Genomic DNA, 72,089 nt, shown 5'->3' on the forward strand with positions numbered 1-72,089 from the left:
TCTGGATCGCATTTTCAGGTGGTGCATCACACACCATGTCTGCTCCCTGGCTCCAACCAACAAGACTTTAAAGAGATTTCTAAAAAGGCTCAGAAAGTTTTTTGGATATCAAACAGCTTTTATAAAAATAACATTTTTATGACTTAAAATGTAAATGAATCAGAAACATATGGATTAAATTTCCTTTGAAATACCCAAGGGTTTAAAAACTGAAGGGAAGAGTGCTTGCAAAATGAGTTAAATCGAGCTTTGCCAAAAAGAAAACATTTGAAAAATTGTTGGGGATGTTTTGCTGATCCCTAGGTGCTTGTGCTCATGCGTTCTCCATTCTCTATTTCAAAAGGACTGAGATGTTAAAATTTGGGTCGCTCAATAAAATGTACTTAGGGCTAGTTCAATGGGCATGTGGCTCTGTAGTTCAAGCACTGATTTCGGAAAGTCAATTTGAGATCAAATGTACTTGAATTATGCCGGACTGCTTTAGAATGTTGCAATCTTCTCTTCCAGCTGTGATCATGCCTGTCCTGCACGAAGGCTGCTCCAAGAGAACTCAGACTAGGTTGGGGAATGACTGATCTGTCTATCAAACAAGGCCAAATCAGCACTCCTCTCTTACGTTCCCTTTCGGTCAGTTACTCCAGTATTTCCCTACTCTTCTGTCTTAGGTCAATATCCATAAAAGCAGAGCCTAAGACAGGGATTCTTGTGGAAGTGATTTATTGAGGAAGGGCTCTCAGGGGAAACCCATAAGGAAGTGAGGGAAACAGGTAAGGCAGGGGCAGAAGCTAAGCAAAGATGTGGTTCAGCTGAAAACGCTCCCTAGCCTGATCCTGCAGGGAGCTCTGAAGCATAAACAGCTCCTCTGAGTTGTCCCACCTGGAGATGTATCCTGTATCAATCAATGCTCAGCTGTCAGCTGCCCCTGGGAGGGAGACCATAACCTCTCTGCCTGTTGAGGGAGGGGAAGCTCCAGTCTCTCTGCTGAGAACAGTTCTCAGGGCATTTCTCCAGACAGGAGTGTCACGTGTGAGTCTCAGCTGACAAGACCACAGGCAGTCGGGGGTAGATGCCATGGGCTCAAAAAGGGGGCCGGGCTGGTCATTACCAGTGTCCACTACCTCCTTCATTCTCAATTCCTTAAAGATTCTTTTAATTCCTCTCTCTTTTACACTTCCCCACATTCAATAATTTTTTTTTCCTTTTTTTTATCTTTTTCTTGCCTTTATCTCATTTAAGGAGTTCCTACTGCAATCATGCAGTTTAGGCATTATCATCTAGTAATCTGGTTTACCGTACTAATTTCCCAGCTGAATCTCCAAATTGGAATGTCCCTAACCCAGATCATTCCATACATTTAGATTACTGTTTTCCTCCAGACACCATTTTTAATGTTTAAGAATTAATTCTACTTCTTAAATATCTATGGTTTCAAAAATTTTAAGATAAAGAATACGTTAAAATCAAAGGGATCATTGGTGTTCCATTAAATGCTACCCTAATAACCTTAAAATAATAATTTTTCACTATATGTTTCTCTGCTAAAGTAGATCATAATGTGGAGGAGTAAAGCGTAAGAAAGCTAATTTGAAAAATATTGTAGACTCTATCAGTCATTAGGCTAAACTTTTACTTAAGTGAAATAATATTTAAAACACTTAGACCAGTGCCTGGTACGTTTTCAGCAAGTGGTGGCTAATATTTTCACTGCTGTTGCAAGTGTCTCACAGCTGGCCCCCTGGGTCCACCTTTGTCTTTCCCAGTAGTTGTTGTAGACAGAAACAAGGATGATCATGTTTAAACCCAAATCATATCACCATCTTATAGCCTTGCTTATATCCCTTCCAATGTATTTACAATGAAACCCAATTTTACCTTAGTGTGTAAGACACAGTACAACCCTGCCCTGCCCATGTCTCCAACTTCAGCTCTAGCCATAGCCACTGCCCAAGATGTGCTTCCAGCACTCCGGTGGCCTTAAGTTCCTTCCCTGTCCATCTCTTTTCTGCCTCAGGGTTTTCGCACCTGCTGTTTCGTCTCCTAGAAAAGCTCTGCTCCTCCCACCCCCTTCCTGCAAGACTAGATCCAGGGGTAGGTCTCAGTTGAAACATTCCCTTCTCAGAAAGTCCTCTCCTAGCTGCCTCATTTATTCATTTGTTCAATTAGTATTTATTGAGCACCTACTCTGTGCCAGGGACTACTACTGCAGTCCCAGAAGAACTGTAACCAGAGAACTTACATGTAAGTAAAGAGACAGAAAAGCAAAGTGAATTAGCTGTGTGCGCATGCGTGTATGAGAAAGTAGAGGTGAGAAGAAGGTAAGGAGTGGTGGAACAGAACGATTTCGGTTCCTGAAAGGGCAGAAAAGGCCTCCTCAAGGAACAGATCTTTACTGGAGTGAAGACCCGAGAGAGATGCAATAGTCCCATGCTACTGTGTATTCCACATTTCAGTCACTTGTCTTTTTTCTTCTTAAAGTTACTTATTAAAATTGAAAAAAAAATAAAATTGATAATTATACTTTTTCTCTTTTGTCTGTTTTTGACACTAGATTGTAAATTTCATGTTTGTTTACTATTACATCCCCAGTATATATACAGTAGCAGTGCATAAAAATTATTGATATATATATGTTTATTCACTAAATATGTGAAGTTGTTTATTATTACTGAACCAATAATTAGAAAGCAGAGTTATTCTTGAATGCAGCTTATCATATTGGAATGAGATGAAATGCCTTGTGTGAAAGTGGATTGCACAGAAGAGCAAAGTGGATTGTAATTGACTGAACGATAACAGTGGCTCCTACTTTCAGGACAGAGATGGGGCACAAATAAAAGAGAAATGCCGGTTACCATTTTAGAACTCCGTCACATCGCAGCAGAGAGCGAAAGCAGAGCCATATGGCGCCTCTAGCCTCTGATTCCCGTAGCTCTCCCACCCACCCTCCAAATAAAAGAAAGAACAGGAACACGCACCAAAATTTCCAGGTCTATCCCCCTTTCTCCAGTGAATGCCTCAGGTACTGAGAGGATTAAAACTGAACCATGAAGCACGTTCACAATTCAGAAACGTAAGAGGTAGCCCTGTGTTTTTGTATGTACAGGTCTGTAGCCGGAGAACAACCGCCACGACAAGGCTCCTGACAGTGTTATTCTAAGGAAGGCCAAGAAGACAAATTAGGAAGTTCTAGGCCAAGAAGTCAAGGGAAGTACAGTGTCTTATAAATTATTCTAATGGATGTAGTCAGAAAGAATAGTTATAAATTCATTTAGATTACTGAGGAAAAATGATCTAGCAAATTGTATTCCAGGTGGAGTAGAAAGGTTCACAGTTTGGTCAGTGGTCTGCTAGAGACTTGAGATATGGGCAGTATTATTTTATTGCATGTTTCTTGGATAAGGCTATTAAATATCTCGTAATGCTTATTTATTGACCATGTATATTTCCTCTTATGTAAATGCTCTGTCCAAACTTTTGCCTATTGGTATATTGGGGTTTGGAGTGTATTTTATTTATCTGAATACATATTTTGTAATTTTTGTTTATCTTTTTACATTTTTAATTTTTTGTTGTTGTTCAATTACAGTTGTCCACACCTCCCCCCGTTACTCTCCCATACCCTACCTACCCCCACCTCCCACCTTCAGTCCTCCTCCTCCGTTGTCTTTGTCCAAGGCTCCTTGATACACGCTCCTTGACGACCCTTCCCCTTTTTCCCGTTATCCTCCTCACCCCTCCCCTCTGGTCACTGTCAGTTTCTTCTTTATTTCCATGTCTCTGGTTCTATTTTGCTTGCTTGTTTGTTTTGTTGATTAAGTTCCACTAATAGGTGATATCATGTGGTATTTGTCTTTCTAATTTTTATTTATCTTTAATATTTAATATATATTTTAATACACAGAGGTTTTCCTTTTGATCAATTTGTAAGATAAATTTTAGGGGATTGTGATTTGTCTTGTGCAAAGTCTGCACATTAATTAGGACAAAAAGAATCCTTAGCAAAATTTGGTCTATTGTTGAGGTATATGCCATGTAGCTACATTTTTAAATAAACTTTTTTATTTTAAGATAATTATAGAAGCACATTTAGTGTAAGAAATAATATGCACAGATTGTGTGCATCATTTACCCAGTTTTTCCAAGGGTTATCATCTTGCAAAACTATAATGCAAAATCACAAACAGGATGTTGACCTTGATCCAGTCCAGAGGCAGAACACTCCCATCACCATGAAGACCCCTCAGGTTGCCCTTTCAGGTCCACAGCCCCTCTCTCCCAGTGGGATCGTTTCCCTCACCCCTAACAACCACTGACTGGCGTTCATGTCTGTAGTTTTATCATTTCAAGAATGTTATAAATGGAATGTAGTATGTGACCTTTGGGTTTGACTTTTTCACACAGCATGTATTTTTCTGAAGATTTATTCAAGTTGCTCTGTGTACTAATAGCTTATTCTTTAAATTCTTTTCTAAGTAGACAATCATGCATTTTCCTTTCCTTCCTTGCTTTTATTTCCCATTCTTGTCTTATCGCACTGGGTAGACCTTCCAGCACTGTGTTGAATAAGAGCATTGCATAAGGAGATTTCTTTGCATTTTTCCTGAACCCAGGAAATCATTCAGTCCTTCATCATTAAAGATAATGTTAGTTTTAAGGTTTTTATAAGTGTTCCTTACCAAGTTGAGGAAGTTTGCCTCTATTCCTATTTTTGTTTTATTTACTTACTTTAAATTTATTTTTAATTACAGCTGATTTACAATATTTTATTAATTTCAGGTGTACAGACTAGCGATGAGAGATTTATATACCTTTTATGATGATAACCTTGATAAATCTAGTATCCATCTGGCACCATACACAGATATTACAGTATTATTGACTATATTCCCAATGCTGTACTTTACAGCACCAAAATTATTTTTATAACTGCCAATTTGTACTTAATTTCTTTTATCTCCCCCCACCCATTCTGCTTCCTGGTGACCATTGGTCTGATCTCAGCACCAACAAATTTGTTTCTGTTTTGTGTATTTATTTTGTTTTTTTAAATTCCACATATAAGTGAAATCATATGGTATTTTTCTTTGTGTGACTTATTTCAATTAGTGTTATACTCTCTAGGTCTGTGCCTCTATTCTTATTTTTTCTGAGTTTTTATCATAAACGAGTGTTGAATTTTCTCAGATGCTTTTTCTGCATTGATTAAAGTGATCATGTGGTGTTGCTGAGTTCTTCCACATTCTTACCGGCTTTCCTGTCCAGTTATTCTATCAATTGTTGGGTGAGAAGTGATGAAGTTTTTGACTATAATGAGTGGATTTTTATTTATCCTTTCGTATCTATCAGGTTTGCTTCATGTGTTTTTAACTGTTTTTGTTGCTGTTGTTGTTGTTGTTGCACATTCTTTTATAATTGCCATGTCTTCTGAGCAGACTGACAGTTTTGCTATTATATACTGTCCCTTTCTGTTTCTGGTAATTGTCTTTGTACTGAAGTTTACTTCAATATTAGTGTAGCCTTTCCTGCTTTATTTTGATTAACGTTTTCATGCTATATCCTTTTCTTTTCCTTTACTTTCAACCTGACTATATTATTCTCTGTGAAGTGAGTTGCTTTTAAACAGCATATAGTGGATCACGGTTTTTAATTCATTTTGCCAATGTTAGTCTTTAAGTGGTTGCTTTAGTTATTATATTTTATGTACATAATTTATCATACTCTACCAGTGTGTCACATTACTAGATATTTCATGTTCTTTTATCCTCCCTCATCTATAACATAATTCTGTTAAATCTTACCTCTATACACACTTAGAACCATACCAGACAGTGCTATTATTTTTATTTTGATATCAGTCATCATTTAGAAAATTCAAGAGAAGTTAAACCTTTTGTATTTAGCCAAAATTTTGCTTACCACCTTCTTTCTTTACTGAAATTCCATGATTCCTTCCATTGTCATTGTCATTTCCTTTGCATTCAGAGAACTTCAATTAACCTTCTTTTATGGCACATATGTTGGTGACAAATTCTTAATTTTCCTTAATCTGCAAATGTTTTCATTTTCCCTTTATTCTTGAAGAATACTTTTACTGGGTATAGGATTCTGTATTGGCAGTTGATTTGTTTTAGCACTTGAAAAAATATTGTGTCGCTTCCTTGTCCTCTCCTTGGTTTCTGATGAAAAATTTACTGTCACTGAAATTGTTTCCTCCTATAAGTAGTGCATGTTTTTTTTTTCTGGCTGCTTTCCATATTTAGTGTTCAGAAGTTTAATTATGATGCATCCTGGCAAGAATTTCTTTGACTTGTCCTATTTGGGGTTTTCCTAGTTTCTTGAATCTGTAGGTTTAAGTCTCTTGCAAAATGTGAAAAGTTTTCAGTCATTATTTCTTTGAATATTTTTTCAATTTCTCCCCCTTTTCTCATCTCTTTCCAGTAATCCAATGATATGAGTATTAGATCTTTTAGTATAATTCTACAAGTACAAGGCTCTGTTCATTTTTCCAGTCTATTTTCACTCTCTTTTTCAGATTGAATAATTACTATTGTTCTATCTTCATGTACACCAACACTTTCCTCTGTCTCTTTTGTTCTGCTATTGAATCCATCCACTGAACTTCGCATTTCAGTTATTGTAGTTTTCAGTTCTAAATTTTCTATTTGATTATTCTTTATATCTTTTGTTTCTTTTCTGAGACTGTATTTTTTCACTTGTTTCAAACATATTTATAATTGCTTGCTGTAGCATTTTTACCATGGTACCTTAAAAGCCTTGTCAGATAACTCTTACATGTTTGTCTTCTCAATATTGATTGTCATTTTTCACTCAGCTTGAAAACTTTCTCATTCACAGTATGCCTAGTAATTTTTAATTTAATCATGGACATTTTATATCATGAGACTCTGATTTTTATTTAAACCTTTATTTCAGCTAGCTTGTCTAATATTGCTCTTGTAGCAGATGGTGAAGCACCCCTAGTTACTACAATGTGGAGACAGAAGTCCAGGTTGCCACTCAGCCTTGCTTACTCCCATGGTGGTGGGCTCCTTGTCAGTGCAAGGCACACTTCAAGTCCAGTTCTACCCATTGTCTCCACTGACACCATGGTGGAGGGGGCCCTATTACTAGAGGGTGATGGTGAATGTCCTGACTTTCCATTAGGCTTATTCTACCACCACCCGCAAGTAGGGGAAGAAGTGCTTCATTAATGCTGGGTAGGTGCTGAAGTCCAGCCTTCCCACCTGGTCTCCCCTAACACTGCAGATAGGGCCTCTTTACATTTCTGTGGGAATAATAGTGCACCATCCTTCTTTGACATAACTTCTATAGGGATGTGGGGGCCCTTTGTTGCAACTTCTTGGAGGGGAAGTCTAGCCTTTCCACTTAGTCTGTACTGACATTGGTGGAACCATTATTTTGTTGTCCTTTGGCTGGAGTAGATTATCTAAGTCTGCACTTTCCAGGCTTCCTCTATCCTGATGCTTGGCTACAGACAGCAGACTTTTGTTGGGGATGGATATCCTGGGTTATGCACTTGGCATTCCCAGGTTGCCAACTTCTTTAGCCCCAAGAGTGGGATATAAGAAGGAAAAACAAAGAAACAAAAATCAACCAAAAACCTCTACTAATGCAACTTATATTCTTCCTTAGGACTTGAGATTCTGAGCCTATCTGCCTTTTTCTATCTTTCAGAGTCTTCCTATTTTGTTTTATATATAGTGTCCAGGATTTTTAGTTACAGAAGAAAGAACAAGAAGAAGTGTCTCTGCTTCATATTCCCTGAAGTGGAAGTCCTTAAATATTCTTTTCTTTCTGTTCATTTGCAGGTTTGTTTTTTTTGTACGTGACACATAGTTCTTGTTATGCTCATTCTTAAGCTTATAGTTATTTATATAGTTACTATTTCTAAGTTGAGTCTCTTTAGGGTCTAGAACACTCGAATTTCTCTGAAATTTCAGGAAGCGTTCCAAAAAGCACATATATGTATGAAAAACACTGCAGAAAGAATTACATTTTACTACTAAATGGGGCTTTGATTATACAACCCTATGTAACTTGGTGATCTGGTGAATTGGCTTGAATGCATGTGGAATTTTAAAATCATGATTGCCCAATCATGGCTTCATTAACCTTACGGTAAAGGCACAGACCCTGGAATCAGACAATGTGGCTTCTCCATTTTTGGCTGGGTGACCATGAGAAAGTTACTGAATTGTTTCAGTAACTCTGTTTGTTCACCCATAAAATGGGGATATATGAGTACTCCCTGAGAAGAAATCTGTTGTCATAAAATTGTTTTTCTTAATAAGCAAGTTGTCAATTTTCTCTGGTTACTATCCAGATTTTTTTTTTTTGGTCCTCAGTTTTCAGAAGTTTAATTATGATGGAATTCTTTTGTTTATCCTGTTTGGAGTTCTCCCAGGTTCTTGACCCTTTAGAGTTACATCTATAATAGAATTAAGTGTGTTAATATACAAACCCTTTATGATCAATATAAAATTTATATGAGTATCTGCCTCATAAGAGCCATATAAGTGTTAGCCATTAATATTATCAGTACCTCTTTTCTTCAAGGTAGAAACTAAGAAAATAGGAATTAAATATGGGCTTTAGTTAATGATAATGTATCAGCATTAGTTAATTAACAGCAATTAATATACCATACTAAAATAAAACATGAATAATAGAGAAAATTGGCTGTGGGGTTTATAAGGGAACTCTCTGTTAGCTCTGTGTTTTTTTCTGTAAGTCTAAAACCATTCCAAACAAAAAGTTTACTTTAAAACATGCTTGTGGGACAAATGGGTGAATGGCAGGGCCACTCAAAATAGCAAACAAGGGTAGAGATTTTAAATATGTGTGTAAAGAAGAGAATTTTATAGAAAATTTCTTATTCTGGTAGTTTTAAAACATAGACGAATCACTTATTATTTTATTTTTCATTGCAAAACTAGATGCAAAGAGGAGTCAAAGAGTGTGGACAACATGTGGCTAACAGCATTGATTTCAGTTAATAACATAAAATCATAATTAGACTAGGGTCAATGAGCCAAGATATTGGAATTATTTTTCCAATAGAATAATTACCTTAACTCAGGCCAGGGAAATATTTGGGGGGATGTGTGGTTAGAATAGTAAATAGACCCACTGAAATTATTAATCAGTTTATATAGCCATAGCCCCAAACCACAGAATTAACTGGCTTAAATGAGAAAAATCAAACCAGCAAAAAGAGGATCTAATTTATTTTCATAATTGTGTTGATTTGATTACTGAAAAATATATTTTAAATTCATTTTGCTATAGAATCATCATAAAGCAATGCATGTCATACAATTGTTAATTGTTTTTCATAATGTAATTAAATAATATCAACTTTTTACATCTGCAAATATTTCCCAGTAATCTAATGATCATACACTATTTTGTGCTGTTTTTTTCCAAGACATTTTTACTCACTTAATGGTTCATTTTTGCCAATTGAAAGTTATTTTCTCTTTTTTAAAATTACATGTGTTTATTAACAAAATTTAAAAAATATAGAAATTTAAAAAGCTATCCATAATCTCATCCTGTTAACTTTTAAAATATATTTCATATTAATCTTCCTTCATTTCTTTCTTTCTTTCTTTCTTTCTTTCTTTCTTTCTTTCTTTCTTTCTTTCTTTCTTTCTTTCTTTCTTATTGTTGCTCAAGTACAGTTGTCTCTAATTTTCCCCCACCACTTTTCCCTACCCTATCTACTCCCACCTCTCAACCTCAATCCTATCCCTGTTTGGCTTTGTCCATGGGTTCTTTATACATATCCCTTGATGACCCTTCCTCTTCTTTCCCCTGTTATGTCCCTCTCCCTCCTCTCTGGTTACTCTCATTTTGTCTTTATTTCTATGTCTCTGGTTATATTTTGCTTGCTTGTTGATTAGGTTCCACTTATTGGTGAGATTATATGGTATTTGTCTTTCACCACTTGGCTTACTTCACTTAGCATAATGCTCTCCAGTTCCATCCATGCTGTCACAAAGGGTAGGAGCTCCCTCTTTCTTTCTTTCTGCTGTGTAGTATTCTATTGTGTAAGAGTACCATAGTTTTTTGATCCACTTATTTACTGATGGGCACTTAGATTGCTTTCAGCACTTGGCTACTGTAAATTGTGCTGCTATGAACATTGGGGTACATAGGTTCTTTTGAATTGGTGTTTTAGAATTCTTACGGTATAGTCCCATCAGTGGAATTGCTGGATCAAAAGGCAGTTCCATTTGTAGGTTTTGTTTTGTTTTGTTTTGTTTTGTTTTTGAGGAAATTCTGTACTGTTTTCCACAGTGGCTGCACCAGTCTGCATTCCCACCAATGGTGCACTAGAGTTCCCTTTTCTCCAAAACCTTTACAGCACTTGTTTGTTGAATTGTTTATAATGGCCATTCCTACTCATGAGAAGTGGTATTGCATTGTAGTTTTAATTTGCATCTCTCTGATGATTAGAGATACTGAGCATCCTTTCATATATTTATGGGTATGTCCTCCTGTGTATGTCCTCCTTGGAGAAATGCCTGTTCAGGTCCTTTGCCCATTTTTGAATTAAATTGTTTGTCTTCCCGGAGTGGAGTCATGTGAATTCTTTATATATTTTGGAGATCAAACCCTTGTCTGAGATATCACTGACAAATACATTTTCCCATATGGTTGGTTCCCCTTTCATTTTGGTGATGTTTTCTTTAGCCATGCAGAAGCTTTTCATTTTGGTCAAGTCCCATTTGTCCATTCTTTCCTTTATGTCCCTTACTCTAGGAGACATATTGGTGAACATATTGCTGTATGGAATATCTGAGATTTTCCTTGCTATGTTCTCCTCTAGGACTTTTAAGGTGTTGCAACTAAAGTCAAGTCTTTTATCCAGCTTGAGTTTATTTTTGTGTATGGTGTATGTTGGTGATTGAGTTTCATTTTTTGCATGTAGCTGACCAGATGTCCAAACATTATTTGTTGAAAAGGCTATTTTTACTCCATTTCATGCTTCTTCCCCCTTTGTTGAATATTAATTGACCATACAGACTTGGGTTTATTTCTGGACTCTCTATTCTGTTCCATTGATCTATGTGTTTGTTCTTAGGCTAGTACCAGACTGCTTTGATTACTGTGAACTTGTAATATATTTTGATGTCAGGTACGGTGGTCCTTCCTATTTTGTTCTTCTTTCTCAAAATTGCTGTGGCTATTTGGGGTCATTTATGGTTTCATACAAATTTTTGAAATGTTTGTTCTACATCTGTGAAATATGTCATTGGTATTCTAATAGGGATTGCATTGAATCTATAGATTGCTTTGGGTAGTATGGACATTTTGATGATGTTAGTTCTTCCAATCCATGAACATAGTATATACTTCCATTTATTTGTGTCTTCCTTAATTTTTTTCTTCAGTGTTACATAGTTTTCTGAGTACAGGTCTTTTACCTCCTCAGTTAGGTTTGTTCCTAGGTACTTTATTTTTCTTGTTTCTATCTTATTAAGCTTTCTTATTCCTTACTTTTTAACTATAATTGTGACCATATATATATTCTATTTGTGTTCTACTTAACTTACATAAGCATTTTTTCATGCTATTTAAAATTTTTAATAATTAATTTTAAGTACTATGACACATTAAATGAGTAATTATGATTTACTAATGTATTCACCTGTTAGATATTTAGAGTTTTTCTCAGTGCTATTTTATTCACCCATACATGTTTCAATTCCAAGAACAAACTTAATATTTTTTTTTGGTATCTTTGTATGTGATGTGGCTGTAGCAGTGCTATATTTGAAACTTAAGAAAGAAACATCTAGGGTCCAAACATTCAAATATGAAGGTCTAAAATATAAATGTATTTTTAATCTGCCCACTTATTCTGAATCTCATTCATCTCTCTTAGCTTCCTAAAGATTGAGCACATGTCTGGTTAGCTAGATAGTCAGCCCCCTGTATCCACAATTTAATTATCCTCGAATTCAACTAACCACAGATGGAACATATTTGGAAAAAAAAGGTTACATAGCTACTGACAAGTACTACATACTTAGGCATTTGTACTGACTATGTGCAGTCTATTTTTCTTATTATTACCTGAACAATACAGTGTAACAATGATTTATAAAGCATATATGTTATATTAGGTATTATAAGTAACCTAAAGGTTATTTAAAGTATACAGTAGCATATGTACAGGTGACATGCAAACACTAGGCCATTTTATGTAAGGCACTTGAGCCCCCATGGATTTTGGTGTCCACGGGGATCGTGCGACCCATCCCCCAGACACTGCGATGACTGTGTAACAAAGTAGCAGACACACTGCATCCCGGACATCACAAAACAGTTGCCTATGAGACAAGACCTCGGGCTTCAGCCTCACTCTCTCACAGGGTATCAGTCTCATGGGGAAAACAGTTGTCTGAGCAACCGCTAAGCCACACTCATATTGAACATCTGAAACTGAGTCCATGGTGATGTTTGATGGCGCAAGAACAGGCGTGGAAATGAACTCCAAGTCAGGATCACCAATTAGTTTCCTACCAAGCTGATGAACAGGCTTCTCAAAGTTGTAGTTACCTCTGGCAGGCATCTCATATGACTAAAGACTCCTTTTTTTTATTGGAAGACAATGAATGTTGCCTTAATTTTTCAGCATTTCAATATTCACTAATTGCCACATAACACGATGGGGATATCTTCACATATTCTTACCCAGTCTCTATGCCGCTTCAGTGCACCCTTGTAACTCCCAATGCTACGTCAACATTATAATGGAATGCTGGGCTTAGAAATAATAGCCTCTTCTCAGGTCTCCAAGTGTGCAGCTACAGCATTGAATTTAAAAGGTCTACTGCTGGTATGAAACACAGGGTGATGGATTTCAACAAGTGACTATACGCATACTTCTCAATTTCAAGAGTCAAATAACAGTTTGAAAATAGTACAGTTTTACCAGTACTGTCATCACCAACCAATGGATGTTTAAGTAGAACTTGGGGTTCTACTGAATCGTGATGGTTCTTCCAGAAGTCCTTACCTGGCTGAGTCCAAATCTATTGTTGGTTGGTTGGTTGGTTTTTATAAAATCCCAGTGATGGAAATGACAATTCTTAAAATGTCAAATATTGCAGCCTGAGAATGCTGTTGACTTAAAAATGCTAAACTTTATTTTGAATTAAAAACAATTTTCCCATTCACAAATGGAAACCAAAGATTGCATTCATTTATATACAGCATATGTATTGAGAACCTCCTATGTGCTAGATGCTGTCCTAAGTGCTATGAACAATAAAAATTCCCGCATTCATGTAACATACGTTTTTTTAGCCCAGGACTGATGATGCCTCCTGAGACGGAGCTGGAAATGCCAGGAAGATCACTGCTCCTAGAGCAGGCACCCAGGCCAGACACTGGGAACTCCTCACCTTCCCCCTCCGGGTTCACCAAAGCTTAGGTCCAGTGAGAAAATACTGATATACTAGAGCAGGCATGGAGAGCTTCTCAAATGAGAGGGGAAGCTATGGAACAGAGTCTATAGAGGCAGGGCCCAGTGAGCATGGGGCAGATTATGTGCCTGTTAGAAGCAGGGGAGATTGTGGGCCACAGGGAGCAAGGAAATTACTTAAGGAAAAACCACAAAAAGGCAACACCGAGTCGGATATACTCTATAAAAACACTGTCATGTAAGGAGGATAAAAACAAGCTTAGTTTCTACTAAAGATATGATGTAAACCAGAGTTTTAAATCAGAACAAAACCCACGTAGTGCCAGAGTGGAAGCAGAAACCAGAATGCTGTGTGGTGTGGCTGGTTTAGAACTATAAAGTCCCTCGGGTTTTTTGAATTTTGTTTTATTTATCTATTTATTTGGTGGAGGTGGTGGGAGGGGTCACTAGGAACCAGTTTACTTCAGAAACTAAAAACGGGCTGCTGAGATTGAGGAAGGTTTATGGAAAGCTAAGCATTCAATACTGTCAAAGAACGTCTTTTAATCCAATACGATCAATCACCAGTTTTCAAGGGGTGGTACTACGCTGCATCCTGCATTTCAGGAACTAGACACTAGAACCACAGCTTTGGAATTATTCCGACTCCTGTCTGGTTGGGAATAGGAAAGTCATTTGGAAGCCCACCATACAACATTTGGGGAAATACAAAAGGAAGCCTAGAAGAAAAGAAAACAGATTAATTTTGTCCAAGAAGACAGAAAACAGAGGAAGAAAAAAAGAACTAGGGTATCAGACAGAGATGGAATATGTCAGCTTCCAGTCCTTGGAAAGTGAGTCTCTTTCGCATCATGACCTTGAAGATATTACTTGGACAATTCACTACAGTTGCCCTGAAAGAAGACAGGGAAAAGAACAGGTTGTAAAAAGGTGCTTGGGGAAAGATAAGAAAATATGGAGCTTCATATATTCACCCATCATTAGGTACTAGAATTTGGTTAGAATAAAGCAAGATGAATTGTGCAACTGGTTAAATCAAAGGAAATGAAATAAAGAATGGCTTGCTATTTGGTTGCAAGTTTGCCTGTGGAGTTTTGCCAAACTGCATACGTGCATTACCAATGTAATGAATGCCCTTCTACAAGAATACTAGAAGAATCTGTGGATTTGTGCCCACTGAATATGGTTTGGTTTCTGCCCACTATATTTTAACACATCAAGAAATGTTTTTGTTATATGCTAGAGGTATTTTGCCCATTTAGATGAGGACATCTCCAATCAATTTCTCTTCAAATTTGAAATGAAAAACTGTAAGGCATAAATAAACGATTTCTTCTGTGTTATATCAACTGTCTTGCTGATCTAAATATGCATCTTAAAAGTATTAGGCAGTACTTTGGAAAGGTCTATGCCTGTAAAACATTGAGCTGAACAAAAATCTCTCTGATTTCCCACCCAGTGCGGCACCTTTTTAATGGTGATCTCAAACTGGCCGAGATAGGAATGGTTAGCGCCTGGCTGAGCAGCAGCACATGGCTCCAAACATTAGCTGCATGAAGACTGATGTGATCAGTCAATATGATCTGAAACAAGAGTTTTTCTGGATCCTTAAGGCCTCACTGTGACCTCAGTTACAAACACATATACACACACTTTCCAATGACATCAGTCGAAACTTCCTGTGAGCAACTGGGAAAGAGACTTGGGCCCAGAATTCCAAGAAACCCAACCTGAGGTTTTGAACCATACTCATTCTCAGTGCTTTGCAGCTGATTCATTTTTCCAATGAAATTATCATCATCCTTGGTTCCAAAAGCAAACTGAAGGGAGAATTGAATTAGGAAGGAGAAACATTTTGTTAAAAAAAAAAAACCCAACATGACTCTGTGAGAACATTTCACAAAGGCCCAAAAGACATGGAATGCAAAGGTGCAATTCCCAAGATCTGTCAGGTTACCTGGAAACAGATGTTCCATGTAGCCAAGGTAGTGACTGACAGTGAGCAAGGGTCTGGGGATGGAAATAAAGAAACACCAACACCTCCTCTTCCCTTCAGTCTCAGGTTTTCCCCCCTGAAACCAAGGCTTGATTTGCTGTTTGGCTCAAGGAGCAGAAGAGGACAGAGGAAGTCACAGTGCATTTCCATTTCTTGTCGAGTTTCTGGTCCCATGTCAGTAGAGCTGAACCTTGGATGACCTAGCAACATCCCTACAGCGAGCGGTCTGCTTGGCAGAGAGAGGGAAGGGACTCGTGTCGGAGGACAGCCCTCCACAGCTCTCAGCCCCCAAGCTGTCAATCCCCCTGACCCCTGTCAGTACTACAATGGGGAGAACAAGATGCAGAATATTTCCCTTCTCATCAAAAAGACACAATTTGTATGCATGGCAGGTACTGGACAGTGCCTCCTGGGCTGATGTCCAGTCTGGCTATAGTAACTTGTCTGCAAGAAAACAAATAAAAGCTGCCCTGTCACTTGAGTAGTGGGTGGTCTAAGTCCACATACACAACAGCTTCTCCATGACTGACAAATGTCATAATTAGTGCATTACTGGGGCAGTTATATGGTTCACAGTCATCATCTCTGACACACCAGAATGCTTGTATCTACTAGATTATAGATTGCATTCTGATGTAAAATTGTTTAACTGCCAACATTTATCTACTTTCTGAAAACAGATTTCTGAATCACAGGGCGCTAAGAGAATTGTGTGTAGTGTGGGCAGCTGTTTGTCAGAGCAGCCAAGGAGAGAAGTGAGATCTCCCGCTGGCCCTTCCAGGCTTGATGATTAATCTGTGGTAGACACAGCACTTGCATTGGATTGCACACAAGTTGGCATGCAGTCCAGAGAAGTTTTGAACAGATTGTCCCCAGGTCATTCGTGTTCTCAAGTAAGAATTCAACTGAATGTCTTTTGCTAACAAGTAAGAAACGTGATGGGAGCTAAGTTCCTCAAGGTTATAGAGAGATCTGTAGTTATTCCTAGTCCTGCCACCACATCTCAAACAGCCTTGTGTGAAGGCTTCATTTTTCACTGAGGTAGCTTGGAAGTCTTATCTGTGAGAACACCTAAGAAAACCTTCCATTCTGGTGAATTCTGGAGAATTCTGGGTTTGCAAAGAGTATCTGCAGTGTGTTGGGAGGTCTGCTTTCCAACTGAACTCCCACAGCATTTCCTGGAGTTCTGAGCCTTATTTGAAAATAGCACAAGTCAAAGACAGAAGTGTAGACACAGTTTCTTTTTTAAGTGCTAAGCAATATAAGAAATAAAATGTGGGAGGAGAAGCTATAAAGCACTTTGGAAATGAAATATTTAAATCTTGGTGCGATGGAAATATTTAGATTAGAAGACACATAGATGTAGTTCAGATGAGACCTGGAGCAGCAATGCATAAGGCTAGATAAATAAATACAGATGAACGAGATAGCATCACTTAGTGGTGGCACCTGCAGATTCCGAACTCAGACAGACTTGACTTGGAACCCCACTCCTGTCTTTCATTAGATGTTTGGTCTCAGGAACGTTACTGAAGACCTTTTTACCCAGGGTTTCTCATTTATTAAAATAAGAGACTAACAAACCTATCTCATAGATGCTTATAAAGCTTTTCAATGAAATGATGTATGTACACCCTAGGTATGAAGCCTGGAACAGATTAAGTGCTCAATAAATGCTGGTGAAAGTTATATTGAAACAAACTAGTCAGAGCCTGTAGGAAGGTTTCTTCCAGTTGGTCCTGGTTCCCATACGGTAAGCTCGGACCCAAGTGCTGCCGAGACCACTCTCCACAGGCTTTATGATCTCCTGCCTTTGTGGGTTTGTGTTGGAACGTTTTAGAAGTTCTGTCTAGGGATGCTTTAGTGAAAGGCGGAATCAAGTGCATCTAAAAAGGGAAAAGAAAGCACTTCATTGGATTCCTCTCCCGACTACCGCATCCGTTCCTTCAGTAGTTCTTCGGCTTCACCATCTCTAGCACACTGACCATTCCCTGCTCTTTCAATCCTCCTGACTTTTTGTTTCCATTTCTTTTGCCACCTAGGGAAGACCTATGGATCCCTACTTCAAGTGGTTTCTTCTGGTATCTTTTAGGTTTTCTAATCCTCTTCTACAATTTTCTGCCCAGTGAAATCCAGATGAATGTCTTCAAGTCTAGCGGAAGACAGAAGCTGAGGAATATGGGGGAATAATTAAGATGGAAGCCAGATCAGAAGTAGAAAGTCCTCCTAATCTTAGGCAAGAAATGAGGAGTGCCTAAACTACAACAGTGGGACATAAAGCACAAAGATTGGCATTTAAGGACATCAAGAGGGTGGAATTTTAAGAGTGTCTGGCTTTTGCAGGAAGACAGTGGCCAGCCATTCACCAAGGGCAGTGACAGAGAAAGGGTATACTCTGGTAAAAAAGATAGAATTTAGTGTAAGAAATGAGAGTAAATGTACAAAACATCACTTGATTCTGAACATACAAATCATCTGTTTCAAATTAATTGTTAGTTATGCATAAACAGTGATAGTCTGGATTCAAGAATAGGCTTGAAAAGTGAAGAAAGAAATAGTCTTTCTTTCCAAAACTCCACCTCCTTCACAGTGTCTTATTTAGCTTCACCCCTAATTTCCTGAACAAGAAGTCAACTCTCTCTTCTCCTCTAGACTCCCATTTATCAGTTAGAGATCTTACCACTCTCATTTCTGGTTTGGTTGTTTAGAAGACTATGATCTCCCAAAGTAGGTTGTAAGTGATGGGAAAGCAAGGTCCACATCAGATTTCCCTCAGTTTCCTTATTACAGTACATCTAATGCAACACCTAGTATCACTAGCATCTATTACTTTTTGAAGAGTTGTGTGTTTATGAGTGTTCAAGGAACTGCTATGTTTAATATTCCAGTTTTATACAGTGTCTTATGACAATACTTCCTCAGCTAATAAACTAATTTTAAAAGTGCTTTATACTTAGATTACATGTGAACCTTAAAACAAATTAAATCTTATAATTACACAATTTAATGCTTGAAATGTATACTCATTACAAATAAATCAGTGAATTTGATATTGTATTATTAACTGTTAAAGTAGCTTTTTAATCTTAGTTTTTGATTCTCAAATCCTACACAGTAAGAAATAAATTGATCCATGTTGTTGCATATATTGATTATTCTTTCATTGTTACTGTTCAATAGTATTCTACTATGTGGATATACCACAATGTTTATATTTTCTTGTTGATCAATATTTGGGTTTCTTTTCAGTTTTGAGATATTAAAATGAAGCTACTATGAATATTAATATACCCAAAAAAAGATTTGAAGTCCATACAAAGCCCCCAAATAGAGCTTTTCAGGAGTCCAGGAGAGAGTTGTAGGGTACACAGGTGACTTGGGAGTCGTCAGCATGGAAGCAGTAACTGGAGCCAGATGTTTAATTAACCTCCAAAGGGAGAATGTGTTGAGAAGGAAAAGGAGAGACCCAAGGATCAGAAAAGAAAAATCCAATAAGAAAATGTGTCAAGATACCAAGGGGAAAAAAAGAATCAAAAACTGAGTAACAATCAGAAACAAATGCTACCGAGAGGTCAAAAAAGATAAGTAGAGAAAATGTCTTCGGGACTAACTGTTGACTCAGGGATAGTATACAATCATATTTAGGGGTAGAACCCAGGTATGCAACAGTTCAAAAGTGAATATAATGTGATAAAATGGAGAAATCTTAGCAATTGCTATGCAGTAAGTTTGGCTATAAAGGAAACAAGTGTAGTAAGAAGACAGTGCATGGATGAGGCAGTATTTTAAAGGTGCAACCAATTTGAGTATGTTTAGACATCCAGGGGAAAGAATTTGAAGAGACGGAGAGATGGAAACTGTAGATGAGGAAATGGAGGGAGTGAGGACTCTGAGGGGTGGGCGAGGATGAGAGCCAGAAAACAGGTAGTGAGATTATTTAAGATTGAAAAACGTTTCTCTGTTGCTTTGATTTGAAGGGTAGGGATTGAGGATCAAAACCGTTGCAGGCACGTAGGCTGGTAGGATCTGGATTGGGAGCAGGAGTGGTTGGAATTTCTTCCCAATGGTATCTATCTCTAGTGTCAGATATTTTAATGATGTGAAGAGAGAAAGCCGAGGCCCACAGCCGAAAGAGACTCAGACAGGGAAAAAGGACAGTGAAGGTGAGGATCCAGCAAAGACTGGCCACTGCAGACGTGTGATATCAGATTCTCAACACCTCCTTCAGGAAAGAATCATCTGAGGAAGTTTAACAAGTACATATTCTCAGTTTCCCACCCAAGGAATGCTGATTTAATTTCTCTGGGCAGAGCTTTATTTTGAAATAATGCATAGAATCCTTGGGTGATTCCACGTACTGCCAGAGTCCCGAGTACTGCTCTGATCCCTTTGGCTTTGTGAGTTCTGCACCAGCAGAGCTCAGCAGTCCAGGTCCGAGTTGGAGAAGGCAGATGGTTGCATTGACCGGGGTTGGAGCTTTGCTGGGCACATTCAGAGGAAGGGCGAGGGAAAGATACTGAAGGGAAAGCCCACTGAGTCTAGGCCAGGGTGACGAAAGGGAGATATGCGGTGATAAAAAGACAGAAAGAAAATAGAGTAGCTAAGGAGTGGTAAACACCTGTGGAGAGAGGAAAGGGGTGATTGAACTGGACACAATGAAGAAAGCAGCATTTCTTTCAGCTTTTTCTATGATCTAAATACACTCTTCAAAGAACATGGCCTCAAGAATATTCTTAACACATTTCAGCACAAAACTACGAAAGAAATAGAAAATAGAGTTTTTAAAGAACCAGCTATAGACTGGTACTTAAGATACAGAGGAGCAGAAAGCATAGATGTTGGGAATGAATTTTCCATTCATTTTTTTAAATTTCCATTTTTTAAAAAGAGATATGTGTAATCTCTAACTCCTCATGTATTGGTCTAAATTTATTAGTAACTAAGAATATTTAGCAACTAAGAAAGTAATTAGAATCTTCAATTTTAGTGGGTATTAGTGAGTCATAAGATTTTGAGATAATCTCTTCTCTGGAAACACAGATATGACAAATGCTTTTCTCTAAAGAAAGAATGTGATTAATGGAATTCAGAGACCCTGGCTATATTATTATTAAGCTATTAGAATGATCTTAAGTCATCTGCATGTGCTATAAGGTTTTAAATAATAGAAGCCCCAGAATGAAGTGAATGATAAGGCACCAATAGACCTCAGGACAAAACCCATTTACTCTACAGTTCTTTAAGATTCTAAAAAAAAAGGTGAACTATTCCTAAGAGATGAAGTGACATAAAGATGGAGAGAATGCAGTCCAGGCCCTCAGACCCCGCAGCAACACAAAATGAAGCCTTGATAACAGCCCAAGAGAAAGCAAGACGAGTTTAAAACACTGAGCATTATTCACTGGAAGTTCTTTTCCATTGTTCTCACTCATTAAAACGGGCCCTGTTTTGTCTTCCTCTGAGACTGTTTGAATTGTAGATTCTGGTGTCCTTTGACCTTTGTTCTCTGATAAACGTTGGGCAAAAAACACATGCCCCGTGCTACTGTGGACCTGAGATTTGAGACTCGTGATAGTTCTCGGGGCACTTCCTGCCCTGTGCTGGAAAAGGAAGACGACTGTTCGAACTGACCAGGAGGCAAAATATTTCCACGGTTAGTCATTAATTTTTACTAAGAGACATCAATGAACTGCAAGCTTTTTTAGACTGGAGGAATTTTGAAACAAATCCTGTTTACCTTCCCCATCCAGCCGCCGGGACAGAAGGAAACATCTCGTGGGCTTGGTTCCCATCAGCACACGTCCACCAGCCCGGCTTCTGGAAAGGAGCAGTGCTTCTGCATGTTCTTCCCCAAAACATGGTGCCCTGGGAACGGACTCTGAAGTACATCAGGTGACAAATTAGAGAGTGGGGTAGAGGTTTGCTTTTAACTTTTCTTCACCCTACATTTCTCTCCGGGACTCCTTTCTTCCTTCTTGCAAATGAAGGACTATAACTGTAGGCGTTTATGATTTAGAGCTCTCTTTAATTTGAACAGTTTTATAATGGTGGTAGTTTAAAATGATTGAGATTTGTACTCCTGGTTTTCTCCCCCAGCAGGCACTTTCTCGGTGTCTTGGTAAATTTATGGTGTTGCTCTCTGCTAACTGGCTGGCTTGCGTTGTGTTCACGTTACCCTGCGCACTCCTCCTCATGACTGAAATACATAAAAGCTAAAATACGGCTCGAGAAATTTCAATGGAAGAGGGTTTTTGAGCACAGAATGCGAAGTCTTTCTTGTTCTTGGGGGTCTGTTGACCTAGAAAAAACAGATCTGAGAGCAATAATGCTTCTTACTTCTAGTACTAGGCACCCAGGGGAGCTGAGCCGTGAGCTCCATGTGGGAGGAGGGCACAGGCTAGGATCCGGGCTGGTACGCCTCACTGCACCCCAGCACAGGAGGTGAGGCAATGGTGAGGTAACACAGAATGACAGGAAGTCAGACAGTGTCACCTGTGTGACTAGGTCTCTGCAGAGAAGGAAACAGAACTCTCCCTTCTATGCTCTAGTGGGTCAGACACACAGAGGAAAGGTAGGTTGGATAGATCAAATGTTACTATGCCCAAGAAGCGAACACAAAAGTAAGAGGATAGTATGTTTCATTCCTAGGTAGCTGCCAGAAACACTTTTCGGTGTAATCACCTCCTAACTCAGTCTAGGTAATTGGCAACTTTTTTCGGTTTTGCCAGAGAAAAAAATGATTTTAATAAGGAACCCAGGCAATCCAATTAAAATTTGCTATTTTTCAAATGTCCATTTCATCCTTGAACTGCTATCTTCATAAGACTTAGTTAAGTTGTTGAATCACGTGGAAGGAGGGGCGTGAACCACACAACTGTGTGCCTTGTTCATAGAGTTCTCCTGGTGCAGCCCTTGTGATGGATGGCAGGAACCAGAGGACAAATTCTGTTATTTAAGAGTGGGGACAGCTACACATCTATTAGAGCAGCTAAAGCGAAAAACAGTGACAATTCCAAATGCTGGCAAGGATGCAAAGGAAGTATGAGGGGGTGTGCCCCAAACCCCAGAATTTATTTATAAAAAATGTGTATTTATTCTCACATGTTTAAACTTCAGTCAGCTTCATAGTACTCCATTTGCTACAATATACCTATCAAGCTGTTTTTTCCACTGCTCAAAACAATTTTTGAACAATAGATTTTGATGCCTTTTAGTGCTCATGCTGGTTTTTATTTCATCTCTTCCACATCGGCAAAATGTTTCCCTTTGAGGACTTTCTCATCTGGTGGAACAAAAAAAAGTCACCTGGGGAGAGATCGGGTGAACAGGGAGGATGGGGCATGGAGGTCATGCAATTTTGGGTCAAAAACTGCCGAACACTCAGTGCAGAGTGGACAGGTGCACTCGTAAATCACCCTCCATGAAATGGGCAAGTGCATTATAAAGAGCCTTAAAAAAATTCCCTGAAGCCTGATGCAGCCTCTCACAACAATGCCAGCTGGTACACTGATACAGATGGGTTCCTAAAACACTCACCTAGTAGTACGAGCCTGTACTACAAGGGGCCCACCCTCCAGAAGATAATTCTAGGTTTGTCTGGTCCCCTGCCTGGTACATCTTGCATACATTCCTGGTGGGGATGTAAAATGTACAGCTGCTCTGGAAGTTAGTTTGGCAATTCCTTAAAAAATTAAATATGCAGGAATCATGTGATTCAGCAGTCACACTCCTGGGTATTTATTTCAGAGACATGAAAACATATATCCACACAAAGATCGATTAACACATGTTCATAGCAGTTTTATTGGTAATAGGCAAAAACTGGAAACAACCAAATGTCCTTCAATGTAAGAATAACTATTGCCCTGGCTGGCGTAGCTCAGTGGATTGAGCGCGGGCTGGGAACCAAAGTGTCCCAGGTTCGATTCCCAGCCAGGGTACATTCCTGGGTTGCAGGCCATAAACCCCAGCAACCGCACATCGATGTTTCTCTCTCTCTCTCTATCGCCCTCCCTTCCCTCTCTAAAAATAAATAAATAAAATATTAAAAAAAAAGAAAAAAAAAGTACATGACTTCTTAAAAAAAAAAGAATAACTAAACAAATTGTGGCATATCTATATGATGGAATACTACTCAGCAACAACAAGGAATGAACCATTAACACACACCACAACTTGTGTAGGTCTCAAGGGAATTCTGCTCAGTGGAAAAACCAATCTCAGAAGGTCACATACAGTATGATTCCACTTATATAACATTCTCAAAACGATGAAATGAAAGGGGATAAGAGCGAAGTGGTGATTGCCCGGTTAGAGATGGGGTGGAGTGAAGGGGGGAATGGATGTGGTTATAAAAGGGTAACACAGGGGAGGTGTTTTTGTTGTGATAGTTCTGTCCTGACTGTGGTGCTGGCCACATGGTTCTAAACACGTGATACAATTGCAGAGGCCTGTGTGCACACACACGCATGTGCACGCAGACACAACTGCTGAGCTCTGAACGAGGTATGTAAATAGTCACAGTGTCCATGTCCACTTTGAGGATGTGTTGTAGTTAATGTAAGGTGTCTCCACTGAGGAAAATTGGGTTAAAAAAACATGGAGCTACTCTAATATTTTGGGAACTTTCTGTGAACCGAGAGACCTTTTAAAATAAAAAGTTTTTAAAAATAAAGTGTATGGTGAAAATGGGGCCACCCTTTGAAAAAATGTCTGAAATATACGATCGACTTTATTTCATGGAGATAACAAAGCCAGAGTGACCACTGGTGGATATATGACGACTATAAAGATAGGAATCCTTCCTCTACATGAACTAATTGTTTTGTATGCACAGTCTATTTCATATTTCTGGAAGCTAAGTAACCTGATTCAGTGTGTTTACTAACACTTTCTTCTAATTGTGAAACATCTGTTTTTCTTAATGAAAAATGTTCCAGAAAACCAGGCAACGGCATATATTGCTGCACAGTGTCAAGATGCTATTCTCTGCTTTGTACCCTTACCACATGTCCATCCTAAAGACATGCAGCACTTGATAACAGCCACTGGGGGGCAGACTTCCACATGGCACTGACTGACCAGGTAACTTCACACCCAGCCAAGTGCAGAAGCCCAGGCCTGCAGGTTAATCAAACTCAAACCGTCCTTCCCACTTGTAAGAGCTCACCAAAGCACACAGAAATATTTAGGTTCATGGTCATTAGCTAGCTCGGAACACAAACATAACCAGGGACTGTGGGAGACACACCAGAGTAGCTTTATGTCCGTCCTGGTTAAAGGCGTCATTGTTAACAAGGCATTCAGCCAACAGCTGGTGTTTTGCCTAACTTCTGTGTAGGATGTTGTCTTCTTTCCTACAACCTGGGCAGGAGAAACCCTGCCCTGAGCCCTGCACCTGGAAGTGCCACGTTGGTCCTTGTTCTGCTGTGCCCCTCACCATGGGATGAGAATCCCCATTCTTTTTTAAGTGGCCAAAGCACCCTAGATGTTTCCCAATAGTTAAACATCACAAAGTGAAATTTTGAACAATGATGACCAGAAGATTGTTCTAAAAAAGGCCTTAGCAAAGAAGAGATATAAGTTTCCTAGGGTGATGGCTGATGGAATGAGTTTTAAAAGGGGGACTATTATGAATCCCAGGAGATAAAAGAGAGGAGAAATAAACCAGGATTTGCATTGCCAGACTCTAGAAACTGGTTTTGAATTCTTTGAGTTCGAACAATGCACCCATGCATCTGATTTCTGGGGCATGACACAAAAACGCCAATGGTTGAGCTTCTGCAACATGATGCCCCTCACCAGCAGGCTCCCTACGCCAATACTAAGCTTGAGGATCCTAAACAGATGCCAGTTCTCACCAGCCATTCCTCTGAAGATCCAGGTGGGTGAATCCCAAGGGCCCTACTGTGTCGCAGCCTTTAGAGAACCAGTCACTCAAAGACCCTCATGCAGGGAGAAGAGATTGAGTCTTTCCAGGGACTGGAGGAGGGCTTCCCAAGTGGTCAACTTCAGCAATTCGGCACGACGTGGTTGGTCAAGGGGCTTCAACGATTGCAACTCTTTCCTCTGTTTGCTAACTAGCGTTCTCCTGTGGGGCATACATGTCACAGATGTGGTTCCAGAGATTGATAGCCTCTGTTCTCCCCCTTTGACCATCTAATTTTGTTTGTACCAGGGTTTCCAAGACTCCCGCGTGTCTCCTTTGCATACTTTCATGCTGTTGCTTTGCACGGTGGGTCTCGATGTCATCACTTAGGACTGAAGAGCACGAAGCTAACAGCCCAGCACAGATTAAAAGGACTTTTCCTGAGATCATTGCCTTGGAAACCTGGGCAGCAGGATACACAGCTTGCATCAAATGGCAGTAAATACGGTCGTGCTCTGAGTGCAGCAATAACAATTAAACCCATCAGCTTTCACTGAGGTTGAGAAAACAAAAGACGTTCCAGTTTACAGTGGCCCCGTGCCAGGAGACTGCCGAGACTGGAGGGAAATCAGACGGCAGACTGAAGAATGCTATCTTCTGAGAAGAATGTGCGAATGAACATTTCAGGAACAGCGGCTTTCTCAAGGTTTCTTCCAGAGAGTTAATCAGCCAGGACTTCAGAGTGTGACTGGTCAGGTACCTATTCCCTGGCAGGTGCGAGGAAGAGGAAAACAAGATCTCCCCCGAGCCAATTTAGAGGAAATAAGATCTGAGGTTATGTGCTGGCTGCTAACTTTTCTAGTAGCCATACATTAGCTTGTTATTGATGAGGGATTGAAATATCACCTAGACCTGTGAGGCTATCAGTACAGCTAATGGAGGAGGCAAGGACAAAAGAAAAATGTTGTTCTGAAAATGAACGTAGGGTTTTCTGGCCTATTACAAGATTTAAATAGATGTTCCTTGCCGCTGGCAAAAAAATGTTAATTTGAAGTCTCAGGTCCAATGAGTTAGCATCAATCTCCTCTTCGGTCACGTCTTTTGAGCCAAGTTCCAGCTCTAAATGTTCTTTTGGAAGTTCAGGTAAAAGATGATGATTCTCAGTAACATATTTATCCAGCCAAGTTCTCAGCTGCATAAGCAGGTATGATGGAGTCAAATTCGTGTGTAGCAGGAAGAGGAAAAAGCCACTCTGTCAAAACCTACAGTGTTTGAAGTCGAACACTGAGTTGTTAGGTTTGAAAACTCATTTTTGTATTCCCCTGCCGTGAGGGAGGTCAGTGCTTCAATTTCTGGCACAGAGTCTCCCGTCTCGTGCTAACAGTCGTTCAGTGTTTTTGAGGTCGCCAGTGAGTGGCTGGGATGTGGCAACGTGGTGCAAGGTGGTGAATTCAGACTGGGGCTTTACTTCCAGAGCTACAGAGTGTAATTCCTGCTGCTGGTACTTTTAACATCATGCACGGGCTACTCAGACTTCTGATACTTAGTTCCAATCTGTAAATGGAAAGACTCATACTCATTCCGAGGGTTTTTATGAGAATTAGGGAGAACATAAGACTTGCACACAGTAGGTGTTCTGTGATGGTAGCTGCTATCCCCTGAGCACATTGAATATGCACCCTTGAAAAGTGCTCTGGCTTGAACATGTATTCTGGGAGGTTATACCAGGGAACATCTCAGGCCATGAACTGAATTTGCTGGGATTCATTTCTGAAACCTCAGAAGTGCCAGCAGTCCCATTTTTTCCCTGATGGTGTTCTCTCTGAACTCTCTTAGCCAGGAGTACGCGTTTCCTTTTCACAAGTGCTGTTTTCTCTTCAAGCAGGGACTACTTCAGAAGCATCGGGAAGCAGACAGCAAGTGGAAGCTGAAATTGAAGTCCTGGGAGATTTCTGAAAATATTACGAGCTTACAATATTCATTTATTTTTTAAATGGCACATACCTACTTATCATAGGGACTGTGGTTGGTTTTCTTATCTGCCTCTTTCTAGCATGACCCTGTCCTTCCCTCCCCCTCACTGCCATGGAAACTGATGTGACTTTGAAACGGATTTGTGCCATTTCTCTTCTGGTTCGACGTCACGCAGCCTTTGTGGAGAATTAGAGGTAACTTCAATTCACCTCTCATTCCTCACTTTTTGTCCTCCAAACTTGATAACGGCTTCCTTCCTAGGAAAGATAAAATTCCAGAGCCTCTCCTCCCATTGAACTTCATTCTCCTTTCACTTCTGAGTACTGAACCACCTCATAATTCTAATTCTTCACATGAAGTTCTCCTAGTAGACTTCCTGTCCTTTTTCAGTTGTTCTCATGGATAAGAAGATGAAATGTGAGTTGGAAGATAATATTATAAAGTCCATTTTCATCTGAATGAACAAGCCACCAAAAGAGTTCTAATTAAGGCTTCATGATCAGGCTGGGGAAAAATGGGTACATATATATATATATATATATATATATATATATATATAAATTTATATATATATAAATATATATATATATTTATTTATGGAGAGAGAGAGAGATCTTTAGTGGGGGCCACATGACTCTGGCCTTAATCTTGTCTTGTGTAGAATGTTTCAACAGACACAAAGAAGATAACACATTTTCTGATGAGCCAAAATGTGTAGAGATAATTAAAATGAAAATCGAAAGAAGAAAACGCCAAATTATTTCAACATATTAGAGTTATGGACTAATGCCAGTAGAACAGAACTTAATGGGAATGAATGCACAAATCCTGTATTTGATATTTAAAAAGACTATATTATGAGAAAGTAATAAAAAGTTTGAAAAACCCCACAGTGGTGGTGACATGGTTGCCAAAGGGACCTCGAAGCTAACGGACAGACCTCCCAGTGGCTAAAGGGGGAACAACTGGAGCAACATGATAAATACATAGCATCATGTTATAACCCAAAGTGCAGGACAAACATCCACAAGCTCATACTAATATAAATAAATGATTGCATAAGTGAATAATGACTTTTTATTATATATTGAATAATACAGAACAGAAATCTGTGTAGGAGAATTTTGAGTAACTTACGTAGACTCTCTGCCCTTGAGGAGGTGGAATGTAACTCTCGTCTCTTTAAGTGTGGTGGTGCATAGTGACTTTTTCCGAGCGTACACCAGGAAACGGAGACAGCAAAGGGTAACTTTGTGGAGGAGAAACCCGACAGCACCAGCTCAGCCAGGTGATCACGGTCAACAACAACACTGATAAATCATGCCGATGGTGTGTACCCTTGAGATTTGTGATGAGGATGTCACTTTACCTCTATGAACTTCTTCCCCAGAACATACAACACAAGTGCAGTCATGAGAAAAGCATCCCAATGGCGACAAGTAACTACCATTCCAGTACCATACAGTGCGTTTTCACCGCCCTAAAAGCCTCTCGGCCCCACCTAGTCATCTCCCCGCCATAGCCCGGGTGCTGGCAACCAGTGATCTTCCTACTGTCTCCATAGGTTTGCCTTTCCCAAAATGTCATATAGTTGCAATCATATGGCCTAGAGCCTTTTAAGGCCAGTTTCTTTCATTTAGTAATATGCATTTAAGTTTCCTCCATGTGTTTTCATGGCTTAGTAGCTCATTTGTTTCACCATTATGCATTTTTTTTGTTTTGTTGCAGCAGCTGACATTACCTTAATTATTACAGCAAACCAAATTATCACATTGGAAGGAATGGCTTATTTTTTTTATCTTTTTAAACACATAACAGTCTTTTTGAAAATCTATATAAATATCTCATAAAATATTCCTGACATTTACAGTGAAAACAATATGGTCTGTTTTTGTGTAGAATCTAATCCATGGGTCGTGATGCTTTTATTCCCATGTATTTTTCTGCTAAAGTGTTTCTCTTAGCTTTAGTTTTCACTCATCTCCATCTCACGTGCTTTTGCTATTTTTCTTTCCCACCGAATTTTAATTCCACTGAGGGAAGAGAGTGTGTAACAAGTATTGTTCCTCCAATATCCATTGTCTACTTGAACACTAGTAAGAGAGAGAGAACCCTTGATTTTGTAGCTATCTATATGACCAACCAAATTAAATACTATATTTTGCAGCATCACTTGTAGCTGGGTGTAAATGTCTGATTTGGGTAGGTTCTTACCAACTGGATATAAACAGAAGCTTGTACAACTTTCAGGAAGTATCCTCTTTCCTAATTGCTGGCGTGTGGAAGTAATTGCTTGAGCTCCAGCAGGCATTTTGGACCTGGAGGTGACCTTGGGGATGGCAGTGATGCGTGGTAGGAATACAAGATAAGAAGAGGCTCAGTTCCTGTGACTAGGGAGCACCAAGTCAGCCCTGGATGACTGCTTATGACCCCCCACCCCACAGTGGGATAGCATATTTATTTTTCTGTAACTTAATTATATCTAACATTCACATTCTTCCCAGCAGAAGAAAATTTAATTAATTCAGAGAAAGCTCAGTCAGAATAGCATGTATATTAGCCTGCTTGAAATTTTAACATAGCTCATTAAAGCAGTTTATTTTTTTCAGTCATTTTTCTATAATTTTAAATAGTTTTTAGTGCCGTGACTTTTTGCTCATTAATCTTTTCTTCTGCAGGGTAGAATCTTCTGTTAATTCTATCAGGGCATTGATTTTTTTTTAAATCGTAGATTTTTTTTTCATTTCTAGAAGCTTTATGTAGTCTTTTAAAATATTTCCTATGTCCCTACTTTATAAGCATTCTACTACTGTATTGAACATACATAGTTACAATAACTGTTCTCATGTTCTCATTTACTAATTCTGTCTTATACATAATTATGAATCTGTTTCTATTGATATTTCTCCTCATTGTGGGTCATACTGTCCTGCTGTTTTGTATGACTGGTAATTTTTTAATCAGATGACAGACACTGCAAATTTTACTAAGCACTGGATATTTTTGCAACCCTATACAATTTGTTCACTTTTCTTCCCACTCAAATGTAGTTAAGTTACTTGGAAATAGTTTGATCCTTTGGAAGCTCACTTTTAATATTTGTAAGGTGGGACCGGAGCAGTCTATAGTTTGGCCCACTCCTGAGATAATACTCTTCTGAATACTTTTACTCAATGCCCCATGAACACGCAGCTTTTTCTTTTTCCCGGACTGAACAACAATATCCCCGGCCTGGTGTAAGTTCCAGAGCGTGTTCCCCCCTCTCCTTACAGGTGGTTCTTCTGCACCCTGGGATAGTTTCCCCACATCTACGCTGAGTGACGCTCAGCCGCAGATCCGCAGGGAACCCTGTCTCAGGTTTGCCTCGTAGTTCTCACTGGTGGAGCCTCTCTGTAGTCCCGAGCCTGCCAGACTGCGGGCTCGCCCGCCTGGGTTCCCCTCCCGCGCTGAGCCCGGGCCCTCTGAGGCTGAGGGGCCTTGTTTGCTTCCCCTGCCTCGGGGATGACTGTCCTGTGTTGCCTGGTATCAGTGTCTGAAAACCATTGTTTCAAATATTGCGTTTAATTTTTCAGTTCTTTCAGGTAGAAAGGTAGACCTGCTCCCTATTACATTGTTTAGCCAGGAGCAGATCTTGTGTTCTTTTTAAATGAGAGAAAGAAATTTATCTCTCTGTATAGCTGCTCTTGACTCAATGCAAATAATGAATTTAACTAAAGAATCCTAACTAAATATGTCACTAGATTTAAGTTGGATGTCAATGGTTCTAAGTAATGTTCGGAAATCAATACATTTGATAAATGTATTTTTTTCTGGGTGAAGGAAAAGATAGTCCATCATATAGTTTTTGTGATGTTATAAGGTTATGTAGTAGCCACCAAGGAAATACATTTGAGAACTAATTAACAAAGAATCAGCTCCTCTCCCAGAGCTATAATTAGCTCTTCAGTAGTTAATAGGTTTAATTAGTGACCTGCTTCTTAGATATTAACTCTCAAACTCTAGCTACCCACAAACACCCAGAGGAAAAAGCAGGATTGTTTCTCCAACCACATGGGGAACTTTCTGAACATACAAGCAGAGAGGATGCACCCCATCCAGGCTCCCCAGTCTTACTATTTCGCCCTAAGTTCCGTCTTTACCATTCTGCAGGCAGTTACGCAGGGCGTTTTGTCTTTAACGTGTTCTGTTTTCACATCTTTTTTGCTCATGGTAGTCCAGGTTTCAAAGATGATGTAATAAAATGAGCACCGAACTCAGGTCAGATCAGAGTACCCCGGCCACGTGGTCACCGCACATTACTTCATCACTCAGTTTCACTCATTACTGATCAGTTGGTCTTAGTTTCTTTCATCTGTAAAATGGAATATTACCTGCACCACAGAGTTGTTGGAAGAACCAAATGGGGTAATTTAGTGCATGCTTCTGCATGCACTGCAGAAGTGTGTCACCGAATACGTGGGTTAAATAAATATTGAGGGATTTTTTAAAATTCAACATTCTTCTTTCTATTTTACCCTCTGTTTTTGGAAAGGAACAATCCTAATAAAATATTCAAAGTGAAGAAAAATTAATAAGGGTCATCTTAGTACTTGAAGTGAGTCTTATTTATAAGGATGCTCTAAATGCATTTTCATCACTATCCACCTTTGTTCTCAAATGCAGACATCACTCGACTAAAACTATGAGATAAAATAATCAATAGAAAATGCCAACGCAGGAAGTAAGAACTGTGGCCTCTGAAATAAGCATGCCAATGTCTAAGAAGTCACTTTAGAGACACTTCTGGCTTCTAGTAAATCTCTATCTAGTACTGACATTGGCTTGCATTTTATGCAGGACATAATGGGAGGTCATTTGAGTTGTCTCAAAGCATCCAAGAAGTTTTATTGCTGTTCTCAGAGCAGAGCCAAGGACTTAATCCTTATCTATAAAATGAAGACATTTGATGAGATAACTTCCAGCTGTAAAAATTGCATGGTTAGCTAATTATTTCTTATAGAGGCCTCACCCTTTAAAGATATCTCACATGAATCAATTTACATCAATTCAACCCATAAAGGAAAAGTGTGTTTTTATTATCTTGGCTTGCACATAGTCGATGGCAACACAACAACAACAACAACGATGACAATGACCACAATTGATAAAGATGTTTTATCCCGGAGAGAATTTTAAAATTTAAAGAGCAAATAGCTTCCCCAGTATGAACTATAGTTATGAGATACAGAGAGGGGGAATAAAAAAAATAGGAGAGAAGACTCAGAGTTTTCTTCCACCATTATTTAGCACCATCTTCTTTCTGCTGGCAATGACAAATGTAATACTTTTTTTTCCATCTCGGGACAGCCCTTTTTGTCAGGCGAGAGCTAGCCCCTTATCTTTGGGCTGGGTTTTCCCCAGTGCTGAGCATGTCCATCCAATGTGCTCCATTAAGGGGAGGAGAAAGAAGAACAGGTAAAGAATCTGTCCCCGTGTTCTAACACCACTTTCAGCATTTCTTTAGCAGCGTGCTAGGCATGGCTTTGTCCCAGATACCTCCTCAATCTTCAGCACCAAGGAAAAACTACATTTCACCTTGGACCTCTGAAAGAAATAGGAGGGAAAACATTAGGAAAAATGTTCCTTTCGCAGCCTTTACCTTTCTTTTTTTCCTTTTCCATTACCTTTCTAGAACAAAATTGCAGTGTTGCCATTTGTTCTGTTCCGTAGTGCTATTTTTTTACGGCACTCGAGGCAAGTTTGGCACCAGGAATCATGGCAGCTGCACCCCAGAACAGCCCTCAGCGTTCAGTGTACCATTCACCAACTCTTTATTTTTAAAGATTTCATTTATTTTTAGAGAGAGGGGAAGGGAGGGAGAAAGAAAGGGAGAGGAACATCTGTGTGTGAGAGATACATCAATTGATTGCCTCTCTCATGCCCCCAACTGGCGTCCAGGCTCACAACCCAGGCATGTGCCCTGACTGGGAATTGAACCAGTGACCTTTCAGTTCCCAGGCTGGTACTCAATCCACTGAGCCACACCAGCTAGGGCCCATTCACCAGCTCTTAAAGGCAGATGGAACAATGACCCAGACTGAAAGTCTGCATAATCTCTTCCTATGAGGAAAGGCTCTCACAGTTTTATCTACATGTATAAAGACCACCTTAGGATAGTTAATCTAATTATGATCCCAGAAGTTAATACAAATTGTGTCTCTCTCACCATGACTGTTCAATGCCCAGAAAGGATCCTGTTAGAAGGAAATTAGATAAGAGAAGTTCAGTTATTAAATATTCATTAAATATTTGGGGCATACAATTGAATGTGATCATCTGACCATTAGAATCAATCTTCATAAAACTTTATGACAATAAACTTGCTTATTGGGATTCAGAATAAGTCAATCGATCAATAACTTTCAGAGGTTCATTTTAAGAGTTTTCATTTCATCTCGAAGCAAGGCAGAACTCTGAACAGAACCGTGCTATTATACTCTAGGGTAAGCCTGTCCATTCAAATGCATTTCTGCTGAGATTAAAATATATGATGAGCCTGAAGGGTGCTTGGATGTCCACGTCGTTCTTTCATCCAACGGATATTTACTAAGTAATGACTGTGTTTTCAAACTGTTCTCAGCATTGATCACACAGTGCTGAGACAAACAAACAAAGACAAAACCTCTGCCCTCTTAGACACTGCCCCCCCATGAAGTCTAATGGGAGTGAAAGACGTCAGATAGTTTTAAAATCCAAATAAACATGTAATTATACAAGAATAGGTTGCCGTGAAGGAGAACAACTGTAGATTTCTCATCTGAGTTGCTTTGGGGATGGGGAAGGCGGTCACATGATCACACAAGTTCTCTCTTAGAAACATTTAAGTGGAAACCTCAAGGATGAGCAGGAGTGAACCAAGAGGGGTGTTCAAAGGAAGAGTTTCAGGCAGAGGAAATACCAGCACCAGCCAGTAGAGCTCAGAGATTCAGGTTTCACCAACGGAATCAACCACAAGGTGAAATAATTGCTGTACTGTGTTTCTAAAAATTGGGAATTTCCTGGATGACATCAGGGCGTTGGCTTATCCTTGTGTATGGAATCTACGGTGAAACACTCCAGCGGTTTTCTTGACTGGATACAGTTTGACATTTATAATGGCTAAAAATAAACTATCGTTAGCAAGACTGGTCCACCTAATTTCACAGAAATTAAAGCATTAGCTTCTATGTAAGATTATATTGTCAGACACACAGATCTTGCCAGTAGGATCAGAAAGCCTTAGGATTTGTGCAATTAAATACCTAGAGGTGATTTCAGATGCAAGGAGAGACATGCAGACTGATATGCTTCTTCACAGGAGGACAACTATGCCACTCAACATCTATTGTAAATGCCAGAGAGTTTATGACAATAAATAAGTGTGTTACTGCCTGTTCTAGTTAAGTCTGGTCATTGTGCTGTGTTCATAGTTTCCAGCATTCAGAAACTGCACTATTCACTGAAGAACGCTTATAGAGTCCAAAGTCTGTGAAGTTACACCTTAAATCTCTGTAAGAGGTGTAGAAATTTCTAGTCTGTATTATGTACATAACAATAGAACTGCCTTCCCTCAGTTATGTTGAAGAATTTTTTGACATTAGTTTTATGAACGTTATTACCCTCTTAGAAAAAGGTTTTCCAAAGCGTTTCCCATAGAACACTAGATTAAAGGACACAGATGTTACTTAAAAAGGAAGAGATTTCTTGACAGAATATGTGGAAATGCCAAATGAAACAAAGTAAAACAGTGTTATTGTATAACTCTGCAGATCCCTTAAAATATGAAAAATATTCATTGAAAATATTTAGTGAAAGAATTTGCTGTGTAGCATTTTTTAGATGCATTTATCTAAGGAATCCTTTTCCACAGATCATCGATGAGAATCAGAATTCTGTGGAGCATTCATTGAAAATGCTCCCTAAAAAAATTGGATTAAATGAGTGGGACAGATATATAGGAATAGCCCTGCATGGAGTTTTATAAAACGTTAGTAAACAAAGCCCTGCACGTTTTACTGTTCCAAATGTAACATTTAGATAATAAAATTAATACCAGTGAAAACTAATAGTGAATATTAATAATATCTTAAGACTGGCTGCAGAGGAGTTCACGCAGACTTAAATGAGGACGGACGAGACCATTGCAACATGTGAAGCCGATCTGTGCTGCCCCTACTTTTCAGTTATAACAAAACCCAGCCTTTGTTCGCAGCTGTCAACTAGGTTAGCTTGTTTTCTGTCACTGCAGTTATGTGTCGTGGAGTCTGAAGGGCACATTAGCAGACAGCACAGCCATGTTTATCAATCTTGAATGTGTTTCTTTTAATGTTAATAGACAAGAACATTAAGCCCAAAGCTTAATATTTAGTTTACAAATATCTGGCATTAATTTGTCAACTATACTTTCTGAAAGCTCCCAAAATGAAGGAAAACGGAGTTCCACTTCCAGTTAGGATGTTGCTGACAAACCATTGCTCTCATGAAAACAACGAGAAAAACCTAGATATTTTGGAGAGTTGTGGATGCAAACAAGTCAGAACAACCAAACTCCAGAGGGAAAAAGCCCTTCTTAGGCAAGAAGATAGGCAGTCTTCCCCCACTGTCCTCTTTCCTCCAGTGGGGAACTGGTTTCCACATCTAGGCATTAGCAAAAAATTGAGTTTGCCATAGCTGATGGGTTCTGTTAAGGGAGAGAGAAACCATTGTAGCTTTTAACAGCTGTGCAGGATGGAAACAACCAATTGGAATCAGGAGATGCCTCAACCACACAGCCACATATGGTTTCCCCTATAGGACTTTTTTGAGTATTGGGAATCAGATGTGGCTTTGGGCTGAGCCGGAAAGAGAGAGAAATCTCCTGCAGTCTCACAATACTTAGAAGTCAAATCCTGCTTGAGGGAAGGGTGTGCAATAATTTCAAGACAGGTGTCCTTCTCTTGAAACCAGAAGTGAACTAAAATTCATGAAAACTGCTATCCACTTCCTACTGGCACAAAGTGAGCAACTTTTCAAAGGAAAGAACATGTACTTTTTGGAAATATCATCACTTTCAGGACCTAGAGTTTTATTATACATATATTTTAGCATACAATAAAAATGTGAAGCAGGGAAACATCACAGATACACAAAAGAATAATTAACCAATAGAAGCAAGACCCACAGATGACTCAGATATTAGAATTGATAAAGTCATTGAAGTATGGGTATAAATATGCCCAAGAAAATAGGAGAATGGACAAAAGACAAAAAATGTGAAGGATTTCAGCTCTGGCAGGTCTGGCTCAGTGGACTGAGCTCTGGCCTGTGAACCAAAGGGTTGCCAGTTTGATTCCCAGTCAGGGCATATGCCTGGGTTGTGCATCATGTCCCCAGTAGGGGGCGTGCACACAAAAGGTAACCACACATTGATGTTTCTCTGCTTTCCTTCCCCTCTCTAAAAAGAAAATAAATAAAATCTTTTAAAAAATGAAGGATTTCAACAGACAAATTTAATCTTTAAAAAACTAAATAGACACTCTAGAACTTAGAACATGACATCCAAAATTAAGAACACAATGGATTGGTATAACACCACCCAGTGGAAGCAAGGATCAGTAAGCCAGAAGACAGGACTGAAATAATGCAAATTGAAGTGCAGAGTGAAAAAAACTTTAATACTAATAATAACCACAGAACAAAGCATAAGAGACATACAAAAGCAGGAATTCTAGGAGAGGAGAGAGAAAGTAGTACAGAAGAATATGTGAAGACATAGTGGCCAAGATTTTCCCCAAACTGATGAAAAACATCAAGCCACGGATTTATGAAGCTCACTGAATCTCAACTTGAATCTCAGGTTAAATAAATGCAAATGAAACCACACTTCATTGTCAAATAATTGAGGACCAAAGTTAAAAAGAAAACATAAAAGCAACAAGAAAATAAAGGTACATTATCTTCAGGGAAACAGCAGTAAGAGTTACAGCTAAATTATCAACAGAAACTATAGAAGCCAGAAGACAATGGTACAACAATGGAATGCAATTATTCTATAACCAACAAAAATATCCTTCCTAAATGAAGACACAATACATGTATTTTCAGAACAACAAAAGCAAACACAGTATAGTAGATATTTAGTTAATATTAATTGGTAAATGTGGAAATTAAATTCTTTGTGAACACAAATTAGGTATTTGGGATGTATGTTATGACTGAAGATTGAAACCATTTTGTTGCAAAATATTTATTACTTTTTTTAAAGTCTGAGGATTCTTCCATAGTTACAAATTTTATTAGAGTGAGTACTTTCAAAATGTACAATTAGAAAAACATAAAAGAATAATAATTAACAAATGTTTGCAAAATTATGTGGAATTCACTTTCACATATTGTAAGAGGTGGTGTAAATTGGTACAATCTTTTGAAAGGTATTTAACTTGAACATCAGTATGATTCAAAAAACTTTAAAGTGTACATTCCCCTTCCATGGGTATATCTTAAAAAAATAATGAATAATGTTCACAAACATTCAGCTACAAATAGGCCTGGCATAATGTTGTTTACAATAGAACATGTCCGAATTTGTCTCCTTTTAAATGTTTTCACTGGCTGACCTACCCAGAAACTTGCACTTGCCTCTCCTAGGCCTGAACTAAAACAGAAAGGGTTGGGAAGGTAAGTTTTAATAATTTTGTTGTTGGATGTAGTTCCCCTCTGAAAAATAAGATATCTGTGAAAAGGAAGAAGAGGATAAATCATATTGGGTAGGTTTCTTCCAGTTTCTGTCCCATTGGTTAGAGAAAGTTTTATTTATGAGGATTTGAGCTGAGCTTCAAAGATAGCACTGGAATTAGACTTATGGCAAGAAGGAAGGAGTTTAAAGTTTACCTGAGTCCAGAGATGGAAAGTCTTACTTTGTATTAAATGAAAAACACAGTACTTATTGTGAAGGGAAGGATTAACCAACTGTCTAAATGGAGCTGTCTTGTAAAGGAGGAAGGGAATCCATCCTATGAAAGGTAGTTTGAGGTTACTCAGCGAGAGGCCTTATATACCAAACTAATGTTTTTGGATTTTATTCTCAAAGCCTAATTGAGCTCTTGAAGGTTTTTAAGCAAAGAACTAACACAATGAATCTGTTACTCAAAGGAGATTAATTTGGCAGTAAGCAGAATGAATTACAAAAGGAAGACAGTGAAGATGCGGGGGGGAGAGCAACTCTGAATATTGAAGTATAGCCTATCTTGGCCAACAGGATACAACTCCTGAATTCAAACTGTGGCAGTGAAAAGAAATAAAGTGAATAGGGGCAGGGAGGACTGATCGCTTGGCTACGGAATTCATAGTACATTTAAGCCACTATCATTCACTCATTGTATTGCAGAGTCTAACTCTCCCTCTGTAGTCCTGTACAATTAAACTACTTCTAAAATCTCAACCAAAAACCTCCCATATTCTGCAGTAGAATGTGTCTACAGAGTGACCAGAAGTTCACACCATTAAAATGGAATGAGAAGTTGAAACTGATAGAAATATTTAAAAACAAAAAAGTGCCTTGACGTACCTAATGTTCCAATTTCTATACTTTGAGTTCTAATTTTATTCCAGACTATGTTGCACAAAGAACAAAGTTTATAACTCATATACCTGCAATTGTGAGACTGAGCCTAATGTGAAGCAGAAGTTATAGGGTGGTTTTACTGTGACTTTATTCAATTGAGACAATCTGATTTTGATTTGATTTGATTTCTAAAAAAAATGAGTTGAAATCCATGACAGACATGTTATTTATGGATAATTTAATATCTTAAATAAGCAAGATATTCTGGGTCTATAGAAATGGTTCAGTGAATACTTCATTTAACCTCTAATGCCTTTCTATTTACCCCCAAAACACTACTCCACTAATTTTTTTCTCCTAAATTATGATACCTGATACTGAAACAACATAACCTGTGATTCAAACACAGCACACAAAAAATCAGTAGGGTACTAAGGTTATTGTAATTTTTAACACATTTGCTAATACTTTCCTTCTGTTGCATGTTTATATGTGTTTTCTTTCATAGCCCCTCACTTGAATTTTGAAAGAGGCTGCATTTTCTTTTCTCTTGTTCAAGCTTACACCAGCTAAAGGGTGGGATCTGTTTTGAAGTTCTATGTAGCACACTAAATGGGTATGACAATGTATCTGATGAAAATATAAGATCTACTTAACAACGATGATCACCTGCTATTATCAGTCTCCCAGAGTTTCTAAGTTCACACCTTTAATTCCAAGTAGTTAAACAGTAAAACTGACATGAACACATGAGAAAATATTTAGATAATTTCCTTAGAATAATCCTTCTGCTAATAGTAGAGTTTTCTCCAAGATGTGTGTCTTTCCTAGCACCCTCAGAATTAATGGAGCCTGATGACATTTTAACTATGTGATCATTTCCAAACCATAAGAATCTCCTTAGACTTTCAGTCAGTCCTTAGCAATTAACAAGATATTACTGAGCACTTGCCACGTGCTCCCACTGTGCTGGCCGCTGCTACATAAGATGCAGACAACATCTTCCTTTCAGTAAGTGGGTTACGGCCCAGTTAGGGAGACTGACAAGGCTGCTGCCTTAAAAATGATTAGAGAACCTCTCAGATGACTTGTAATATGCTAAAGAAGAATAATGGTGACCGCTACCATTTATTGAATGCTTGCTATGTGGCAGTCTCCTGCTTATGCCCTGTAATGTGGTTCCAATCGCAAGGGCTGTGGGCACTGAGACAGGGTAGATCAGTGCGGGCAGGATGAGGGAATCACAGGTGCAGTTCCTGAAATGTTGGTGGAACCTTCCTGATAGAACCTGGGGCTTCAGAGTGGTAAGGACTGGTGTAGAGGGTGACTGCAAAAATGTCTCCAAATTTCACTCCTGTCTATATCCATACCTTTTGCAATGTGACTTGCAGTCCATCTCATCAAGAGGTTGACTCTATTTTCTACACTGTGAATATAGGTTAGCCTTGTGACTTGCTTTGGCCAATATAAAGTGACAACGTGACAGTGTTCCAGATCCAAGAAACCTGTGCATTTCTTCCCTCTCTCCCTGTTACTCTCACGCTCTCTTGGACACCTGCCTGTTGCTATGAGAACGAGCCTGGGCTGCCCCATGGATCATGAGACACCACGTGGGGCAGAGCCGAATCAGCCAAGTCTAGCTTATTCTATATGAGCCAGGCCCCGGCTGACCTGCAGGTTCATGAGTGAGCTTAGCTGTAATGGCAGCACTGGCTGTCAGATATAAAGGAAAAGCAATTGAATTGCAAAAGTAAGACCTGTTTACCAAGGGTTAGTAAAGAAACCTTTTTGATATTTGTCCTTGATTGGACTTGCAGAACATCAAACATGCTTTCATTTTTCTTGCCTCACTTCTCTGCTCCTTCTCAGTTTCCTTTGCTGGTTCCTCCTCTTCATGCTGGAGAGGACCGAGCTAGTCAGAGGCCTTCTCTCTAGCTCTGTCCAGCAGCTTATTAATTTTATCCAGCCTCTTGGTTGCCAATCCCACCTATGTGCTGAGAACTCTAAACTTTAAACTTTTAGCTTAGAGCTCTCTCCCAAAGTCCTATCAACTGTTTACTTGACATTTCACTAAAAAGTCCAAAAGGCATCTTGAACTCTGTAGATATTAAAACCTGAGTTCCTAATCTTCCCTCTCATTCCTGCCACCACCCCTAGCCTTTACCATCGCAGCTTAAGAAAAACTTGCTGCTTCTACCTTTATCTCCCTACAGTCTATTCTCAAAGTAGCAGTCACACAGATTCTTTTAAGAAATAAGTTATATCACATCATTGTTTTCACTCATAACCTTGCGTTATTCCCCATCTTACTCAGAGTGAAAGCGGAAATGCTTACTGAGGTCTCATGGGCCTCGTACAGTCTTGCCCCATGCGAGCACCCTGAGCTTCTACTCCACTTCAGCTGTCTGTCCTCCTTGTTTTCACACAAGCATACCATACATGACCGTACCTTAGGGCCTTTGCTCAAGCGGTCTCTTCCATCCGGAATTTTCTTTCTGAAACGCATGCTTCTACCTTAGGATGCTAATGAACTGTCCCGTCACCTGACCACTCCCTCCCTGGATTTCTACATGACTGACCCCCACACTGCATTCAAGTCTTTGTGCAGATGAGGCCTGGTAATAGCCAGCCAGAATGCAAACCCCCTAAGTGCAGAGAACAGCTCGGTCACTTAGGTTTTCCTGGTTCACAGAGTGGTGCTTGCCTAACTGTCCTTCAGTAAATATCTGGTAAACAAACAAATGCAAGAAGATGTAGTTATATTATTGTTAATTTTTTTGGAAAAGGGAAAAATTCCTCACAGCTGTATTGGGGTTCAGATACTGGCTCACCTACTTGAAGGTGTGATACACTGGACAAGTTATTTAATGTCTGTGTTTCATTTCCTCTTCTATAAAATGGGGATAAACTATTATCTATTTTATGGAGCCATTATGAGCATTCAAAGAGTGAATTTATATAATTAGAGTAACACCCAGCGGATTATAAATATTACATAAATAGTGCATTTTATTATTAACAGTACTTATAGATCTTGTGCAAGTACTGAATAAAATAATCTGTGTAAAGTTCTTAACACAGTAAATACTCAGCTGATGTTAGCTGCCAATCTGGTTTCTGTACTTCCAGGATCAATGACATCTCCCCAGAAAGCTGTTGAAAATACCGTTCCACTTTTAGTGTACAGTATGTGTTTAAAATAGCCTCTATGAACATTTATAATGCTTCCCACCTTTACACTGTTCATCGATTTAACTGAGGTCTTCTTCCTAGGAATCTTCCTGGTTAATGGTTATTGGCCAATTTTTTCTCTCCTTAATCTACTACCCCATGAATATCAGTTTTCTCCTAATAAGCCACTATTTGTTTCTTTAATGAGGTTGTTTGTGTGCAACTGTGAAAGTTAACACTGGCCAGCAGAGACCTTGCGCTTAATAAGTTCTTTAAAGAGATTGTTAGTATGCTTTCATTATAGACTATTCTTTTGTGTCATGGAAATTGGCTTTAACTGATAGACAGAGTAATTGGCACTTTGTTAGTGACTTTTACTTACACTGTTTAAAGGCACAGTACCTTAGTATATTTATTTGCTATCAGACGTTATCCTGATACAGAAGGAAGGACCTTATTATGCTGCTAACATTCATTATTTTAGATGTTATGCTGACAGAGAGCAGAGAAGGCATTTGGAGGAACTGCTTTCTATAGGTCACTGGATCATCTGATTATTGTTCTGTGTTTTATTGATCAGTATGGACTCTATCTCTGCAGATATGAACAATTACTGAATTCAATGAAAATAAGATTACAAGCCTCACCAAGAACTAGAAAGATGATAATAGAAGATCTCATTTTGCTGGTCCTGGGAAGTTTCCCACTAACTGACTTTTCTCTTTTTTCATCCATCCACCCCCCTCCCAACTCTACTGTATATTCTTTCTTCCCAGAAAAACTGAGTCTATGATGTTTCAATTCCTGGAAACAATTCATCATGCCAGCATAACATTTACTACCAGTGCATGATATTTAAGACACTCATTTTCCCAATTCCCTCATCAGAGTGAACAGAGCTGATAACCTTTCCAAAGGCTCATGTCATCCTACACTGAAGTAAATTCACCAAAACACCCCAAACTTTTAAATCAAAACAAATGTTAGAAATCCATTATGTGGATACGAGTACTAGTTTGTTGAGTGAATCATTGCATGAACAGGTTGGAATGGAAGGAATTGCACAGCTGAAGGGAGGTTGAGGATTTTCCTTTGTTAATGTCTGTATTGAAGGCACTGCTGCAGCAGGATGGCTGCATGTGCGTGTGCTGCAGGACATCTCAAGAAAAAAGTCAAACTTCTTCATATCCATGACAATGGATTTGGACACTCCTGAATCCTGCAAAGGCTTGTATATAAATGTACAATTTAGACATTTTCTTTTTCCAGGAGTGAAAACTCAATTCTATTAAAAAAACACACACACACAAAAACAGGCACATAATCTACTCTGCAGTGAAAGGCATTAAGTTAATCAGAAAACATAGGCTTATGATCTAGTTTTTTCACTTATCAAGTGTGTGACCCAAAGCAAGTCACCCTCTCTCTCTGTGATTCATGTCTATAGCCATCAGACTTTTTGATGCATGGACTTCTTCCAGTGGCTACCGCAGACAGCCTCCTTATCTCTGCAGGAAAAGATTTTGGGTAAATTTTTGCTGTTTAGGCGATCAATACCAGAATGGAAGTTAGTATTAGAATGTACAATATATTGGCACTAGGCTGTTAATGCTTAAGTTTAGATTACCTAGAATTATACTCATTTATATAAACTACCCAGAGTTTTTCTACATTCAGCTTTTATTAGAAAGATGAAACATGGCAAGATTATTCAGATCAATGCACTTGCCCTGAAAAAGTGCACGGTGTGGAGTCAGTGCACATCGGCCTGGGTGTGATCTACCTTCCCCTGCCTCCTCCGCCGTTCTTCCTGCTCAGTGATCACAAATGTTCAGAATGATGACCTCAAGTTACTGCAAGGTCTCAGGCATAAAATGTTAAATTAATTTAACTAGGTTAAAAGAACCCTGCCTATTAAGGAAGAAAAGTCACTGAATATTTTAACAAACACATTCAAAGTCATGTTTCCAAGAAAAATAAAGATTATTTGGTGAAGCAATTAGCCCATAAATATTTATTGAACATGAATTTTTCTAGGTACTATAGGGCATTCAGAATTTTGAAATTTGGTCTTATTCTCAAAATGCTTTTTTTGTAATTGAAAAACATTTTATTTTGTTTTTAAATACATTTTGTTGCTTATGCTATTACAATTGTCCCATTTTTCCTCCCTTTTGCTCCCCTCTGCCCTGTATCCCCACTCCTATTATCATTCATGTCCTCCTCACCTTAGTTCATGTCCATGGGTCGTACATATAAGTGCTTTGGCTTCTTCATTTCCCTATACTATTCTTACCCTCCCCCTGTCTATTTTGTACCTACTATTTATGCTTCTTATTCCCTGTACCTGTTCCCCTTGTCTCCCCCCTCTCCCTCCCTGCTGATAACCGTCCATGTGATCTCTAATTCTGTGGTTCTGTTCCTGTTGTAGTTGTTTGCTTAGTTCATTTTTGTTTTTGCTTTTTTTTTGTTGATAGTTGTGAGTTTGCTGTTATTTTACTGTTTGTATTTCTGATCTTCTTCTTTTTCTTAGGTAAGTGCCTTTAATATTTCATATAATAAATTCTTGGTGGTGATGAACTCCTTTAACTTGACCTTATCTGGAAAGCACTCTATCGGCCCTTCCATTCCAAATAAAAGCTTTGCTGGATAGAATAATCTTGGATGTAGGTCCTTGACTTTCATGATTTCAAATACATATTTCCAGTCTCTTCTTTCCTGCAAGATTCTTTTTTTTTAGAAATCAGCCAATAGTCTTATGGGAAGTCCTTTGTAGGTAACTGCCTCCTTTTCTCTTGCTGCTTCTAAGATTCTCTCCTTGGATAATGCAATTATGATGTGCCTTGGTGTGTGCTTCCTTGGGTCCAACTTTTTGGGGCCTTTCTAAGCTTCTAGGACTTCCCAGAATTCTGTTTCCTTTGCCAGATTAGGGGAGTTCTCCTTCATTATGTTTTCAAATAAGTTTTCAATTTTTTGCTGCTCCTCCTCTTCTTCTGGCACCCCTATGTTTCAGACGTTGGAACATTTAAAGTTGTCCTGGAGGTTCCTAGGCCTCTCCTCATTTTTTGGAATTCTTGTTTCTTCATTCTGTTCTGGTTGATTGTTTGTTTCTTCCTTCTGCTCCAAACCGTTGATTTGAGTCCCATTTTCCTTCCCTTCACTGTTGGTTCCCTGTACATTTTCCTTTATTTCACTTTTCATAGCCTTCACTTTTTCCTTTATTTTGTGACCATGCTCAATCATTTCTGTGAGCATCCTGATTACCAGTGTTTTGAACTGTGCATTCGATAGGCTGGCTATTTGTTCCTTGCTTAGTAGTATTTTTTCTGGAGCTTTGATCTGTTCTTTCATTTGGGCTATATTTCTTTGTCTCAGTGCACCTGTTATGTATAAGGGGTAGAGCCTTATGTATTCATGGGTGGGGGGCAACCCACAAGTTGCTGCCTTGTGGCACAGTATGTGGGGGAAGGGTTCAGGAGGAGATAATGCCACTCGGGTTTCAGTCACTTCTCTGCTACCCACAAACAAATTGGGCCCTTCTGGCACTGACTCCTAGGTGGGTGGGTTTGTGTACATTCTAGAACCCTGTGGGCCTCTCCAACAAACTCTCCTGTGAGTCTGGGAGTTTCTCCTGCCGCCTCAACCCCCACAGGTTTTTTAGTCAGAAATATTGAGGCTTTATTTCCCTGAGTTGGAACTGTGGGTTTCGTGGTCTGTCTTGCTCCCCAGCTGTTCCTCCCTGTTTATCTGCATGCAAATGTGGGACCACCTGTCCTGGTCCTCCAGCTGCTGCCTTGCTTCAAGTTCTCTCCGCCTCTCCTACCAGTCTGGGTGAATGTTTCTTTTTTGACTCCTTGGTTGTTGGATTTCCATACATTTTGATTTTTTGGCAGTTCTGGTTATTTTTTGTCTTTTAAATTGGTTGTTGTCATTCTTTTGGTTATGCAAGGAGACAAAATATATGTACCAATGCCTCCATCTAGGTCAGAAGTTCCAAAATGTTTTTTTTAAGGAAATGTGAGAGTAGAAAAAAACTGTAATTAGTAGTAACATGTTTATTGTTGCTACAGTGAGTTGACACTGATCTACCCCACATTGCTCATTGCTCTGGCATGCTTTTCTGTGCTACAAAGTGGAGAAGGTTAACGTACATTTCCCAGAGTCTTTTAAAACTAGAGTTCTAGATACAAATTAGAGTCTTCCGATTAGAGGCATTACAAGAGGCTTGGAAGGCAGAGTGGAGCAAGAGCTTTTTGACTGCTGCTTTACTTGGTTTTGCTAGAAGCCAGGTTGTAGAAATGGGTTTTTCTGTGGCCATGTTGCAGCATTCAGACACCAACTTTGTGGACATGGAGAGGCAGTTGCAGAGGAGGTAGCAATGACTTCCAAAAATCTGAATTTCAGCTACCCAAATGGAGTTACAGTCTAGCAGTTCCCCAGGTTCTCTGTGTGGTGGATGCTGTGGAGCTATTTCTCCTCCGATGGGCCCTTTGGGAGGTCTTATTGGAGGACTCCCAGATGCTCGGCCTAAAGCTGATCCTCCTAGCCTTTGCAATGATTCTGTGAGCACCCACATCTCTGTATCAAATCCCTTTCTCCTCAAAATAACCAGGCTGATCTCTACATCCACCTTCAAATATTTGTTTATTGACAAATATTTGTAGATAGGTGATGCTGCAGAAGTTTAGAGATGAGAATAAACAGTGAGGCCAAGGATTATAGTGCAGAGTTTTATCAACTAGATTGCAATTGACACCTTAAAGAAAAGATAAGTGGACATCTGATGAGTCTTTGAGAAGTCTGGGTAAGACTGACATACAGATTGATACTTCACTTTTCATATGCAGTAATAATTTGGAGTTTGGACCAGCTGGCAGATTATAAGATCCTGAGAGCCACTGCTTTTGGATACTTCATTTTACTAGCTTTAATTAAAAGGGATTCATAATTTTCCAGGTTCCAACACATGAAATGATTCCCGAAAGGGCACTCTCTGTTGGTGTAGCCCCAGATCTTTAGAGTAAACTATGAATGATCAAAAACGTGTTCCAGATATTTTATGGATAATGCTAAGCTAGCAAAAGCCAGAAAACTATAGACTTAAGGATAAAAATTCTCTTGAGCCTACCTTCTTGTGCCAAAATATTATAGAGATTTTAGTAGTGGTTTTGTGGCTTTAAGATTTCAAATTACAAAAGGTCATGTTAAGAAGTGGTGCTGCAGGATTCTAGGAGTGCTGCTGAAATTGAGGGAAACCTCTGTCATGTTAGGAAGCTCTAGGGTGCTGCTTTCCTGTCCTTTCCTTGGACTGTTGGAGAAGTCCCTCGCTCTCCAAGATCACCCACTGCAAAGCAACCTGGTCTTCTGCTAGGCTTGGATCTCTTAGAGAAAGTGTGTGTCCTTGACCTCTTCTCCTTGAGGGATAAGGTGATCAGCATACTTTCTTTTCCCTTATCCTTCCACGTGAAAAAGCACCCCTGGCCTGACCTCTTTAGTGCAGGTCTTCTCCTGACATCAAGTCACAAAGAACAGCGTCTTCATTATCTTCTTCTGACAGCAGGACTTACGGGCAGCCTTACCACTAAACCAGTTATATGTCAGCAACCACAGAGCACATCAAATTAGCTAGGAGCAGGACAAAGCTAAAATATCTCATCTATAGTTTTTTGGCTTGGGACTCGACAACAGGTTGAGGCACAGAAAATGATTTTCTTCAGGAAGCACCAAAGAATCAAAGGATTTTCCTTCTTTGCCTTTTCAGAAAACACAAGTTTCCATCCTTTGTTACTGTTGGCCACGCGCATATATTCCCTGATTACTAGAAACATTACAAGATTGTAAATGCAGTGCTAAGACAAAGAAATCAGAAAGGTATGGTTGCCAACCCCGTGAAATTGTTAATATGAGTTTTCACGTTCCAGACGGGTCAGTCAGGGGCTTCTAGCTCCACGTGGAACAGGAAACAGGAACAGGAAAAGGAAAAGGAAAGGAACAGGAAAGGGAAAAGCAGGAGATAGAGAGGTCATCCCTTTTCTCCCACAACTTACTTTAGGGTAGCTTTTACAGACCATCAGAGGATCACCTACACAAAGTCAGAAGACATTCTGTAGGATAGTAGCTTGCAACTTAAAGTAGGTATCTTTAATGTATTGGCTGGAAGGGTCTTTGAATCCTGCCACACCAAAGGGACTTACCCTGTCTGCTCACAGTCTCTATCTTTCTCAATTTCTCACTCCTGCCAATCTTGATGAAATTAATGCATTATATAGTAAATAAATGGTCAGACCTTGGACCTTGTCTCTGTGGTGAAAAGCAGTCCAGCTCTGGGCTGGCCTCATGCATAGGTAGCTGCAATGGTTGGCAGAGAGAAAGTGATTAGAAGGCTCAGCTCTCTGACAAATCACACCACCATGGCTGTACTAAATATTCTCAGGAAAAAAAGTCATTTCTCTAACACAAAGCTGTTTTCCTTTGTTAAATACAAATGGCTATTCAGATAGTAAATGCTTTATGTTGTCACCATGTACACCCCAGGATGAATCCAAAATATAGTTTTAGGTTCTTATTGAGGCTTAAGAGAAAACATAGGGCCATGGATGGTTACAGTTGAGAGACCAAAAGGATACCTGGAGGGTGAGTGGGGAGGTTGAAGTGACTATTTTAAAAAACACCCCTCACACCAGAAAAAAAAAAGTCCTCTCTAAGGTTGTGGCATTTACATTGGCTCAGCAATGTTTTAGTGTTTGTTTTGTTTTCTGATGAACTAAACAAAGAATCTTCCATTTTTTAAGAAAATAAAGTTTAATCTCCAGAGTACAATAGACTTTCTCTTCGTATCCTTTTTGCTAGAGATCAGTCTTCAGTGAATAAAATTTCTGTTTTTTAATGATGAGGAGAGTGAAAGTCTCAATAGGAAAAGAAGATGCAAGGAATAAAATCTTTACTGCTACGCACAATAATAGTTTAGGAACTGGAAGAGAGGAAGAAGAAAAAAGGGCACCTTAAAAATCAACAGGTACAGTGAGGCTACATAACCAAATAAAGGGAAAAGTGTTTTGAACTTCTTGTCTTTTATAAACTTCAAAATCTTATGGTAGCAAACTTGTTTTTTAAGAGTTAAATGAATAAATTTTTAAAAGAGCTTTCCTACATTATTTTCTCTATAAACTTAATGCAAATAACAGTTTGTAATGTTATGTGTTTGTTGTTTAGTGATTTACAAGTCTTTCCTCATTACTCTAAAGATTTTTATGTTTGAAGAAATTTATATTTCTAAAGCTTATTAGATTTGCCAGAAAATAGACTTATAACTTTGGAAATATTAAAGCTAATGCTGATTTTTGTATGGTATATGGGAATAATTTGAGGTGAAATATAAGTACCAGGAAATCCCAGAAATCACCACTGCAGGGGAGAAACATTTCATGTTTGTTAAATTAAGAAATAGCATTTGACATTGAGTTTTTCCTCCTTAACTCACAAGCAGCTGAGTTAACCCAAATCTGTACTATTTGGGGATTTTATTTGGCTCAAAATTATAGGCTTTTTAAAAAAAAATGAACAAATGTCCATATATTACACAGTATTCCTAATTATAAAATACAAATGACAGTGCCGAATTGGCTTAATTTCCCATTCCAGATATCACATACAGTATTAGGTTCAATAAAGACAACATGTATTGAAGGCACTGAAATGGAAAACTTTTCACTTGTCACATATGCTTCATACATTTCATGTTTAAGTTCCTTATCATAGGTCTTATGATGTGAAATAAATCCAATTCCATATTTATTCTGTGTGACCAAAATATGACCCCTTCTGAGCTTTGAGGACTTCTGGGGTTTTGTGACTTTGAAAATTATAGCACTAACAGAAACATTTGATTCTTTCAACATAGGCCCTTTGCAGAGAGGTTATTTAACTTGTGTGCAGGCCCCTGCTAGAACTAAAAAGTAGGAACTCAGAAGCAGTCCCTTGCTCTTTGGAGAAAAGCAAGAAAGATACTTTTCTCTCCCCTCAGAAGGACAGTTTGACCACCTGCATACAACCCCAGGTGTCACTACCCTACTCACCTGGTGTCGGAATTATCTGCTCTTGTGTTTTTATAATGAACCGTGGGAACATGAGGAGAGAGTATCAGAACCAACTTTAGGGCGACTTATTCTCAGGATCCCATGTTCTGCTCTGTTCTGTGTAGTATGGGTTAAAATAAAAATGGGAAAGAATTTCACTAACTGACAGTCGGGCATGTATGTATCTATACCTCATCCCTCTTCAGAAAATACTAAGATGCTGTCAAGAATACAAAGAAAGAGAGACTATAAGAAGAAAGAACTGACTGGCATTTAAGTATTTTTTCTTTTTTTAAAAGATTTTATTTATTCATTTTTAGAGAGGGAAGGGAGGGAGAAAGAGAGAGAGAGAGAGAAACATCAATGTGCGGTTGCTGGGGGTCATGGCCCGCAACTCAGGCATGTGCCCTGACTGAGAATCGAACCTGCGACACTTTGGTTCACAGCCCGCACTCAATCCACTGAGCTATGTCAGCCAGGGCTTAACTATTTTTTTTTTCATTTGGAAAATTCCAAAGCAAAAAAGTAAAAGTTTTGGACTTGTCACATATTCCTCCTTTTATGAAGAGAAATTTACCACTTTGATTATTACTTACCGCTAACTGAAATCTTACGTTTGTTCAGGCGGGTCTTCAGAAATTAGTAATGTTGAATTTTTCTTTATAATATGGCCCCATATCCCTCTCCCCTTCATTTTGTCAAGGATGTGAGTCCTAAGTTTCAAGAGTAAAGAGGGGCATTTGAAAAAAATCTAGTCTAGTCTTTTTGTTTTTTACAACACAAAGAAACCTAGGCTTGAGTGTTCAAATAACTAGTCCAAAGTTACTCAGCCACTTAGCAACAAAGAATAAGCCAGATTCCACCCAACCCCAGTCCCATATGCCTTGCTTTCCTACCCACCCTATGTTATGTCTTTCAGTTCTTTACATGTTCTATATATTCAGTTTATTTCTTCTAGGCATTGGTTTGCGTGAGTGGATACTACTATACATCATGAATCCTAATACAGCCAGTTCAAGCTTTGAAAGAAATTCATATACAATCTCAGTGTTGTCAGAGACCTCACTCAATTAATTGTTTTTCTGTTTCATCTTTCATTATTATCATAGTCACCTGTTCTCTGCTTCAATTACTACAATGCCAGGGAATACTTGAACTTCTGAACTAGGCCACTTCATGGCTAAGCAGAACAACTTATGTGAAGAATTCTGCACTATTTTGAGCAAAATATGCCAACCTAGAAATTCCATCCACTGGCCAAGGCTTGTTTCCCAATAAGGAGAAAATGGCTCACTTCTCTACCTGGCACAATGGAAGACTCCCTTGAGTCTCAGGACTTGAAGCTTTGAAATTCAATAAGGCATTTCCATCTCAGAGGACATACCAAGAAAAATCTCAAATCCAAGACATCTCTGCTATTCCTGTGGGAACCACAGTTGCTATGGGAATGGGGAGAGGGGGTCCTGTCCTCAGGCACTTCATGATTTCACCCCAGCCCAGCCCCTGCTGGGACGGAAGTGCCTGCTGAGATTTGTGTAGAGGTTGATCGCCTGGGCCCAGCAGAGGAAGTGCTGGGTCCCTCTGCACCAGAACAAGGGGACATTATTTATTTAACGCTTATTGAGTGGCTCTAATGTCCCTGCCTGGCTTCACGGACAAACACAGGAACTCTGATTTTATTATAACTCCAGGCTCTTGTTTTCAGCCATCATTCTTGGGTGGATTATAATAGTCTGTTATTAAAAGAAGAGAGCACTCCAGTAAACCCTAAGCTGATCAAGTACCCAGAGGTCCTGTGGATGTATTTGGAGTGAGGGTCAGGCTTTAAATATTAACCTCTTGATTCTTCTGTGGCTGTAAACACAGGGAAGCATCTCAGACCAGCTTCAGTAGGATCTTCAGTGTGACTCACTCAGTGCTGGGAATTTCAGCTGAAAACAGTGCATTAGGCTATTTTGCAAACTAATGAGAAATATGACTCTGTCCTTGGAGAGGGACACCACCCAGAAGACAACATAGCCGTGTTTACATAAAGGGGAGACGTGGAGCCTGAAACAGGCAGCCAGGAGCCACCTAATGTGAAATCCAAGGCTGAATTTTTGTATTGATCTTGGAGTGGGACAGAGAAGAGCATTCCTTGATATGAAAGCTCCATCTCTAGAGGGTCTGAAGCACTCTAGGGAAGACTCCAAGCCATTCATCATCATTATTTTGTCAGGAAATAGGAAAATCAGACTTGGGTTAAGTCCTTAAATAGATTTAGTGATCTCTTTGCTAGTTTATAGGCGGAACATCAGCTTGCATCATCAAAGTCAATGTGTTGCTTAGGTACGCTTGATTATATGAATGCGGTCAAGAAGTAGACCATTTCTAAAACATTCCCAAGTACGTTCTTACATAAAAGTATCATCATTCTCTTCCAAAGTGGCAGTACTTGATAGGTCTAGTAATTCGCTGCAAGTGTTAGAGTGCTCAGTCAAAAGCCATTTTTCTTGACTAATAGGGAGATTTATCACACAGGGCAGAACTTTCCTGAAAACCACTATGTTATCAGCCAGTCCCTCACTATTGTGTTGTTGCAGGGGGTCTGTGACGTGCTTGCCATATTACGAGTAGGGCTTTTAATATTTATAAGACATTATTTAAGATTCACAGATATACTAATAATACGATGAAAACTTATGATTCATTATTCAGCATAGAAAATAAAAAAAATGACACATAGATTTGAAGCCTCTCTATATTGTGTCCAATCCCATTTCCCCAGGCTCCGTCTGGAGAGGAATCTCCATCCTGAATCGCATGCTTTTTATTCCCAAGCATTTATGTGTAAAATTAGTGCACAGTATTGACTTGAATGCTTACAAACTTTACATAAAAGAAAATGTGTATACAATTTTCTGTAATTTGCTTTTTCCATGATATGAAGATTCATCCACATTAATAAATATAATTCCAGCCTCTTATTTTCATTTATAATTAACACTTCATTTATTTTTTTTTCATTTGCTTATTGACAGATATATGGGTGGTTTTTATCTTGGTTAAAAATATATACTTTCAACTTTACTAGACATAGTAAAATGGTCCTTGAAAGTGGTCATACTAATATATACTCAGATAGGCAATGTGCTACACTTTCTACAGTTTTGCATCCTCACTAACAGCTGCTATCGTCAACCTTTTCAATATTTGCCAATCTGATGATATCTCATTATGGTTTCAATACCCATTTCTCAGATTTCTAGTAAGGTGAAGCATATTATTCGTAAGATTTACATCTTTTATACTAAATTTTCTTTCCCAATTTCCTTCTCCATTTCTTATATTAAATGTTGCCCTCTTTCTCTCTCTGTCTTGCTCTCTCTTTTTTACACACACACACACACACACACACACACACACACACACAACTTTCTATTTGTATGTGCTTCCAGACCTCTCCCTAAACAACAAACTTGGAGACAAAATTTGTATTTGTTTTCTTATTTGGTGAAAAAATAAGATTATTATTTTTATTCCTGTTTGGGAATAAAATAAAATAAATAAATTCTTACTTTTTATTTCTACCTTGGGGGAAAATTTGGGGGGGCCTTCTAATATCTGAGCCCTTTTAGCATAAAACAAAAAATGTGACCCTGTTCATGGGGTTTGTTTGAAATTCTTTACAAGTGTAGTTGCATACATTGTACATAGCTGGATATTTATGAGAACTAGATAGCTATATTAGATATGTGTGTATTAGAGATTTCCCCCTAATAATATGTTTCCATCCATGAAGTATTATTGCAGAGACCACAAAAGTATATTCCAGATAATCTATGTCTGATCACACCTGATTTTCTGCACATTTCTTAGTTAACGCCTGGACTCTATCCAAAGGTGGATGTTGAAGGGATAAGTTTAACTCAATTCTGTGTAGTCAATTTAATATAGTCATGGGGAGGGAGAGGATGTTTTCCCATAGGAATTTTAGCAAAAGTGTTAGTTTCAATTTCATGTGTGGCTTCTCCTTTATGGGGATTAGCTGCTGTGCAAGCCTGAAAAAAATGCTAGAGAAAAGTAAAATTAGAGCTAGAGACAGTGTAAAACCAAGGGTGGCTTCTGAGTCACACTCAATAGGGATATAGAACTCTTCACACTTTCCAAGTTTTTCCCATTCTATCGGGACTCTTAAACTGAAATAATAATCTCTTTTCCCCTTTAAATAATTCTTGTTCTATGTTTAAGATTACTAAGGGAATAAAATAAAACACATGCAAAACTTAACATCAGCATTACTAAAACATATGTGACAGTATACATAAACTCCACAGACCTTGTAAAAAGACCACAGAAAAAATCACCTAAAATACTGACCAAAATATATTTAAATGAAGAGCATGGGTTTGGAGGGCAGGCAACTCGGGATTTACTTCTGACTTTGTCGTTGCCCAAACCTGTGCCTTCTGCATAATCATTCTTACCACCTGAATTATATAGTTGAGTGATAGTTTTCTCTTGTGTTCCAGGGATATTGGGAATATTATGGTCCCTGCCCTAATATTCCTAGGCCAAATGACAGAAGGTGGCTAAGGGACTTAGGAGATATTACCTCTGTGACAAACACAAGTGAAATACAAGCTGGTATGGTTCATGTAGAGTCATGGACCTGGCATTAGATCTAAGGTCATCTGTAAAACACTCAAGTGTGTGATTAGCCACTATTCTCCCTGGATCCATGATTTTATGGCAAGATTCCCTCAAGTAGATCTAAATTGCTTAATCTTGCATTTACCTAAGCATTATCTTCTTCATATTTAACCAGCAGTTTAAAACATCAACTTCAATATGCAATGGATTTCCTTCCATCCTAAAATCTAATGGATTCTCCTTGTGAGAGCTCAAAGGGGTAGAAAATGAGGTGCTACCAATCAATGAACTTTAAAGTTTCTTCAATGCTGAGGTCACTCTCTCAATTCTAATAGTCCCAAGCAGCCAGTCTCTGGTCCTTGATCTTGACCTTTGGGCTTGGGTCCACAATCTTCAGAACTGGGAATCAGCCCAAGTATAATTTTTGCCTGGCTACAGCCCAAAAGTTTGATAAAACTCCTAGCAACAAAATATCTCTAAACAGAATTAACTGGCATTGTACAGTATTTTCATTTATTTGAATTTAAATCAAAGCAATTACTTATAAAAAGTCATATAGAAGTATCTAAAGGATTGTCTATTTCCTAAAAGATGTTCTTTAGCAACATGATGCTTTTAGGAACACAGTGGGTTAGGGTTTATGGAAACTTTTGTCTGACCTCTCATGTTCCATAATGACACTGTGTAAGGCTGTGATCAGGGACCACATCATGGGCATTCATGCCCTTGTCCCAAGGGTCCCTGTGCTTGGCTGAATGCTCTGTCATAGCCTTCTTGAAATTTTTAATACTTTTATCTCTGAGCTTGAGTTTTACAATTGAAGTTGGATGGACAATGAAGCATAAGCATAAGAGGAAGAGAGATACACCCTGTTGCCTCTCTCCCTATTTGTATACAGTGTTCACCATGAGCACACAGTTGAGGGGGGAGGGACCCAGAATGCATGGGAATTCAATTCTACTAAAAGTGAGTGTGAGGTGAGCTTCTTATGTCCATGACTGAATAAGCAAGGGAGACGACAGCCCCAAGCACCACATTCCATTGGAACGAAAACTTGCTTTGAACTCAGGAAAAGGCAATTCCTCCTAAGAAACTCTAATAACCAAGGAGCCCTGTTATATCCATTCTTATTTGTGTTACTGCCAGTAGCAGCCAACGATCTATATTGAAAATGGTGACGTAGAAGGAATGGTAAGGACAACCCGAGCTCCCTTTTCTTTCAGTCTTCTCTTACTCATCAGTAAGCCAGATATAGGGACTGTGTGTATCAACAAATAAAATTTAAAAACTGAGTAAATGTTGTGCAGCATTTTCACTGTCCTGGTAAGAACAAAATACATATGTGGGGGAAAACTGCAAAATACAAATTGTATAAATTTGTTGAGTCTCCATACAGGTTAGATGCTTTTACAGTTGTATTTTAAATCTGTGTCGTGTAATACAAAAATGAATGGTAACATTCATGTTAATAATTACAATTTTTTTTTACTTAGCACAATGTTAAAAGCAAATCAAAAGCTCCATGGTTCACTAAGAACAAAAACAGAAAAAAAGGAAAACCAATCTAGTACCTTTAACAGCATTTTTTCCTGCTGGTTGAACAATAAGACTCACATTTTCATTTCATAGTGGACCCTCAGAATTACGTAGCTAGTTGGTTGTGATCTGAGCAGTGAGCAAGAGACAGAAGTAGAAAATAAAGATTAAGAGTAAAATGCCATCGCCGAGTGTCTCCCTCCTCAGATAAGAAAAAGAGTGGTGGGAGGGGATACACCCAACTTAGGTAGAGAGGACAAACACCCACAGAGATTCTGGGCCCTGCAGCCTGGGTTGGTTTGAGCTACTGTAAGCTGAGGGCAGGGCCTTCATCCACCGCGTGGTCCTGGCCTGGATCCTTGTGCACCAGCTGGCCCATCGGCCATCTTTTCACCCTGGTCTGCTGAGGTTAATACAGCAAGTGCACGTAGAGGAGGCAAAGGGGTGTCTGATAGCCAGATGCCGTATCTGCCATCTGCTTCTCAGCCCCAGAAAACCAGGTGAATAGTGATATTAGGGCTTTGCACTGAATGAAATTGTCAGTATTTACCTTTTCCTCCCCCCCCCCAACCTTAGTGGTTTTATAAAGTTGGGTTGGTAAGTTTTATCTTATCTAGTAACTTTTTATTGTCACACTTAATCATTCATAGTTTTTTCACCTATTAAATCTCCCACTTAAGCATTGCATAATTTCATGCCTAGAGCTTTTGGTCTGAAATGTTGCTTCACCCTTAATGTTGCTTCATCTTTTGAAGTTCTAGATGTCTACTTCCTTCCCTTGACTCTTTTCCCTGCCATGTTCTCATCTGGTACTACTTTCTGTCTTTCTCCCGTGCAGTTGTGAAAACGTTAAGCCCACATAGGACAGGCTGGGGGCACAAGGGGAAGAAGCTCTGCAAGCAGTTTCAACAAACGACAAAAAGCAATTAGTGGATACATATGTTGGTGTTCTTGCTTTTGGGTGGGGCAGCTCTGAGACATGGGTGTCATCCAGAGGTCATCAGTGGGCCTGGGAACTCATGGCTCACAGTGATTGGCTGATTATTAATGCCTTGTATTGCTTTCATTCCCTTCCTTCTGGAATGGCCTCCCAAATAAACTGGCACTCAAATCCAATTCATGGTCTGCTGCTGGGGGAACCCAATGTAAAACAAGAGATTAAAAAAAATTTATTGTTCAATTACCAAAAAGAAAAAAAAAAGACAAGAGATTTTTAACCCAGGTCCACCCAAAACAAACCATGAACTCTTAAGCACTAGGCTCTCCTGCAGTAGTGCTTAAAATATGGCCCATGGAGTAATTCCCTTCGGATTACCTAGTGATAACTGTTAGTAATGAAGATCCCAGGCAGATGTGTCTTAAGCGCGCTAGGGATTGAGAATCAACTTTACTATTTGGGGACGTGGTTAAGATTTCTAAGGCTAAGGAGGAATCTCTTTCCACATGTAATAATTATATATAATTTCAAGTTGCTTAAACTGGTTCTAAATGATTTTCTACCTTCTTATTTTGAGAATGTATGTCTGTGTGGCTTATGCTATATGCTTATGCTTATGAATACATTTCAGTATTGCATAGCGGGTCAAAAATATTTCACCATCTAAAATCAGAAAATGTTCTAATCATAGCAAAACAAAATCCAAGGAGCAGAGAAAATGGCTCAAAGCTAAGGAGTGTTGATCCTTCATCCTCTGTCTACCAACAATTTCCCATGAGGCCCTGAAAAGGCCAGTTAACCTCTTAGTGTCTGTGTTTCCTTGTGTGTTAAATGGGACTCATAACCCTTATGATGTAAGGGCACTAAGCAGATGAATTATTTAATGTTAGATGATCTATAATCTGCCACACAATATTATTGTGAAGATGCCCATACATTATTCATTGCCGAATGCACTTATCTTACATTATTAGAGTATGCAGTCTCTCACGAATTTCAGATATTACACACACTTTTTAATAGGTGGCAATAACACACACACTGTGGGATATTTTTAGCTCAAGTGAGTTAATCTAGGTAACCCAGAGTGAAATATTTTAAGGCTCTATAAAAATGATGAACCTAACCTCATATTGGATGATGTATATTACTGTATTTATTTGTAGTTCAGCAGACCCTGGGGATTCAAGGATGTAATATCATGGGTTTATGGTCTTTGTAAGCAACTTCGGAGGTTTATGTCACAGCGTAAGCTGCGGTTCTGTGGTGGCATGAATTTGAATTGTGCACGCCGAGAGCCTGCTATATGGCAGCCAGTCACAATAGCACAGAGGGAAGCAGCTGGCTTCTCCTCCTCTGCGACTCACCTTAGCCCTGTTCCCTCGGATGCAGTAGCTGTTCCGAAGTGATAAAACCTTAGTATATTCATGAAAAATGGCTCTTCTGGGAGAAATAAACCATTGCTAGTGCTGGTGATGACAATGAAGACATCTAAGGAGTACTTACTCCTAGCCAGAAAAGATGGGTTTTTAAGAAATTAGAGTAGAATATTGAACTTGGCAGATTTAAATCCACAATATGATGGGCTCCACCAAATGGGTATAGGAAAGCCAGAAAGTCACTTAGTAAGTCTCCACCAAATCAAAGGTCCTTACTAAATTTTATTAATTTATTTTCACATATTTACTCTTTTTAGAAAAATGACAAAGGGGGAATGAGTGGGAAAACTGTGTTAGTATAAACATTAAACATATTATAAATGGCTAATCTGAGGGTCAGAAAAAGAGTTCAGTTTTCAGTTTTCCTTTGTAGTGTTTTACAAGTGAAATTCTACGTTATAATAGTATTCTTAGCATCCCTTATCTCCACTTTGATAGTTTTAGTTAACTCTTTTGTATTTTGTAGGAGGAAATCACATAATCTCTGAATGAAAATGTTATCTCCTCCTTTTTGACATTTGGATCATTAAACTCTATTTTTCATTTCTTTGTATTATATCAGCACTTTAGAAATAGTGTTAAATAGAGAGTACCTGGCATATTTCTATTGTCCTTAACTTTAACTGGAATATTTTAGGTGTTTCTCAAAGTGTATTTTATAGAGCAGTTGTCCTCCTTGAAGAAGTAATTGCATGATGAATTAAGCTTAGAAATCTGCCATGCTCCCTTCCCAAGTTAGAGAGTCAAAGAGCACATTTACCTACTTATTAAATATGCTGAGCAGCTCTATCGTCTAATCTTCTGTGGTTTTGTCTTTATCCTGGGATAAACAGTCTTCCAAAGATTAAAAAAAGAGAAAATGATTCCTAATGTCTTATAAAGCCAACATAACCTTGATATTACAGCAAAGGAAAAATCATGTTGTATTTTCACCGGTTTTTATCTCACCCCAAAGCAAGTTGGCAGATATATCATCATGTATTCTTGGCGCAGCAGTGTGAAGGCAAATCCTCCCACGGTGTCTCCAGTGGTCACTCTAGGATGGACACCAAGCTCTCTAATTATTGAAGTCACAAAGAAAAGCTTCCCGAAGTAAACAATTGTTGTGCTAGAGATTTTCGACCACTAGGTTTTGTTGAGTACTGAGACAAAATGTACTGACATTTCCTTTTGTAGACTCCTGGATTGGTTTAATCTAAGAACTGTAAGGCAAAATATGTACAACTTTGATCCATTCACAGCTAGTTTTCCTGAGGAACCATGGCATTTTCAAGTCCCTGCTACGTGGCTGCAGCCTGGTCCACAGTCCTCCACCTCAGACTGTCGGGTTCACCAAAGCAGCCTCGCTGTCCATAAAGAACTGGCTACACAGTAAACTTTATAAAGTCAAACTTCCACAATACAGACAGAAACCTAAGTCCCTTTTCTCCTTCATAACTTGGGGCAGTGTCTGTATAAAAGTTAATTTAAAAATGTTTGAAAATTCAACACTGTCGTTGGCTTTGATTAATTGCATCTGTGTTCTTCCATGAGATTTGTTTAATGTTGTCTTTTGCTTGGTTCTTGGTCAGCTTTTGACATCCATCCCACCCCCTACATTTTGGGACAGTCTCTATATTTTAGATATTTACTCCCAAAAGATTTAAAGACTTCACCTGTAAGTCTGTACTATAGTCATTTTGAATACCTTGTATTTTTTCTTATTTCAGACATGCTTATTGGTATATTTTGGTTTTCTGTATTCTCTTTAATCAATATTGGTATGTTAATTTTTCTAAAAAGTATCATTTTTTAATTTAGAAAATTCAAGATATCTGTATTATTCATGGCTTTGATAAAGTACACCCTATCCCACTTTCTCTGTAACCTCCCTTCACATTGGGAAGGAAAAAGAGAAAGACAGTGATGATAGTAAAAGCAGGTGTGGGCTGCAAAAGGCCCACTGTGGGAGAATGGGATAGAAAAACTGCATGATGAATTAGTCCTTACTACAGACCTATTTTCTTTTTTAAAAAACTGAGGTAACATTTTAAATAACATTATATGATTTTCAGATGTACAGCATTATAATTCCATGTCTGCATACATTGTAGCATGCTTGACACAGAAGTCACCACATAACTGACTCTGTTCACTCATTTAGCCCTCCCCCCCCCACCCTTTCTCTTTGCTAACCACCAGTCTGCTTTCTGTATCTGTGAGTTTGGTTGGTTTTGTTTTATTTGTTTGTTTTTTTGTTCGAAATCATATGGTTTTTTTCTTTTCCTTTTGACTATTTCACTTATCATAATATCATATAATCCAGCAATTCCTCTTCTGAATTTATCCAACAAATATGTAAACACTACTCTGAAAGATATATGCACCCCTATGTTCATTGCAGAATTATTTACCTGAGCCAAGATATAGAAACAGCCTAAGTGTCCATTGATGGATGAATAGATTAAGAAGATATTTTATATATAAAATGGAATACTGCTCAGCCATAAAAAGAATTTTTCCATTTGCACCATAGGACATTATGTCAAGTTAAATAATTCAAAGCTCTTTTTTAAAACAGGAGTTATTACATAAGAATGATAACAGTACATAAACAAGGTAAAAATGGGCTTTCAAAGTTTAGCCAGGTTACTGTCAACCAAGTCTTTTAAGTTATAAAAAAATTTTATATCAACTATACACAAATTTTGGCATGAAGATTAGGTAAAATATTCTATAGTTCTCTGAAAGAAAATCCTACGTAAATATGAACTAGTAGTTAAGTTTTACAAATTTTAGCTGTTTCGATCCCGGCTTATGCTCCCATAGTAAATTTCCATTTTTAAATTCTGTCCTTTATTTTATGTTGGTGAAGATGACCAAACCCTACCCAAGTTATTGATGGCAGGTTCTGGCTGCCCACAGGACTGCTTCCCTTCCCAACGGCCTGGTAAGATCAGTTAATATATTCATTAGTTCTGGTAAGAAGTGATAACCTCCAAAATTATCTTCTAGACTAACTTTTTAAAGGAAACTACAACAAAAAACTGTAATTTTGTAGCTATTATTGCTTTCCTTAAAAGAACCAGTACTAAGTGTGAGAAGAGGAATAGATATTTAAAAGATGTGACACCCTGACAGGAAACGTGTTCAAAAGAGAGAAAGGTATTGGCCTGTAACCACCCACCCACTTCCTGTTCATTAGCCTCTCTATGTGCCCTTCCATCTGACTCCCCACCCATGACGGAGGCAATCTGAGCCTTGTTCTATGGTTATATTTGTTGTAAAACATAGCTGATTTCTTTTCTATCTATTTGCAACATTATTTCCCTATTGCTGTGCATTTCTCATTATTTTGTACCAGTGGCAAAATTTGATGTATTTGTCTATTTGTTAACGTCATTTCACCTATAGTTCTGCTATTATCCTGCTGGTAATGTAACTTTACACTTCCTGAAATTCATCTTTTCAGACATTCCACAAATTCCTATAACTTCTGTTTATATATATAATGACTTCTGCAGGTGGCAAATAGTGTTTTGGTCAGTAAGAGTATGAGTTGAGAACCATGAGGAAAAAAATAGTAATTGAAGCCGAATATGTTGAACTCATGAAAATATTCTGAAGCTTATTTAAACATCTATAGAAGTGTATTTCTCTGGAGAAAAATAACCCAAATGAAATGCCCATTTTCCATGTTATGCATAGCCATCAATTTGCCTAGCTCGAGAGAGTGTGGGGAAGGAGGGAATGCTAGTGGAACTGTAGAACTTTGTGGATGAATCTGCATATCAGATGCCCAAAACTGGGGTTATTCCATTTAAAACGACCTTCATGAATTATGGGTTTATTCTGGAAAGTGTATGAAGAGGAGGGCCATCTCATGAATGTAAAATATTTAGATAAGCAGAGGGTACAGAAGCACAATAATGTCTGTGCTACAGAGGTGCAAATCTAATTTTCTCATTTCCTCCTTCTTCCCCCTGGCTAACCCAATTTCTTAAGATAAAATGAGTGAAATGGTTCAGCAAAGACCAAGGAAATCAGGTGAACAACTGTAAGAAAAATGACCTACACCGTGACATGTCCCACAGAGTTACATGTCCCTGGGGAAATTACCATTTGTGTAATATTTAATTTATAAATCACCTTGAACACTGGGTTCTTATATTCTTCTTATATTGGAGGTATTACTTTGATTACTTTTCTACTTTTCAAATAGCATAAAGATGCATCCACATGAAACAATAAGGAATTAAACAGGACTCCTAACGGGAACACGGTTGAGCACCCTCACTTGGCAGATGCAGTAAAGCTGGTGCATCCAGATGGCACTTCTGACTATTAGTGGTTGACCCTGCAGCAACTCTGAGGCTAGTGAGAAGGATTCTTACAGACTTTATATAGTGGCATATCTGCATGAATAATACTATTACATGTCTGTAAAACACAGAGAGAGTCAATCTGCCAGTGATGCATAGACCCCCATTTGTTTGCAGTTGACATGTGCACCCCAGGGCGGATAAAGATTCTTCAGGCTCCTTTGGTTCTGGCTGTTCTCTACCTCAAAAGGTGAACACAACCTTACAATCCTCTTTCTCATGCAGTCAGTTCATGAATTTTTTAAAATCATTATTAAAAAGCTTGAAAGTTAGAGCATTCAAAGGAATGACCCTGTGTTTGGAGGGACTGAATGCTCTCTGAACCTGGGATGTAGACTCTTAGAGATGCTGACCATTTCTTGTAAACATTCTTCTCCTTTTGCAAATTTTCCTGAAAGGGTTAGAAAATCACCCTAAAACATTCAGATCATCAAAAAGAATGAACAGGTTTTCTGGGTGACTCCTTTAGCCTATCTCAAATCATTTTTTAGGGGAGGACATAAGTTTCTTCTCTCCCTTATAATAAACTCTAGCTACTGAATCCTTGTTTCTGAACCATGATTGGAGCTGTCCTGAGAGCCTCATGCCGGGCTTCCTTGGTTTTCTACATTAGAATACAGTTACATGGTTTCTTTGCACCAACCCCCCCCAAAAAAAAACCAAGACAACACTGCTGTCAAAAATGTTTTTCCCTAAGTGGGAGGTCGATGGTATCTCTATACCCCTGGCTGGGAAGAAAAAATGAGATGCCAAAGGTGATGCTCACTTATCATCTACCTTTCAGGGTTTGACTGGCCAATTTTCTCTGGGGATGAAGAAGCTGACAGAAATGCTTTCGAGATGGAAAGGGGGCTTGTAAACCTGCCGAACTTATTATTTTCTGCCCCAAAGCAATAAACATCTGTTTTCTTGATAAAGTAACCAGGTTCTTATGTGAAGGAACAAGACTATTTAGTTGGCCTTCATTTATTGATTCTTGAGAACATTGTCCTGAGGGCTCATGCAGTGAAATACTGAATACCACCCCAAACCTTCTAGATTCCTTTGCTCAGTCTGGCAATAGCCCAAATTCCATGCTGTGAGATGTTTTTTTCAGACTATGAAATGCTGGCAAATCTGTTAGCACTGAAAGTAGGTAATAGCTGTTCACTTTGATTGAGATATTGAATTACGCCAATGCTTAGGGAAGAGAATCTTTCTCACATATTGGTAGGTCCTACTCCTGAATAGACAGAAGCTGTTCCTTTGGACTTAGATAAACAAATAAGTCTAGAAAGAGATGGAACTCTTGTCTTTTGCGTGTGCATATATGTTATATCTGAGTCTTAAAGACCATACTTATAACATTCAGACTCTTGCTTCTTTAAACTCATTTAACAAAAGTTTATGCTATTATTTATCATCTTAAAACTAGAACAGAAAATTATTTTTATTCATTCATTTATTCAGTAAAACTTTTTTGAGGATCTCTGTGTGCCAGACACCTTTGGGGGTACTTAAAAAAACAATTAGAACACAAAAGACAATTAGAACAATTAGAACACAAAATAATTAGAACACAATAATCCTTTTTCTCCTGGAAACTTATACTCCAGAAAAATAGATAATAGGCATAGTAAATAAGGAGGTTGCATATTGTGGGGAAGTAAAAAATGAACAGAGTAATGGAAGTCAGGAAAGCCAGAGAGTGATAGTGGGTTGAAGATAACAGTTGCAATTTTAAGAAGAGTGATCAGTATTCAGACTCACTGAGAAGGTGACTTTTGAGCAAAGGCTTGATGGAGAGCGACACACACACACACACACACACACACACACACACACACACACACACAGATACTCAAGGAAGAATATTTGGGGGGAGAAGGGAAAGCCAGTGCAAGAACTAGGAAGGAAAAGCATACCTGGCAACTTCAAACATCAGGATAGTCAATATCCCTGGAGAGAAGCGAATGGACAGAAGAGTATCAGGATATAACGTCAGAGAGGGAACACTGGGAGGTTAGGAAGGAGGATGGATTACGCATACGGTTTTGACTGTAGTGAAAACTTTGGCCTATACTCAAGGAAATGAAGTCTATTAAAGGGTACTGAGCAATGAAGCCATATGATCTGACTTGCATTTTAAAAGGATCTCTCTATCTGTTTTATTAAAAGAGACTGTGGGTATCAGGTAGCAAGTGTGGAATGAAGAGTTGCTTTAGGAGGATATTGTAATTATCCCAGCAAAAGGCTCAGGAAAGGGCAGTAGAGGTAGAAGTGGTGAGAAATGTGGGACTCAATATATTTTGAAGGAGCAGCAGGATTTCATGGTATGTTGAATGTGAGGTGTGAAGGAAAGAGCCAAGGATGACCTCAACAATTATGGCCTGATCAACTGAAAGGTTGGAGATGGGTCAACTGAGATGGGAAACCTGGGTGAAATAAGTCTGGGAAAGAACATTATAAATTAAGTCTTCCATGTTATATTTGAAATATCTTAGATATCCCAATGGAGATGTTACACAGGCAGCTGGATTTATGAGTATAGATTTCAGATGAAATGTTGAGCAAAGGTGTACATTTGGGATAAATTTTTGGTATATAAATTTGGTGTGTGGTCAACTTTTTGATATAAATTCTAAATATCTGTGGTATTTAAAGATATACTTTAGGGGAATGTCACTAAAAGAGTAAATATAAGTGGAGAACTAAAGATTGAACATGGAGCATGCCAAAGTTAAGAGGTCAGAGGTAAGAAGAGACAGCTAACCCCCTTCCCTGAAAAAAATCAAGAGGAGTATGGTGTTCTCACCTATAACACAAAGGAGACAGTTAATAAATGTGTACAACACCGATAAAAAGTAAGAAGGAGATTGAAATTGACCACTGGATTTAGCAATGTCAATCTCTTCGGTGACCTTGATAAAAGCTAAGGTTAAGAATAATACAGTTGGTGACACGTGTACTCTCTTTGCAAATAAGTACAGATATGGAACACATGTAATTTCTTTGCAAATAAGTACAAAAATTGGAGTGGAAGCTGCTGCCGGTTGAGGGGGGAAATAGAATAAAAATGTGTCATTTTTTAAGATAAGAGAAATAATGATGTTTGTGTTTCATACTGATGGAAACAATCCAGGACAGAGGAGAAATAACAATGCTGCAGTAGAAAGGAGAATATTCCTGAAACAATGCCCTTGGATCATAACAAGAGCGAGTGAGATGGGGTTGCTCTGGTGGATTGGTTTTGAATGTGGGCATTGATGTTCCATCTTTGGTTATAGGTGGGAAGACAGGGTAGGTAGGGACAAAGTAGGGTAAGTGGCTGGATGTGATCATGTAAGTCTTGCAGATACTTCTGTTTTTTCAGTGTGCTAAGAAACAAGTCATCCGGTGAAAATGATAAGCATAGGGTAGGAGTTTATGAAGGTTTGAAGAAAGGAGAGGGTGGGGAGTAGTTGTTTATGTCCTTGATACTCGAAGTGAGGTCCTTGCACTAGCAGCACTGGCATTACCTGGAAGATTGTCAGAAATGCAACGTCTCATGCCCAGAAATACTGGATTAAAAACTACATTTTAACAAAGTCCCCAAATGTTTCATATGCACATTAAAGGCTGAGAAGCTCTGATCTTGGTAGTATATCATAGAGGAAAGAGTTTAAAGGTCATGAGCTTTTGAACCTAATCATTTGAATTCTAAAATCTCTGTCACTTAGCAATCATGTAATTTTCAGGACATCGCTTGGCCTTTATGTGAAAGGTTCCTCAGCAGTAAATTGGGGAGAACTATTAAATTAGCCTAGTGTAAGTAAGGCTGGTGCTGGGAGCAGTTCTGAAAACAATAGTAACAGGGCCTTTGCAGGGAACAGAATTCAATCAGAAGGTTTCAATGATCCTTTCTGATCTCTGCCTTCATTACCTGCAGAGCATTTAAACAACAAGCCTGAGCAGACACCACCTCAGCCTGACACAGCAGTCCCTGGGGTCAGTGACGCAGGCACTGGTAGTTAAAAATCTCCCTTGGTGATGATAACGTGCAAGAAGAGATGAGAACTCCTGATTTAAGTGAGTAGATTTTAATGAAGGGACTACTCACAGAGACTTGGGCGGAGCTAAGGAAACAAATGTGGGATGTTGAAGCTCTCAGGGGCTAGCAAGAGGGGGAAGGCACTACCATTCCTGGGCAGGCAGGGCAGAGGCAGCAAACGAGATCACTGCAGCAGAGGAGGAAGGGCCACCCAGGGGAGTTGGTATCAGAGGGACTGGGTTAGTGTCAGAGAAGTAAGCAGAAGGCCACAGGAAGAAAATTCCCTACCCTCTCTCTCTTCCTACTTAATAGGTCCTTGAAACTTCTCCCTCCGTTTGGCCGACCCCAGATTGAAGCTGACTGGGAAAGGAACCTGCACAATGTCGTCCTTTATAGAGGTCCCCTTTCCTGGGAAGGGAGCAGGAGGACAAACAGTGGGAGAGTGAATAGTGGGAGGAGAGAGGTTGCTGAGGGGTCAGTTGGAGAGTAATCAGCATACACTGAGGATGGGCCAGGCCCCTCTTCCAAGCGCTTTATGTGTATTAACATTTTAGTAAATAGCTTCGTTGTTTTTCATTCAAGTCCAGTACTTCTTTGTTGGATAAGGACATGTTCTCGGTCAATGAATTACTGAAGACAGTTAAATATTTCAAAGTTTTCAGATACACCATCACCAGGAGAGTACTTCAAGTTGTTCTTCAGTTGTAAGGCTAAGAGCCCAGAGCTCAGCGTGCACATTCTCCAGGCCAGCTGTGCACACCTTGTGTATTCTCGATAATGGCCCGGTTGCAGGGATGCAGTATGGGCGAAGAAACTACCCGCCTTTGTCCTAATGAACCGGCTGGCTGTTTTGTCTTAGGAAATCATGACATAGAGAGACATGGTGGGCCCCAAGTTGCAGATCCTGCCAGAGCTCTAAGACTCATTACATAAACTACGTGAAGACGTCTCCAGGACCAACTGCATTTGTAAGTTCTTTTGTTCTCTGTTGTAAGCTATATTTTGATACAATTAGCAACAGTTCTGGGAAAACAGGAAGTATGAGAGAAGAGGCAGAAGAGGACAACTGACCGGAAAGGGGCAGATAAACAGTCCTATCCAGTGAGGACAGAGCGCAGAAGATAATCTGGATCACATTTCAGAGTTATCAATGAAAAGTTAACCGATAGCATCGTTAAAAATATCCTATGGAGAAGGGGGCATTTTACTTATTTCGACCCCTAGAGAAGCTGAAATCAGAGCTCTTTGGAGTCTCACTTGAAGCTGCTGGACCACAGGGGATGGGAAAATAAGCCACACTAGAACAAGAAATATGTCAGGCAAGGCTCATCTGTGGCACCAGTCCATTTCCTTCCTCCACAATGATCCTGTGCCACTTATGCATCAGAAAGAGGTACCAGGAGAAGCAAGGGCTGGGATGGGGTGCTCGATGTGGGGGCGGGGCTGAGCCCCTGATCAGAGGGCATTCGTCCAGGTCCTGCTCTCCAGCGTTCTGCTTGCTCTGACTCCCTTCATCCCTGTCTCACCAGGGATTCTATCAACCTCTTGTCTTTAAATTTTGTTGCAAAGCATCACCTTTGGAGAATGTGCTTTGGGGGAGAGAGTACACTTCTTTACAGCTTCCTCATATGCCTGTTGGCCCAACCTAGGTTTCCAGAGGCCTCACGAGGTTCTCATTCCAAGGCCGAGCTGTCAGACCACACTGAGCAAACCCACATACTTAAAGGTGTCACTTAACATATCATTTGGTTAGAGGTTTCTAGAGAAAAGAAAAGTCCTCTAGACTCAAAGACATTCTTTCCTAACCCTCAGTTCAAGCACCGTGGCACGTCTATACGAGAGAGAAACTGCTCTCAGAGTCCACTACACCCCAAACTGCTTACAGCTTTCCCATCCAGACACTGTCCTAAGGAGTCAACGAAGACTGTGTCTCAGCAGTGGTGATATGTTTTTAACATGCACCGCAATTCCAACGGACACTTCCCTAATGAGCGTATGGCTGCTGTGGAGTTAAAGCTCCCCTCCTCAATAAGCAGAAACTCGAGTGTCAAACATGAAACATAGTCAGTCCTGTTGCTTAAATGGCCTGTATCGATTCTCCGGCGGCCTAACTGCTGTGGTCTGGTGCCAGTCCTCTAATGTGTGCCCTGCAGAGTACAGTCGCACTTGATTTAGATGTCAGGCTAAGGCAGCACATCGGTGTGAGAAAGCCGCTGAAACATTCTAGAGGATTGGTCTGGGTATCTTCACCTTGCATTGTAAAAATCATCGCTCTCACATAAACAAGGGGCTAAATAATATTATTCCCATAGACTTTTTTTTAGTGTGTTTTATCAAAGGAAATGTCCTCAGAGTCAAAGCTTGCTCTGTTTTGTGCTTTATCTGTACAGCAAATTCCATTTAGAGAAATTTAATGCCAAAGCTGTAAGAGCTACATTCCTAGAGAATGACTGTTCGGGGCATTGTCTTTGAATATGAAGCAAACGTACCCTCAGAATGTTTGTGTGAGGCTCTCTTGATGGCCGAGTTATGCTCACTGTTCCTAGGAGCCAAAAAGACTCAGACACCTTCAAGATGCTGACTCACTGAGGCCCGGCCCAGTCCTACTTAATGCTGGCAAAACATGAGCAAAGCTAATTGTCTCCTTCAAACTTGAAGTGAAAAATTCAACTACTTGGAATTGTAATCTAGCCCTGGCTGGCATAGCTCAGTGGATTGGGCACAGGCTGCGAACCAAAGGGTCGCAGGTTCGATTCCCAGTCAGGGTACATGCCTGGGTTGTAGGCCATGACCCCCAGCAACCGCACATTGATGTTTCTCTCTCTCTCTCTCCCTCCCTTCCCTCTCTAAAAATAAATAAATAACATCTTTATAAAAAAAGAATTGTAATCTAGACCTTATACTTATAAGATTGACTACTCTTTACAACAAAGGAGAATTTTTTTTAAATTTAGGCCACTTGACTGAGCTCTGCCCCGAAGTCAATTTCCAGATCTTGCCAAGAGGTATGGAAAGGCCTAGAATTCGAGCCTCATTCTCAGAAACTGTTTCTCTGGTTGGTCGACGTTTTGCTATAATGGTGTGGGTTTACTTTAATCTTGTAATTTCCAAGGAAAGAGTTTTCACTTTGTTGATGTTGTTACAGAGGCAATCTTGATATTCTTTGAAAAGTTGTTAGCAAATAGTTCTTGAGATTTCCTGTCCTTAGAAAGTACTCTTTCCCAAGTTCCTCAGTCTATGAGTTTCCCTGAATTTTCTTGAGGCACGAGGTGTTTTGATAACTGATACTTACTCTAAAACATTTGATCATATACAGTACCATACCAATGCGTAGTGTTCGTTTTATCCGCGTTACCGGTAGTCAGTAAACATGGCACCGGAAACACAGAGGCTGCTTCAGCTGCTCTTGTGATGAACTGTTGAGGCTTTTTCGAAACGGAGCAGTGAGTATTAGAAGTGGGGTTTCTTCGGTTAAGGTAATGGCTGATCAGGGAGGTGCCAGAAAGGAGTTCTCCATGGTGACATGGGCGACTTCATGATTTATGGATAGGCTGCAGTATTTTAGAGATACTCCACTTTTACATGAAAAGGGCACAGGAATCTGGGAGATTCATCAGATTTACTCTTCATAATGGCAACCGAGGCTGCCTTCCTCCCTCATTCTGTGTCCAGCTGGGAGTCCCTCTGGTGGTGCCCACAATGTGGCAGCTATGAACTTGACTGTACCTTGCTTCAGAACTTTTCATCAGCCTCATGTAAATCTTCTGTTCAGAGTGTGGTTAGGGCAGCTAAAAGACTACTTAGGATGATCAGAGGTCTTGATGTGCTCAGGACTGAGGGGGTTTCTGGACAGCAGACTCAGAATAATGCTAAAACTGGGACAGTCCCCAGCTAATTACAACAGTTGGTCACCATACTTACTGTGCAGTCTACCAATTGTTATGTGCTTGCTTGCTAATAAATGGTGATATGACACTTGTTTTAATTTTACAAATTAACTGCTAAGAAGTTTGTTGTGGAAAATCATACAGCACTCATCTTTTCCTTACTGTTGGTGCACTGCTATCTATTTTTTTTAAACCTAATGGTTTTGAGGCCAGATTGCTGCAGGTGCTTATATGACACATGGAGAGGGGTGGGAAACATATCTTTCATGTCATACTGATCTGGTTATTTATGTATCTGTGTAGTTATAAGAATATAAACCTAAACACTCAAACAAACAAAAACAAATGCAAAGAAATCACTCCATAAACAAAGAGTATAAGCAGATGATACCCAAATACCGACCATGACTTACCTTATGATTTTGTGGTTATAGCTCCCAAACTTTAACACTTTAATTTACTTTGTAAAAATTTACAAGGAAAACTTCAAGAATTCCTCAGGGCAAATTTTGGAGAGTTGTTTAAAACGACTCAAAACAAACACTAGCAATAATTACAGGCTTGATTTCTTATAACACAAAGGATCTCCCTCTTACATTTCATGTAACAAAAACATGCAATTTGCCTTGCCTCTTTCGTTAAACAGTGATTACTTGCTTGATTTCTGTAACTTCCACAGGAATTATGGAGGAAGGCAAAAACAAGCACTAAAATAAGTGAGCCAATTTCCAAAAAAGAATGCTTCTTCTTAGGTTTCATGGGCCGAACCTTGGAGAACTTGTCACTTTATACCCTGGACAGTGTATGTCACAATGCAACAGCCTCTCTTACCAACAGCCTAACCGAGTGTTTGCATTCAAATCCAACACAGCCTGACATGATCGCTATTGGGGGGATTGAAGGTTTTTCCAGTGGTTAGGTTCTAGAAGATTTCTTTTGACCTGGGCCATTTACTATTTTATTGGTACAGCACTGAGCATGAAACACTCAGGCCCACTGAGGTTCCAGAAATTTTGCTTCAACTCAGTGCTATTAAAATTGTTACTGAGAAGATACCATGCTAGGGGTTTCATATATGCTGAAAGGCATAACAGATGCAGCCACTCTACTTGCAAATTAAAATCCTAGCTGTGAATTTCAACAAATTAGATGAATTTACTTAATTGTCTCTACAGTTCATTACCG

General features: G+C 39.1%; 1 long non-coding RNA gene across 2 annotated transcripts; it reads left to right on the forward strand.

The window, feature by feature from the left end:
* Positions 1-21,012: 21,012 nt before the first annotated feature.
* On the forward strand, positions 21,013-27,807 carry LOC123807389. 2 transcript variants are annotated; one of them, XR_006783639.1, is made up of 4 exons: positions 21,013-21,108; positions 21,206-21,347; positions 24,395-24,539; positions 27,206-27,807. It is a non-coding gene; the product is annotated as an uncharacterized LOC123807389 (long non-coding RNA). The 2 variants fall into 2 exon arrangements; XR_006783640.1 differs by having other exon boundaries at positions 27,209-27,807.
* Positions 27,808-72,089: the final 44,282 nt, after the last annotated feature.

Source organism: Phyllostomus hastatus, unplaced genomic scaffold (genome assembly GCF_019186645.2).
Source record: "Phyllostomus hastatus isolate PE091 unplaced genomic scaffold, TTU_PhHast_1.1 phas_scaffold_46, whole genome shotgun sequence".
NCBI classification, from domain to species: domain Eukaryota; kingdom Metazoa; phylum Chordata; class Mammalia; order Chiroptera; family Phyllostomidae; genus Phyllostomus; species Phyllostomus hastatus.